Source organism: Xyrauchen texanus, chromosome 8 (assembly GCF_025860055.1).
Source record: "Xyrauchen texanus isolate HMW12.3.18 chromosome 8, RBS_HiC_50CHRs, whole genome shotgun sequence".
Taxonomy (NCBI): domain Eukaryota; kingdom Metazoa; phylum Chordata; class Actinopteri; order Cypriniformes; family Catostomidae; genus Xyrauchen; species Xyrauchen texanus.
In genome coordinates this window covers 24,866,112-24,937,040 of record NC_068283.1, presented here as the reverse complement: position 1 = coordinate 24,937,040, position 70,929 = coordinate 24,866,112, and the positions used below count along the sequence as shown (strand labels likewise).

At 39.4% G+C, this 70,929-nt stretch overlaps 5 protein-coding genes, 1 long non-coding RNA gene and 1 pseudogene across 10 annotated transcripts in view; 3 read left to right on the top strand and 4 right to left on the bottom strand.

Annotated features, from left to right (window-relative positions):
- Positions 1–1,698: 1,698 nt before the first annotated feature.
- Positions 1,699–5,990, bottom strand: LOC127647767 (myosin regulatory light chain 11-like). Its single transcript, XM_052132221.1, has 7 exons — positions 5,837–5,990; positions 5,009–5,104; positions 3,641–3,716; positions 3,439–3,543; positions 2,925–3,003; positions 2,783–2,831; positions 1,699–2,664 (listed from the first exon to the last, which is right to left on the bottom strand). Exons 1-7 carry the CDS (start codon positions 5,837–5,839, stop codon positions 2,563–2,565), a joined length of 510 nt encoding a protein of 169 aa, XP_051988181.1. The 5' UTR covers positions 5,840–5,990; the 3' UTR covers positions 1,699–2,562.
- A 4,621-nt stretch (positions 5,991–10,611) lies between these two features.
- On the bottom strand, positions 10,612–13,908 carry LOC127647990 (sesquipedalian-1-like). 2 transcript variants are annotated; one of them, XM_052132540.1, is made up of 4 exons: positions 13,727–13,908; positions 13,238–13,354; positions 12,202–12,505; positions 10,612–12,059 (listed from the first exon to the last, which is right to left on the bottom strand). In XM_052132540.1, the coding sequence occupies exons 2-4, from the start codon at positions 13,316–13,318 to the stop codon at positions 11,581–11,583; spliced, it is 864 nt and encodes a 287-aa protein (XP_051988500.1). In that variant the 5' UTR covers positions 13,319–13,354; positions 13,727–13,908; the 3' UTR covers positions 10,612–11,580. The 2 variants fall into 2 exon arrangements, with proteins under 2 accessions (XP_051988500.1, XP_051988501.1); XM_052132541.1 differs by having other exon boundaries at positions 12,202–12,439.
- Positions 13,909–19,796: 5,888 nt separating this feature from the next.
- Positions 19,797–25,065, top strand: cd2bp2 (CD2 (cytoplasmic tail) binding protein 2). The gene is made up of 7 exons (XM_052132434.1): positions 19,797–19,857; positions 20,891–20,964; positions 21,343–21,477; positions 21,741–21,898; positions 22,025–22,592; positions 22,902–22,987; positions 24,843–25,065. Exons 2-7 carry the CDS (start codon positions 20,892–20,894, stop codon positions 24,951–24,953), a joined length of 1,131 nt encoding a protein of 376 aa, XP_051988394.1. The 5' UTR covers positions 19,797–19,857; position 20,891; the 3' UTR covers positions 24,954–25,065.
- Positions 25,066–31,576: 6,511 nt separating this feature from the next.
- Positions 31,577–42,439, top strand: prr14 (proline rich 14). 3 transcript variants are annotated; one of them, XM_052132816.1, is made up of 8 exons: positions 31,577–31,706; positions 33,126–33,267; positions 35,502–35,545; positions 35,649–38,396; positions 40,729–40,882; positions 41,530–41,639; positions 41,745–41,813; positions 42,113–42,439. In XM_052132816.1, exons 2-8 carry the CDS (start codon positions 33,265–33,267, stop codon positions 42,435–42,437), a joined length of 3,453 nt encoding a protein of 1,150 aa, XP_051988776.1. In that variant the 5' UTR covers positions 31,577–31,706; positions 33,126–33,264; the 3' UTR covers positions 42,438–42,439. The 3 variants fall into 3 exon arrangements, 2 of the variants coding, with proteins under 2 accessions (XP_051988776.1, XP_051988775.1); XR_007971144.1 differs by lacking the exon at positions 31,577–31,706 and adding an exon at positions 31,841–31,922 and having other exon boundaries at positions 41,534–41,639; positions 42,113–42,191; XM_052132815.1 differs by lacking the exon at positions 31,577–31,706 and adding an exon at positions 31,841–31,922.
- A 1,636-nt stretch (positions 42,440–44,075) lies between these two features.
- On the bottom strand, positions 44,076–45,844 carry LOC127648235 (uncharacterized). Its single transcript, XR_007971145.1, has 3 exons — positions 45,453–45,844; positions 44,376–44,602; positions 44,076–44,205 (listed from the first exon to the last, which is right to left on the bottom strand). It is a non-coding gene; the product is annotated as an uncharacterized LOC127648235 (long non-coding RNA).
- A 1,635-nt stretch (positions 45,845–47,479) lies between these two features.
- LOC127647737 (RUS family member 1-like) lies at positions 47,480–52,906 on the top strand (annotated as a pseudogene).
- A 15,460-nt stretch (positions 52,907–68,366) lies between these two features.
- The window catches only part of LOC127647862 (histone acetyltransferase KAT7-like), a 17,733-nt gene continuing 15,170 nt past the window's right edge, over positions 68,367–70,929 (bottom strand). For both annotated transcript variants that reach the window (XM_052132366.1, XM_052132367.1), the window contains exons 14-15: positions 70,423–70,529; positions 68,367–70,292 (exon numbers count right to left, since the gene is read on the bottom strand). In XM_052132366.1, coding sequence (XP_051988326.1) covers positions 70,194–70,292; positions 70,423–70,529 — 206 coding nt within the window. In that variant the 3' untranslated portion in view covers positions 68,367–70,193. The remainder of the gene's footprint in view (positions 70,293–70,422; positions 70,530–70,929) is intronic.

Sequence of the window (70,929 nt, the reverse complement as noted above, 5' to 3'; positions counted from 1 at the left end):
TTTCAAAAAACATAATTTAGTATGATTTATAAGCTGTTTTCCTCATGGGGACCGACAAAATGTCCCCACAAGGTCAAAAATTTCGGGTTTTACTATCCTTATGGGGACATTTGGTCCCCACAAAGTGATAAATACATGCTCACACACACACACACACACACACACACACACACACACACACACACACACACACACACACACACACACACACAGAGTCTAAGTTCCAGAAGGAGAGACGTGTGGGTGGAATCGATCGCAACAGTTTAAGATTACCTCATGTCTCATTCACAGTTTGAACATTACAATAATAACGAACGTAATTCTCACATTCACTCTGCACAGCATCAAGGAACCTGCGCTGATAATGTGTGATTGTCTGCACGAACAAGTTGCGTGGTGGTATGCAAATATAGATTGACAGAGAGGAAGAACATCCTATCATTACATTCAGACCGAATAATTTTATTTGTCCTGTCCCTTCCACAGAAGATATCTACACTATATACTGTATATATATATATATATATATATATATATATATATATATATATATATATATATATATATGTTTTTCTGCCAGAGGTTCTGGACATCTTGTTCGGATACATGGCATCACAGACTCTATCAAATACCAACAGATAAAAAATCTGCCTCTGCCAGAAAGCTTACAATGGGCCCTGGTTGGATCTTCCAGCAGGACAATGATTTAAAACAAACATCAAAACCAACACAAAATGGTTCACTGAACATAAAATCAAGGTTCTACCATGGCAATCCCAATCCCCTGACCTGAACCCCATAGAGAATTTGTGTGGTGAACTGAAGAGGAGAGTCCACCAGCATGTAGAGATTCTGTATGGAGGAATGGCCTCAGATCCCTTGTTATGTGTTCTCAATCTCATTAAGAGAAGACTCTGGGCAAAGGGAGGTTGCAAAAAGTATTGAATTAAAGGGTGCCAATAATTATGGCCAATGTGTTTTGGAGAAAAATATTTATTTAATGATAAGACATTTCCCCCGTTTCAATTGTTTTACTTCAGTTAGAGGTTAGATCTATGTGATGTTTTTAAATGAAAGATCAAAAGGATTAACTATGCATATTATTTTTTTCACAGCCTTCTTTGCTCATATTTACCAAGGGTGCCAATATTTTTGGCCACCACTGTATTAGCATTGCCATTTATCTCAGTATGCCTCTACAGAAGCACACAGCCTGCATGCCACCATTTTTACTCATGGGCACTCAGTTTCGGAAGCAGACTAATCACTCTGTTGTGTCTTGATTGTGTCTTGATGCTTGACACCACAAAAACATGCACAGTCCCAAGACCTTCAGTTACTTATCCTTAGCTGTGACATGAAATGCAGTAGACAGGGAAAAATATCTACTATAATATAGGCTTAACAATATATTTGCAATTTATTTGTAGCTTCCAGAAATGTTTATTTCATCAGAATATGTTGCTACTTTTGAAAGGCTGTCATTGAGGAAAGATGCTTATATGGTGTAGTTACAGAATTTTTCAGCAGGGGCAAACTGCCCTCACCAACTAAACCTTGAGATCTACAGCATAAAAGACTTGCAGCTTTATTGCAACTTTGTTGCATTTTTGTATCTGTATAATTACAGCAGATAGACTTGCCTTTTATAATTCCACCTATCACACAGCTAGCACAGACAAGGCAGTACAAAATATAGATGTTTTATTCATAGTTTGTGTCTTTTTATTGGTTACAGAAGAGTATCTGGTAGAGCAAAGCAGACCCAGATGCAGAAAGCAAAAGAGTGGGTAGATTAAAAAAGACATAGAGCTAAAGTTAAGGGGAGGGGAGAGGGGGAGTGAGGAGGATATGTTTTCGTTCAGTCCCCATTCTCCTCTCTTCCTCGTATGGTCTAAATGGGAATGACATCACTTTTAGGAGACAAAGCTCTCTCAGTAAAAACCTCATTTGGTAATTTTTTTCACTGTTAGTCAACTGGCAGGGGAAGAATATGAGACTGATGAAAGTTTCCTCTATTATAGATCAAGATCACTTTTTCTGTTTCCCTAGAGTGGGCTCACAACACCCTTCCTGATCTAGATTGAGAGCTGCTTCAGCCAAAAGCAGAAAATAGTGAGAGACATCTTCATTTCAACCCTCAAGGCAACAGAAGTAGATGATACAACATTCATGCATGATTTTGACAGCGATGGAAACGTGAAAAATGAGAGGTGGTGTGAGTAATGAGAAACAGAGAAAGAGAGAGTATGTGAGCGATATGGAAATGTTGTTAAAAGATCATTTTATTGAAAACAATCCCATGTCCCCACTGACAGACTCTGTGGTCATGTGCTTCTCCACCCTCCTGGTTAAGTCTAAATGAGTCTTTGTTTTTGAATATGAACAGAATTGAGGAGAGATAGAGAGAGTAAGTGCTTAAGAGTAACAAAGATGGATGGAAAGAAGAAAGGGAGGAAGAAACACAAAGTAAGAAAAGGAGGACAAAAAGCAGACTGGGAGAGTAAAGCGGCTTTAGATGCACTTTCATCTCTTTTTTATTTTTATTTTCTCCTCTGTCTTTTACTCCTCCTTCTCCTCTCCGTGTGTGATGACGTAGCAAATGTTCTTGTAGTCAACATTGCCAGCCACATCTGGGGGGAAGGCGGCAAACAGATTCTTCATCTAAATGTGTGGTAGAAGAACAAAGAACTTGTTATATTTAACAAACATTAAAAACAGTGACATGTTCAGATTCTTATGAACTAATCTAAAAACACAGAAGAGCAACATCTGATCTCACCTCCTCTGCGGAGAACCTGTCGCACTGAGTGGTCAGAAGCTCCTCAAGGCTAGAAAGACAGGGAGAAGTAGTCAGAGAAGAAAAGTCAAATGATTACTTTAGAAGACTGCAATTTGCTTTTCACTCGGAAATATAGACTCACAATTCCTTCTTGATGGTGCCAGTGGCCTCAGGGTCAAGCACCTTGAAGGCAGAAACGATGACGTCCTCAGGGTCAGCACCTTTCAGAGACAGGGAGAGCAAGTTACATCACACTTGCAAAAAACTGAATATAACAGTGAGCCCATTTACATGCACACCAATTGGCTGATAACTAAAAATCAGTTTATTTAAAAAAATCCGACAAAGCAAGAAAACCGTGTTGACATGAGTTATTTGCTGATTTTGACATATGTTGTGGCAAGCACACAACATATTCACACATTGGATTAGCCAATATGAACACCGGTGAAGGTGTTTAGATGCAACATTAAATCAGAGTAATGGCCAAAAATCGACCCGTGTCGATCGGTTTATTCTTAAGCCATTTATGTCCTTACACCATTAAATGAAATCTGTTTAATGGATTAACATGACCACACAAATTGTAGTGTGTTAAAAATAATCGGTGTTAGAACAAGCATGTGTGATCCAGAGAAAAATGGGCTTTTGCATACCCTTCAGCTTCTCTCCAAACATGGTCAGGAAAACGGTGAAGTTGATTGGGCCGCTGGCCTCCTTGATCATGGCCTCCAGCTCCTCATTCTTCACATTCAACTGGCCTACAGAAAGACAAGGAGAGGATAGGAAGGAGTGATCACAGATTCATTATGATATGTTTAAAGAACATTAACTGGAATGGGACACAATCTGACTCACCCAGTGAGGCCAACACGTCCCTAAGGTCGTCTTTGCTGATGATACCGTCTCTGTTCTGGTCAATGATTGTGAAAGCCTGTGAATGTAACGCAGAACAAAATCAAGAACATTGTTACAGGTGTTGGTGATGATAGAAACTGAGGGCCTTATCCATGGTAATGGTGACAGTTGCAAACCCATCACCGAGATGATTTGATTTGTTCAAATCTGTTGTCATCTTTTCTCTCTTGCCTGTCTCTAGTAAAATGTCCTTTCTCAATCACATGAAACATACCCCCCACCAACTTATATATATAACGACAGCTGCTAACTCCCACCCATCCCCCACAGAGACCCTCGCTGATCCATCTTGCCATCTGTGGGAAGTATTAGGTCGATTCCAACTGTGATATCAGACATTCCTGAAGTAGCACTGTATCACTTACAAACTACCCAAACAATTTCATATCCTTACTTGGCTCAATCGCACATTAGCCAGACTTAAAACAAATTCCACTGTCACCTCACCCTTTCAGTGTGCACACATACATACATGCATATATGCATGCTCTTTTACTTAGTGTTTTATTTTATGATGCTAACCCAGATTAATCATGATGTCAAAGAATGGTACAGAGAGATGACATCTGGTAAAGCAACTTATTTGCTGGCCTTTCCTTTGTGTGTTATTCTTATATAATTTCAAGGCCCACTCAGGAAGCTAATTTGCATCTCTCTCTCTCTCTCTCTCTCTCTCTCTCTCATTCTTTCTCGCTCCTCGTGCATGCAGTGTGGTCCTCAGCTGCTGTCCACTGGGATCAGAGCAGAAGGAGTTTCTGGCAAATGGGAGGTCAGAGGAAAGGAAGGCAGTGACATTTCTTTGTATATTAGCAGATAAGACAAAGGCTGGATTTTGTGCTGTTGACTCAGCACAGCTGCTGGCTTTACTTTAATTATGACAATCAAAAAAAGCCTTAATGTAGACATGACCTTTCTCTTTGTGGAAGGTTAACAGTGAGCCTTTTCATGAAAAGTAAGTAAATCATAAAATTAATGTTACAAAAAGTATTCCCATTAAAAACAGCCTCTGTGAAGTATTTCAAAGTGTTTGTTTGTTGAATGTTAAATTATTATCTTATTGATTTTGATTTGATTATCCATAATGAGTTGAAAAGAAAACATATGTAAAAAATGTAATCACTAATAATTTTCCATAATATATAATATCAGCAAAATATGGCCTCTATTAAGCACCAATGTATCTGACACAGACAAAATAACATGTTACATGGGATAACATGCCAGTTGTCCAATTAAATAAAGTAACAAAAGGCTAAAACATAATTTCAGAGTAACAACAATAGATGTAAGGTATGAAAAAAGAATCACCTCCTTGTACTCCTGAATCTGGCTCTGCTCAAACATGGAGAACACATTGGAGGAACCCTCTCCTCCTCCTGCCCTCCTCTTGGCCTTCTTGGGTGACTAGATATGCACAAATTGAGCATGTTTAGAATTTAGCAGCAAAGCTATCAGAGAACACATTACACAAGCATACTTACATGCACATATAATGCATCTTGTGTCTCTTTCCTCTATGTTGAGATGCATTTTCAAAATCACCTAATGGTTACAGACTTTCACATTGCATTGCCTCACCTGCTATACAATCTTTAGTGACACCAGATTCTCAGAACAAAGATCTTAGTTCTGCTTTAACACATACTAATCAGCACAGTGTGACATAGATTAGTTCAAATAAAATCCTAGCAAAACATGAATGAAACATTACCACATGTTATTTGTGTGAAGTACATCCAAATAACGATCACAATAATGAACAGGTCTCTCTATTCAATAAAAAAATGAAGTTTCAATGGCCTGCCATCATTTACTTTTTTGGCAAATGTTGAATGATACCTAATATCTAGCATTATCTAGCAATTTGTTATCTAAAGAAATTGACTATTTTCTATACTATGCAGCATAAATTCTAACTTTCTGGTTCCAAAAACACCAGTTTGGGACAAACAAACAAAACAAAATGCTCATTTAATCATATCCTGTTTAAGTTATTGTAAGTCCACAGTTGAAATATCCAAGAATTAGATGCTTAAAATTTGAGCACCTATCCATGTGAACCTGCTGAGAGTGTTACAGCCTCAGGTGTGTGGCATTATCTCTGGACAGGTAACCGCAAAGATACAGGCTACTCACCATGTCGAGACGGTATGTGTGAAGCCTAAGAAGCACAAGAAGTGAAGATTGTGTGAAGCCGCGTAGTGACCTGTTCTCCGGGGGCTAATATACTACCCAAGGCCTCTTGCTAATTATAGATCCAACCTTAAGTGTGGCTTGGGAAATAGCAGATCGAGAGTGAGGGAGTGGGAGGAAAGAGAGAGATGAGGTAGGGGGAAAGTGATGAAGGAACAGGGTGTGATCATCTTACAGTGATCAGAAATAGCAAAATGTGTGTCTTGGAATGGGATGAATCTGATACTGCATGTCTCATGTAGACTAATATGGACATGGAGACGTAAGAAACTGTTTGGGCTTCAGACATTGACATGATAACACGGACAATCACATAACTCAAGCAAGTTGAAATGAATGGGATTAAACTTGGAAAATTATATGTAGTAATTTAACAACTCTAAAACCCAAACATTGGGGGGTGGGGACTCTGTTTCTATTATATATAGTAATAAAGACTGATTGATTGTAATCCTGAGATTTATTGATCCAAGGATTGTCTTGTTCATGTGTGCATGCCTCTATCTGATATGTAAGGACTCATCTGGCTTCTTTACTCTTGCCCTCACAACTTTCTAAATGGGTCCTAATCGAAAATAGGTTTTAATACCTTTCCAAGTATAGTGATACCGTAAGATTGTGGTCCCCCTTGCCCCCACTACCTCCACCACCATACAGTCATGCCCATTTTCTGCAGTCTCTCTCCCTTTCACTCTCTGATCTGCAGTCACTCATTGATAGAGATTGTGGGTTATGATTTGTGGTGGCTCAAGGGAAGGGTTCATTATTCTCTTCTCGTCCTCAGTTTGAGATGGTCAGAGAACATGAGCACAGGGCGGTTTAGTGAGGGGTTGGTAGGACACATAGAAAGGAAATTTGAGGTTTAAAAGAAGTTCTTTTGGGAAGGTGGGGGCAACATGTTGAGGAGACAGCTGAGGGGGACCAAAATAGCAAAACAAACTTGTCTGTTCCTTGCACTCTCCTTTTCTTCACTGTTCAATTCATCAGTCATTTCCTTATCCACTTCTGTCCCACAGTTTATGCATTCCTCCTTAAGCTTCATTTGATATCTTGCAAATCTCTCCTTCACTTGTTTTGTTCCCCTATCTAAACCTGAATACTTCCAACATCTTCAGCTAAATGGCATTTTTATATTTGCAAGATTTCAGCTCACTATTCCTGTAGATTAGTTCAACAGTCTGATTCTCGCTACAATTTTGGGAGTGCCACTGTTATGGATGGACTGCTAAATGTTTTAAAATCAGAAGGTGACAAAAGCACTGTATCTCTGTATTATAAAACAACAATCTATGATCCCTCAGTTTCTAGGGCCTGCAGTCAGTTGCAAGAAACCCCTTAAATTATATAAAAAAGTGACAATAGCCTTATAATTACAACAATGGGTTTTCTTAACTTAAGGGGTTTCTTACTGTGAATTCTTGCAACTAGGCCCTGAACACTATCCTTCTTCTCTGAAGAAGATACATGGCAACCTTCTGCATCTTGATCTGCACTAAACTGTAGGAAGCAATATTGTATTTATTAGTAATAAGATTAGACAATAATTTTATACTTCCTTTAAAAGTGTGAATTTCCCATAAATACTCATGTGTTCTAGTTAGTTGTCTAATGTCTATATATTCTTTTAAAGGCTATGCACGTTTCATATTTAAAATGTATCTTACATATATACAGTATGCACCTATCAGCCACAACATTAAAACCACCTTCCTAATATTGTGTAGGTCCCCCTCGTGCCGCCAACAGCACCAACCCGCACCTCAGAATAGCATTCTATTGTGTTCATATCAACCATCAGAATGGGGAAAACGTTTGATCTCTGAGGCATGAATGTTGGTGCCAGATGGGCTGATTTGAGTTGATTTTCACGCACAACAGTTTCTAGAATTTACTCTGAATGTTGCCAAAAACAAAATAACATCCAGTGAGCAGCAGTTCTGTGGAAAGAAATGCCTTGTTGATGAGAGAGGTCAACAGAATGGCCTGACTGGTTTGAACTGACAAAGTCTACGATAACTCAGATAAACCCTCTGTACTATTGTGGTGAGAAGCATATTATCTCAGAATGCTGTTCTGAGATGCGGGTTGGCACTGTTTTGGTGGCACGAGGGGGACCTACACAATATTAGGCAGGTGGTTTTGATGTTGTGGTTGATCGGTGTTTGTGTGTGTGTGTGTATATACATATACAGTATCTCACAAAAGTGAGTACACCCCTCACATTTTTGTAAATATTTGATTATATTTTTTCATGTGACAACACTGAAGAAATGACACTTTGCTACAATGTGAAGTAGTGGGTGTACAGCTTGTATAACAGTGTAAATTTGCTGTCCCCTCAAAATAACTCAACACACAGCCATTAATGTCTAAACTGCTGGCAACAAAAGTGAGTACACCCCTAAGTGAAAATGTCCAAATTGGGCCCAATTAGCCATTTTCCCTCCCCGGTGTCATGTGACTCGTTAGTGTTACAAGGTCTCAGGTATGAAAGGGGAGCAGGTGTGTTAAATTTGGTGTTGTAGCAAAGTGTCATTTCTTCAGTGTTGTCACATGAAAAGATATAATCAAATATTTACAAAAATGTGAGGGGTGTACTCACTTTTGTGAGATACTGTATATATATATATATATATATATATATATATATATATATATATATATATATATATATATATAAAGCGTGTAAAGCTCTACAACTACTACTGAAACATTTTGTACATAGTGTTGTATGTGCTGTATAATAGTGTTGTATGTGTTGTATAATACTGTGTATGTTAGAATAGTTTGTATTCTGTAAATTTTTTGCATTGTTTTATGTTGTCACTAAACTAATGTAATATTGGTGGACCACACACCCAAATTTGATAACCGCTGTCACTTTTGTGTATATAATATGGTGACAAATGAATTAGATTTTTTCATTGCTTACTCATAAAATCATGCTAAAAAAGCTTAGTGAATAATAGACCTGTTCTCAAATTAGATGGTATAGCATATGCTATATTAGAAGGACTTGGTCAGAGGAAATAGTGCCTGATTTGATATATCTAATATATGATTTTAATTCATAATAGAATATTAATTACAATATTTATAAAATATAATTTAAAGCCCCTTTCAAGCATGTTTGAGTAATGGATGACCTGGTTGTCATAGGCTGACCTGTAGAGTGTCAACCACCTTTATTTTGTTTATGGTCTGTCAAAGTGTACATATCTATACATACGGTGCATATTGCGAGTAATGGGATCTGCTCTGACATTTGTTGTCAAAGCTGTTTATCACCCCAGAGATGATTGGAATCCAGATGAGGTGAAGAACACCACACCGTCGCTATGGGGGTCTGACATACCTCATCTCTGCAATGTGAAGAGGTTAAGGTTTAAATGAAGTGCGTCCGACATTCAAGGCATTTAAAGTTGAAGTTCTGTTATCAGAGCTCTGATTTATGACATAATTTCCATAAATCTCCATAACTTTTTGAAATGTTATGAATTATTGTATTAACCAAAACATCTGCCTAATATCTGCTCACCACACAAAGATTAATTTGTCCACATGTTTGGAGTCTGTTCAATGTATTTGAGAAAGTAAAAGAATGGTTAATTAAGTTATTTTTCAAATGAAAGTCTGTGCTAAGGGGTGGGTGAAATACCAGCTGTAGTGTTGCCAGATCTCACAATAGAAACAAGCAACATGGTCTGGAAAATCAAGCCCAATATAAGCCACTTGCCTCACCAAAATAAGCAAAAATATATATTTTTTCCTGTGTGGTGGATTTATCAACACAACATCTGTACTTTTATACAAAATTAATTCTGTTTAGTGCATGAACTGCTGAATGCTAATGTTTGATTATGCTGCAAGCTGGTTCATTATCAGATCAGTGTGTAGGGCGGCAGAGAAGAGTGTGGACTTTTCTTCCTTCAACCCTTATTCAGACAATGTATGCATGAACTTTTGCTTTTGTCACACATCCAGTATTCACCGCATGTATACTGTATGTAGTAATTATACATTGTTGTGAAAAAGGTCTTCATTCAGAGAATACAACATCCACGATGGGTAGTTAGGCAAATAAATGTATGATGCAGCAGTTTCCAAGCACAGGTTTAATTTTTACAGGGCAACATTAAGTGGTGTAGTTCCAAAAAGTTACTGTGATAAACCCTTTGTCCTTTAGTTTCATGAAAAAATTATTGGAACAAAATTAACCAGTTATAACTGGCTTCCAGCATTTAAAAATATAGTATTCACTCCGGAACAACTGAAAATCACACAGTTTTCGGGAGCGTTCTGATAAACATTTTGTTAGATTTCAGTTTTCGCTCCTTGAACTGTTTTTATTCTTACCTTTAAAATAAAATTTCAACAGAGTAAAAGTAAACGATTTCAATAAAAACTATTTTTTATTAAACAGAACAGTCAAACAAATTTGAACATTTCCCTTTGTTGTTCAATATGCAATGTTCAAATTCAGACTGTATTAAGGTTTTATATTTTTTTTAAATTTAAACTTTCATTTTACAAAATGTAATACATTATAAATTACTGTGATACTAATGGCCAAAATAATATGCATTATTTATGTACTGTTACATTGTATGAAGTACATTATCTACAGTACTTTTGCTGAAGTGCATTGCCCTCTGCTGACCTCTCTTCGTTTAATGAGCTGCTCCTTTTGAAATAAATACATACAAACTATCTGTCATGAAAGTTTTATTTTCACATTTACAGATATGACCACCACAGAAATAAACATTCAAGTAACAAACATGCCCAAATGCAAGAACGTGTTGATTTTAAATATTGTTTAATATTTTGAATGGTTAAGCATAAATTAAGAGAACAAAGGCAAATTACATCGGTATCCCTAAAGAATTGATTTGGAGTGAAAGAGGAAGATGAGGCAGGGTGTGTATTTCGGTTTGTTTGTGAAGCCTCCTAAACTGAAAAAAAAATAAAAAAATAAACATCTATAAGGCAGAACTAGGAAACAGTAACTTGCATGTATGTTCCTCCACATATCACATTAGTATGGTGTTTGAACCAGGCCACACTTCTATGACTTCATTTATATCCTTATTGTCAGATAAGAGATGAATATTGCTCAATTAATACAAAATTACCTAACCTATTAAAATGGCATATGATTACATACATTTAGGCTACCTCAGTACATTTTTAGAGGAATATGTTAATAAATAGTTAATTTACAACCAATTCTTAAATAATTAGCCTATTATCATTTTGCATTCACAAATCCACACCAACATGTAATATTAAAATAAGACAAAAATATTTTTGATTCACTAAACAGGATTATTGTAAATACAACCTCACTTCTTAGTATTTGCAGTGCTTGTTGCCTGGCTTTGGATACATTACAGACAATTGCAGATTTATATGTCTGCACTTACTTAAGTTAAGACATAGGGGTAAACTTCTGGTGATTTTGGTTCTGTTTATGACAAATAAAACAATAAGGAACTGGGATGAGATGTACAGAAACCTGTCTGCCGAAAGGAAATGAGAAACCCTTTACCATACAGCACACAAGGATCAGTGCTGCGCCACATACTTTCTGAACCTTCAAAATATACTGCATCCATAGTGATGCCAGACAGGAGCTTAATACATAAAACAAATACAGATATGTGATTACACTTGGTGGACTCCAACTAGCCAAGTTTAATGAGGTCATCCACAATGTATCCCTCCTCATCACGTTTCTTCTTTAGCCAATCCACTCTTAGTTGCTGAATTTCATTTCCAAAGTACTCGTGCAGTTTACTGAATTCTTCTAATGGATCAAAGCACACAACTGGCCACTCCCCATATGATGGTGCAGGAGTATTTAAGGGTGTGACATGGGCATTTCTCTTTGGCCAGAGCTTTGGAGATCGCTTATTGTTAGTTTTGAATGGAACAGGAGGGGCATGAAGACTACAGCTAATGGGTCTGTTTGGCATAGATGAAGGTGGTACTGAACTGGTACTGCAGCTCCTCCCATCTCTGGGTACTATGGAAGCCCCTTGCATGAAATAAGAATGTCCTATGTTCCAGGAAGCCATTATCTTATTGGGTGATTTCTCACCCAAAGTAGCAGTCAATGCAGAGGTCTGTATGGAATCGCAAAGGCCTTTCTCTTTTTTAGCTTCTGTTTTATTCAGAGCATGAAAATAGATACAGTTAGAGAGTTAAAATACCACTTAAAGAATGAAAGCATAGACATACTGCAAGCTATTTAAGTAAATACAGACCAAGAAAATCCCCACATATACAAGCAGATTTCCACTCACCTTCGCAGAGTCTCTCCAGGTCCCTGAATAACACTGAAAGGTAGATGTGACTGGCACAGAGTAGAGCACTGATCCAGCTCTCCTGGCTTACACTGTCATCAGCGGCCAGCCTATAAGTGCGAAGGCCTGGTCCAGTGAACACCAACCAAAAACAGAACTGACCGTCCGTCTCACACGCCTGCACCATACAGCCCTCCAGAACAATCACGCCTAACAGATTACGATCACCTGGACGCTCCTGATAAAACAACAGATTCCCCTTCAACACAAACCAACGGCGTAGGTAAGTGGCGTTCCTCTCTCTCTGTGGAATGAAATTAGACAATAGCTATGCAGGGGACAAACAGTGTAAGAAGGACTCATTTTAAGAGAGATAACCTAGAAAATATACAGGGCAGAGAAACCCTGGAGATGAGACATATCATGTAGCTTTTTGTAATAAACCTGGGATCATGTCACTGTTATTAATAAAGAAATGGGCCAGTTGGATGCTTTTAACCCTATAAAGGGTAAGGATTAGAAATATTCTAGGATTTCAGTTTAGCAAAGTATTGTTAAATGCTAATTAGAATTAATAACAATTTTGAAAGTAATGTATACCAAATTGTGTCCAGATCAAGTTATTGCACGAGTTCAGGCAAGCTGATGGTGGCTAGCATGGCTGGGGCTAAGGGGTGGCTACAAGGGAGGTGTTGACCCCCTAGATTTCTTTGTGCCCCCACACATTTGAATGAAATTTTTGAAAAGGGGATCGCTGAAAAAAATCAGGACATGTGACTTTGTATATAAAGTCTGGAATCAATTCACAATCTTTATCTAAATGTAAAACGACAGCATTTTTGGAGAAGACAGCTGAGTTCGAGGCAAATGCTCCTATCTTTTCAATATCATTTTCAGGATTTCTGCAAGCTATAAAATTGAAAATAAAAGCAACATTTTAGAAAGAAAACAACAACATGGATATGTATTATGTGTGGGTCTTAATGTGTCGGAAAATGGAAAAAAAATATTTTAAGAGGTAACTTTAGATGCTTGCCTTTTTGTAGAGGTAGCCCTCCTTATCTACAGGTGAAGTACAGGACAGGTAATGAGTCAGAATCTTCTCATGGATCTTCATTACAACGCCACCTGGCGTGCAGCCGTGTCCTCAATCCTGAAATGAAAAGTAATTGAATTACAGCCTTTGGGTCAATCTAATTGGCAATCATCATTCTTTTTTTACACTTCGGCTAAACAAAAAATAAAGAAATCGTCGGGATACGCAGAAAAGATTAGGCCAATCAGCAAATGACAGAAAAATCTAATCAACATATGCGTTCATAATCGAATAACTTGTTTATCCGGTTATCGCAGGATCTGTCAGTCGGTCAGAAAGCCGGAAAACACGCATTGCCAAATTAATACAACGTATTGATTTTAACTATCTGTACAACGACACATAAGTGGATGGTTGCAAAGTAAAGTATTGTTACAGAACGATGACAAGCAAATTCGTGTTTCTCAAGTTTAGGTATATTCAACTTACTTTTCAATATCTTACTGTCCGTTGATTTATCGTTACATCCCTGCGACCTTAAAGGCAATACGCCGCCTATTCAGACCACTGCTGCTGGTATCGAAGAAGAGGATGATATTACTGTCTTGCGAGTGTTAAATAAATAACGCGAGCCACTTCCTGGAAATAAGCCGGTCGCTGCTCTCTTTAGTCGAAATGATGAAACAGCAGCAGGAATAGTAGTGGAAATTTTGATTCTTTCCAGAGACTCGTTCATTTTTAGTTCGTTCACCAAAATGATTCGTTCAGATTCGTTCACTGATTCGTTCAGTTTTTTTTTTCCATATTACACAAATACGTCAGCAGCAGGTGCGGCAAAATGTGTTGTTCAACTAATGTATTTACTTGTTACAAAATAAAAACTGATTTGACTTTATTAAAAATGGTGCCCTACTCATTAAATGGATAAAATAAGTCTAAATAAGTGATCAAAGTCTTTACACTCTTTTCAGATGACCAAATCACAAGTGTTTTTTAATTTGTTTGCATACTAGGCAGGCTAGTTAACATTTTTTTTGTTTGGTCAGAACGAGTTAAACGAGGAGTTATGTTCTGTATGTAAGATATGAATTGCGCGTGCACAGTACGGATACCTGCGCTTTGCATTCAATTTCTGCTGATTGATGAACTAGATTGACAGAATGGCCGACCTGGTACACGAACTGGGTATAGCAACCAGTTCGTTCAATTCGTTCACGAACGGGAGATCTCTCTCTCGTTCAGACTCAAAACAGAGCAATATGATATTCATTCAGCAGAGTAGATCCAACCAATTACATGCCCCTTCTAATCCCGAGCTGAAATGCTATTAGCTGACGTGAGTCACGTGACGCAAATAATCAATACTCTAAATTTTTTTATGTTTTACAGTTTTTAAACAAACAAAAGTGCATGACATGACTCAAACATATATATTTATTTTTTAAAGTATAAAACTGTTGAAACATAAAACAACAATAATAAAAATAAATAATACAAAATGCACACAAAACACCAGTGCTTACACTATTTACTATATAAATAGTCAGGTAAAGTGCAATGTATAATACAAAACAGGTAGTGCAAAACTACAAAAGTTCTTTTTAAACAGTATAAAATATAAAAACAGGTAAAAGTAGTGTAAAGTTAAATCAAGCTAAAACACAGTAGTGCAAAAATAATTTGCACTAAACAGCAAGTAAAGTTTACTTAGTAAACATTAGTGCAAATATAAACAGTAGTAAACAGTAGCTTATCCCTGTATAAAGTGCAAAAAAAAAAAAAAAAAACAGAGCAGCATGAAAAAAGACCCTGCCATATAAGCAGGTATAACAACAACAGGATTATTCAAAGTTGGCATTCAAAAACATCAGCTGTCTGGCCTTAGCGGGGCTGATTCTGCTTCTTTTTCAGAGATTATCTGTCCCATCTTACTGAAAACTCTTTCTGATGGAACAGATGTTGCCACAATGCAAAGCCTTCCCAGCATAACTTGGGTCAGTCTGGGGTAAATCAGTGCCCGGTTTTGCCACCAGAGTAGTGGGTTGGAGGACCTTGGTTGAAGGGGCTCCTCTGAATATGACCGAACTTCCAAAACAGCCTCTGCTGAAGAACTTGTATTTGTCACAAGACCTGAAACTTGTTCATCGAAATCACCCCACACTAAGCTTTCTTGTGTTTCTTGCGGTGCTGGTGCTGCTGCTGCCTGTTGCTGCTCTGGTTGATGTGCTGAGGAAGATCTCACTCTCCCAGCGGCATTTTTGAGTCTCTGGATGCCTTCATTTGCTGCATGATCATCTGAAAAGGCCTTTTTTAAATCTTGGGTCCAGTGCAGACGCTTCTGAGAGCAGATGGTGAAATTCCACCTTGTGGAACCTGGTAGCCATATCTTTGGTAATTGCTTCAAGCATGTCCATTATAGGTTTTCTGAACCCTCCCGATCTCAGGTATCTTGTGCTTATTTTTGGACACTCCGTGAAAGCAGGATCACCTTTGAGGCAGTCACATAGCTATAGGGAGCAAAAACAACATTTGAATTTAATAAATACCGTATAATAATCATTAATGAATAATATTAATTTCCCTGCATTACTGTGGCAATAACAATGCCACTTATAATTTATTTATTTTACAGTCTGCAAAAGCTGCTTGCAAAACAGTTTTTTTAATGTTATGCTAATAAGAGTCAAATTAAATTAAATTATTAAATTAAATTTGTTATAATAATGATTGTTCTAAGAGTATTGTTACATACCTCTCACCACTGATTTCAACTGTGACTTCTTCAAATGGTTTTAAAACCTCACAGGCCTCTTCCATTTCTTTCCACTCATCCTGTGTCAGAATTTCCAGTCGAGAATTTACTAGTGCAAGTGTGGTGATGATGGCATCCTTGTTATCAAGAAATCTCTGTAACATATAAAATGTGGAGTTCCATCGTGTTGGGCAGTCCTGTTTCAGTTTTAACTCTGGCAAGCCCATCTGCTGCTGAGTTGCCTTGAGTTTTTCAGCTGCCACTGTGCTTCGGTGCATGTACTCCACAATTGCTTTAACCTTATTCAGTGTATTTTTGATTACATGGAGTCCACCCCTCACAATCAAATTAATTGTGTGGGCAAAACATGGCAGATGCTTCCATGAGGTTTTGTGAATGGCTAGGGTTATGTTGTGAGCATTGTCAGAGACACAAGCTACTATTTTGTCCGTTATGTTCCACTCTCTGGCAATTCTTAAAAGATTGTCGGCCAGATTATCTGCAATGTGTCTTTCAGTAAATTCAAAACAATCTAACAGACATGTCTCCATTTTAAAATTGTCAATGAAGTGGCATGTAACTGACATGAAACCACATGTGGCCCTAGATGTCCAGCAGTCAGTCGGTTGTGAGGCAGACAGCCGATGCCTTGCCAACTTTGTCCATAATTTGTTCACGAACCTTTGAAAACATTTCTGGAATGATTGTTTTTGACAGGGTCTGCCTGCTGGGCAATATATAGGAGGGGTTTAAGGCCTTTGTAAATGCTTTGAAACCTCTGTCCTCCACAATGGAAAAAGGTTGTAGATCCAATGCAATCATCCTTGCCAGGTCCTCATCCACTTTCTTTTGTCTTAGTGGGTCAATTGGCCGAGCCACAAAATGTGTTAGGGTGGTCTGTCCTGCCTGTCGTCTGTGTGGGACAGTTGTATGAGGTGTGCTGGTAGTGGCAGATGAGGTAGGAGGAGGTTGAGCAGTACTGGTACTGATGGATGTTCCAGGATCCTCAGCTTGTTCAGTTTCCCTTTGTGTCAGCTGCACAGTTGGATGCTTTACCTTTAGATGCCTGTTAAGGTTAGCTGTAGATCCTCCTTTAAAGGACAACTGTGTTTTACAAATTGTACACAAAGCCTGTGTTGGAGACACCTCATTAAAATAATTCCATAATACACTTCTCTTTCTGGTGCTACTCATTTTGAAGTTAGCAGATTACCTGATGTAGTTTGTAGATTTTAGTAAAAACGAAAATTTTAAGCTGTCTTTTATTAAATTAAACCATCAGCTTGCACTGTTAACTTCGTCGTCATTATTATCTTGACGTTCGAACAACTGGTTCTTTCATTCACGAACGAGATGTATGTAACAGTTCATTTGACTCGTTCAAACTCAAAGCAACTCAATAAAGGGCGTATTCGTTCACTAGATTCAACAAATCACATGCTCCATCCTCGTATCATACTCGAAGGCTATTGGCTCGAGGTTTAGTCACTCTTTGTCTTTGACAGATGAAACGGTCCACAGAGCTACACGGTTCATTGAGCTGCGCATGCGCGCAATAGCGGCGCGCAGTGGTGGAGGGAGGAATTTCAGTGAACGAGAAATATGAGTCAATGGATAACGTGAACGAGAATGATTCGTTCACCTAAAAGATTCGTTCAAAAAGAACGATTCGTTCACGAACGTAACATCACTAAGCAGGAAGCATGTGCGCGATTTCACAGCAAATAATGTCCCCAGAATGTTCTGGGAGCGTTATTTTATGGTTTTACACACACACACACACACACACACACACACACACACACACACACACACACACACACACACACACACACACATATATATAAACATTCTTAACTAATATTAACAAATAGTCTACAACTTGTGATTTTAAAAATGTATTAGTAGCCTATACCCAGATGAATGTAACATTAACTAAGACTAATAAATACTGTAACAGTAACGTTCATTGTTAGTGCACGTTTACTGTTCTTTACTAATGTTAACAAGTGAAGCCTTGTTGTAAAGTGTTGCCAAAAAATCTAACTAAACCTTTTGAAGTTGGCTCCCCAAAATATGGGAACTAAACTCTCTAACATCAGGGGAACGTTTTGTTATTGCTTGGATTTTGTTGATCTATGTTTTTCATTAAGGTTCTCCTTAAAGGTGCTGTATGGAAGATTCAGAAACCCTTGTTATTAATGACACCTGTGGCTGTTAAGTGAACTGCATCCAGCTACCTGTTGCTCGTGCTCGCGCTTGTGCACACACTCCATAGGGACGCCAGCATCGGCCAAAACAATGACGTAATGTACAAAGAAATTACAGTTATGATTTTTTTTTACTACAAACTTTGAGACTGTATATTATATTTGTCTCTCCTGTACTGGAACAGGGCTAAAACAAAGTGTGGATAAAGGTGTGAATATGCAAGACTGTAGTTTGACGTAATCACTTTTCTTTGCATGATACATTGACTGCATTTATATGCAAACCTTTGTCGGCTTTAGCAAGCTAGCCAGCTTTATCAATAGCTGTTAGCTAAATTTGGTGGATGATGACAGTAGCTGTTTATAAAATAGATTGTACATTATAAATAGACTGTACATTATGTTGTCACAATTCAGTATTAATGTGATTCCATCACAACTGTCAGTTTTATATATCGATGCGCTATTGTTTTATAATAATAGATTTTATATATTTTCTGTATAACTGAGTTACGTTACACTAATGAATGGGTCTTTTTGCATTATCTTGAACATTGTCTAGCATTCATTTAATGTGTTATTGTAGTTTATCTGGCTGAATAATTACACATTAACATTATCCTGACTTTTAGCATAGAGATCGTTTAAATTATTTGAAAGTTACAAAGCAAGGTAGCTTGCAATTCGTCAGCGTTATCAGGCAAGACCAAGTTAGCTAAAATTACACAGATCAGTCCTTATGGCACTATATTTCACATGATTTGCAGTTATGTAAGTTTACCTGTCCAATAAGAAAAATGCCAATTCAGGGTCGGTTTTGATCCACAAAAGCAAACGAAGGTACCTCCAGTAATAAAATGCCCTGCCGATGTTCACTCTAGTTTTCACTGGACCAGAATCAAGTTCTCGCTTAGCCAGATGGGATTCAGTTGATACATTTTATTTATTTTTTTAAATGTTTGGCTTACTCTGAGTTTGTGTAGGAGTTGGTGTTGTGCTGGGAGCCGGACGTTTGCTGGATTCCATCTCTAAGATAACGTTCGGGAGTGCGCATAAACGTCCCATCCTTTGGATTTTCCTGGCAAAAGCGACCCGCAGCCTTCCCATGAAAATCAGTCTACAGACTTAAATAGGCAACATAGGAAGTCCAGGAAGACTCATTTTTTAAGTTGCATTACAAGCCGTTAACACATTGGCAAAAAAAAGGCGAATATTACATGAAAAATTTTACATATTGCACCTTTAAACATTTAGCCCAACTAGAATATTTCAGAATTGTGCATTTACATAGAGGAGATTTTTGCGCCCTAAACACATCTCATATCTAAGTAGGCTACTACAATTAAGTGGTTTCCCACATCCAAATTGTGAAGTATTTGCTCAAATGTCAAATTGCCAGATGTTAACTGTAATATCAGATACTTATTAAAACAACAACAACAACAACATTGGGTCAATCGAAAACGTAAATAAGGAGCTTGTGGTGGTGTTACATCCAAGCAAGAAAAAACAATTGATGGAATGTCTTCTTATACTGCGTGATTGTACCCGGTGGCCTCTAGGGGGCGCTACAATCTCTATGCAACAATCTCACACATGACGTTGTTCCGGTTTTAGGTTTACTTGAATGGCGCAGCGGGCAGAGCTACAACAACCAGGTAAATAATTTAAACAGTTGTCGAAATTGTACACGCCGAGTTCAATAAATGTTTTTTCAAATCGAGATAAAGTCTATTTTATGCTTCGTTTTGTCATTAAATAAATGATCTTGGTGCATGACGCATTAGCTCGCGCTGTACTATGCTACATGCGTGCTTCCATGAGGATTGTTTATCAAGCGTCGTAATTTGGTTTGGAATAGTGTGCCAAACCAGTAATTGCAATGCATTTTATGCAGGGCTATCTAGATTATCTGAACGTCTACAGTTGTTCTTCTAAGAAGATTAAGTGATCTTAAGTTTATAGAAAGATAGCGATAGGTTTGTCCTACTGCTTTGACATTTGAGAGAGGCGTTGCAATAGTTTATATGCTCCCGAACACTAAAAGGGTCTTTCACGGTGAAGCTCTTTACTTTCATATAAAGTGTTTGTTTTGGGCCTTTAAACTTTGAAGGTGCACTTATTTAAAACGTTTTACTCCTAAACAAATACATTGTTATTATTATAATAATAAAAAAAATTATGTGGTCTCGCAGTCATATCAGTTACCTTATAAAAGCTGTTTTATTCTGCCCTCAAGGGTGCAGCCATTTTAAACTCTTTTTACATTTTAGATTTTAGAGTATGTTTTGATGAATACTACTCACTTAATCTCGGTAATCACCCTGTTATTGGACACTTTCACTCATTGATTAAATTAATTAATGGCTGACTGTGAACAGTGAATTTCTACAATGGCATTGTAACTCAGAAATATTGTGTTTGTATGATGTGGCATTTACGTGTCAGTGTAAATCCAAAACAACATAAACAAAAATATTACTGAGTGCACCGCTCCCTGTGATGTTGAACAGGTTCCATCTTTTCGATTGGTTTTGGAGACCCTGCATGTCTAGAAAGAGACATTTACTTGCCTACTGGATGGATTTAATTCATTTTTTATTATAGAAAGTAATGTGAAATTAATAGCCACATAACAAATTTTTATCAACAGTTTTACTCATGCAGTTAAATTTTTCATGTCTTTGATAGCATGTCAAAAAGAAAAGTGACATTTGAGGATGACGGTGGGGAGATTACTTTGGAAGAAGAGGCTCCAAAGAAAAGGTAATTGCCATATATATATATATATATATATATATATATATATATATATATATATATATATATTAGTACTGTCAAAGTGTGCTGTTATTTACATTACAGTGACAATCTGCCTAAAGAGGAAGCTTCACAACTCACTAACAAGTTGAATTCACTGTAATTCTAGTTTGATGGAGTTTAATTATCAATTTATCTCCAGGCATACCAAATATCCACATATCTATGTGAAAACATTTACATCATACCTTCCTATACAATTTACAGGTTATTGATTGACATTAATATGAGATATAATGTACAGTTTGATTGTTGTTCAAAAACATTAAACTGATTTAAATGTTTTGTAATGCTCTGTTACACTGTATCCTCTGTCTTTTCAAAGATGGTTGATGGTGTGATTGGGCCAGGATCAAGATTTAAGGAGAAACACTCTTTGGACAGTGATGAGGAGGATGAGGGAGAGGATGTAGAGAAGAGCAGCAAGTACAATATCCTTGCCAGCGATGATGTGGAAGGTCTGGTAATATTTGGTCTCATGGACATTATGAAATAAACTCAGAACATTGCAAAATGCTACTCTTTCACTTGATGTTTTATGCTTCAATAAACCTTTGTATTTATTTCCTGTTAAAATTTCAAGAAGGCCCTGGGATTTGAAAACTTTTACATAAATAATAATTATTATGTAAAAACAAAAATAATGAAACAAAAGATAATAAAGAGAAATTAAGCATTTTGGAGCATTAGGTTACTTGTCTGACAGTGTCTGTGTTTATAGGTCAGGAAATGGCAACAATTGACTATGATGAGGGGGTACCCATCACCCCCTTTAACCTTGATGAAGAAATGCAAGAGGGACACTTTGATTCAGAAGGAAACTACTTTGTCAACAATGATAAGGATATCAGGGACAACTGGCTGGACAATATTGACTGGGTACATTCTGTTGCATGAATAAAGATGAATAATTTAGAATATAATTTGAAATTTTAATATTTAAGTAACATTCAGAGATGCTTTATGTAATGATTTTATTTGATTACCCTGTATCTCTTCAAACAGGTGAGGATAAAAGAACAGCCAGTGAAAAAGAAAAAAGGCCTTGCAGCTAAACGAAGGAGAAGAGCTGGTGATGAAGATGAAGCAGAGGAGGAAATACAGAGAGAGGCGCAGAGGAAAGAAAGTGATGAAGAGGAGGAGGAGGAGGAGAAAGAACCAACAGAAGACCCTCTGGCTACATACAGCCATTATCAACTCATAGAAGCCATCATTGAACTGATGTCGCCTGGAGAAACAGTGGCTGCTGCTCTTCGAAGACACGGGGGTCTTGGAGGACGAAAGAAAAAAGGGAAGCCAAGAGAAGAAGAAAAAGAGGAGACTCCAAACAGAGATGCTGATAAACTAGACAAACTAACAGCATTGGCAGACAGACTGGTGGGCATTGGAGAGTTTGAAATTTATCAGAAGACCTATGAAAAACTGGCCTACAAACTGAAGGGAATGAAACAAGGAAAGACCGCCAAAATTAAAGGGGACAGTGAGGAAGAAGACGATGAACTTGACATGTTTGGTGACAAATTTGACGAGCGGCATAGTGTAGAAAAAGATGAGGATAAGGACAACGACAGAGGTGAGAATAAGTGGATGGGTATGTTTTTTTTTTTTATGGTGCCGTGGAGAGGTACATTTATCTTTTAACATTTCATTGCTGTTGTTCTTGTGATTTTGGGCCAATGTGATGAAGTCACCCAAACAGGTGGTGATAAAATGAGAAAGTCCATTTGCAAACAAATGACTCTACGAGACTTCTAAGATAATTGCTAATTGTAAAATGTTGTGAATTATTATTTTGACTTCTGTAAATGTGAGACTTTTTTTGTCACATAAATTAATGCATACTAATCCCTCTGTAATTGCATCCATGTTTTCTTCTCATCAGTGACTGATGAGGTGATGTGGGAGTACAAATGGGACAATGAGGAAAACTCTGAGCTCTATGGGCCCTTCAGCAGCCAACAGATGCAGGTATGACATTATTGGTGCTACGTTACCAAGGGTTCATTTGTAGATATACAACCCCAATTCCAAAATGTTGGGACAGTTTGGAAAATGCTATTAAAAACAAAAAGGAGTGATTTATAAATTCTAATCACCCAGTGCTATATTTAAAGCACTACACCAATACATTATTTGATGTTTTACCAAGTGAATTTAATAGCTTTTTTTGTTGAGAAAATATAAACTCATTTCTAATCAGATGATTGCAACATGCTACAAAAAAGCTGACATGGGCAATTTAGGACTTGTAATTATCCGACGAGTTGAAATAAACAGGTGAGGCAGTCGTGTTATAGTATATAAGGAGCCTCCAAAAAAAACCTAGTCCTTCAAGAGCAAGGATGGGTTGAGGCATGCCAATTTGATAACCGATGCATCAGCAAATAATCCAGTGCTTTGAGAACAATGTTCCCCAATGACAAATTTGGGGGATTCTGTGCATTTCACCCTCTACAGTGCACAATATATTTAAAAGATTCAAGGAATCTGGTCAAATCTCAGTGCAATCTTGGTGCATAAAAAGCAAGGTAAAAAAACACTTCTTAATGTGCGTGATCTCTGTCAAGTTAAGACAAAATGAAGTACAATTTTGATTTGTGCCCCTATATGCTCAGAATATCCCTGCATTTTCCAGCAAGACAACATCAAACCACATACTGCCGATTGTTTGGCTTCATAAACAGAGTGCTAGATTTGCCTGCCTGCTCTCCTTTCCTGTCTCCAATTGAGAATGCTTAAAATATGGCAAGGAAGGCCTAGTACAATTGTGCAGCTGAAGACCTGCCTAGTAGATGAATTATGGAAATGTCTTGTCTTCAGCAATCAAACGCTTAAGTGTCATTAGAAGTATTGGTGGTTACACGGTAATAAACATTTGACTGTCCCAACTTTTTTTGGAGTGTGTTGCTGTTATCTGATTTGAAATTAGTGTATATTTTCCCCCCCCAAAACTTCACAAGGTAAAATATCAAATAATGTGTTGTAGTTTTTTTTATAAGCAAAGGCTGAATGAAATGTAAAAATCTCTCCTTTTTGTTTTATTAGCATTTACCATACTGTCCCAACTTCTTTGGAATTGGGATTGTAATAAAAATATTTTTTCTTATTTTTATCACCCAAAAATGAAAATCCTCATGATATACTTACCTTTAAGCCATCCCAGATGTGTATGATTTTCCTTCTTCAGCAGGACCGAAGTGAAGATTTTTTTATAAGCAGATTTTAGCTAATTAAAATGTTTTTTAATTATCAAATGGTTGCTTCCGCTCAGCACTGTATTGCTGTTTGAAACTTTCACGTGACGTTTGTTTCTCTGATGTATACAAAGTGCGACTTCCAACTTCTCGTGTGAACGCCCACAGTGTTTACGTCACTGATGCATCGACTGCTGGCAGGAAGCAATTTCTTTTTTTTAAAGTTAATACATTTTTAATTAGCGATTACTTTCTTACACCAAAGTATCGATTTGTTCAGTAGACATTAATCGATCAACTGTAGTCATGTGGATTACTTTTATGCTGCCTAAATTTGCCTTTTGTACTGTCTGATTGCCAGCAGCCTGATGGCACGCATTTACTTGAATTGTATGGACAAACTGAGCTAAAATCTGCTTATAAAAATCTTCACTTCAGTTCTGCTGAAGAAGGAAAGTCATACACATCTGGGATGTGAAAGGTAAGTAAATCATGTGAGGATTTTCATTTTTGGGTGAACTAATCCTTTAATTTTTTCACTCTTGTTATTTTTTTAATAATTTGTCTTGAAGGTTTAAGTATTATCAGCAAAAGTAGTGTCTAATATATTTCTGTATCTTTCATTTTAGGAGTGGGTGGACGAGGGCTACTTTAAGGATGGTGTATACTGTAGAAAGGTTGACCAAGAAGGTGCCCCTTTCTACAACTCAAAGCGAATAGACTTTGAGCTTTACACATGAATTCCAATTCCATTCATTTTCTTTAGCCTTTCTGTGAGGGCTTTTCTGATTGTTTACTTGTAATTTGTTTGATACCTGATGTGTTTTAGAATAAAGACTTTTTTCTGGCTGGGCCCAACTTCATATTCTGATCACTATATAATCAACACATATATAATAATTAGTTTATTTGATTTACGAGCTAACACACACCTATGCTTTTTTAACACGAGTTGAGGCAAATTATATACCCTTTAATGCAGCATTTGTGTGCTATCGGAATGATCCTACTTTCCACTTCTGAAGTGGTAATTACGAGTACTTCACATTCAAGTGCTTTGTTGTCAGAAAAAATATCTTATATTTCACAAGGAACCTTTATTTAGACACAATTAAAAATATGCCTCTGCTTGCTGATGAAAAATGTATTTTGGTCTAATACAAGCTATTTTTATGGTGTAAAAATGTGTATCAAATAGTTGCTGATATACATAAATTAATATGACCAAAATAGTAAGCGTATTTAGAAAAACCTGTAATTCACTAAAGAAACTACTCTCTGCCATGTTGAAAGTGTAGGACACCTCCCATCTCTTAAACTCGGGTATCAAAATGATCTCCCGAGTTTAATTTGTGCAACAGTGGCAAAGTCGGTGATGACGCGTTTCCGCCTCAAATCTTGCCATTTTTTTACATTATACATTTTTTTTTAAAATATTGAGTGTAAGTTTATAACATAATGCTCGGTGTGATTTTACATTTATGCATTTGGCAGACGCTTTTATCCAAAGCGACTTACAGTGTACTTATTACAGGGACCAGCGACCTTCTGATTAACGGTTATGTGCTTTAACCCACTACACCACCACCACTCTATTACCCTAGAATTACTTTAAAAAATGAATTTCCACAGCTGTGAGGGGGTTTCTTTTACAGCTGGCGAAAGAGTGACAGTCAGTTTTGCATATTCTCCCACCTGACTGTCTTAATCCACTGCTCTCTATTTTTTCCTCATCTAGAAAGTAATTCAAACATAATAATGGATTTTTCTATTTCTTTTGGTCTTGGAGAAAATGGGTAAGTGAAAATAGTATTTGCTGTGGACTGCCATTCACCGCTGCCGAAGTTTACCCAAACGTTTACTTCCGTGTTCCAAAGCCAATCGTAAAAAGGTATATTCAAGTGATGGGTCGTTCATTAAAGGGTAACTAAACCCTAAACCAACTTTTTTTAGTTAATGATCTGTAAGCATGGGGCTTTATTAGTACTGGTCATTGATTCAAGTAATTTTTTTGACATTTGTGTATAAAGTGTTTTAATTCTACAATATATGGTGTGAAAACGTCTGAGTGCTGCCCTCTTCAGGTTGAACGGTGGCTACTGCAGTTGAAATTTCCTATTGGCTGTTGTGGTACTTCGTGACGTAAGCGGTGACAGCTGACGTAAGCAGGTTCCAGCTCACCACGCCAGATTCATGTACATGTCGTCTTGCGACCGTGTGAGGAATAATAATAACATAGAGTCTGACAGCAGCTGTCAATTAATCCGTCACTACGAGTCTCAGGTCTGGCCAACAGTAGTCGCACAAGGATCCAGTGGTAAAAAAGTTGGTACAGATATATGTGTATATAGTTTCTAAGAAGCATTAGAGCACCAGAAGGGATTGCATCAAACACTAAGGCATATTCCTTCAGTGGTATACCATACTTGTCTAGAAGTTTGGAGTATGACATTAATTTACCACTAGAACTGAGGAGCTGTTTAACCAGATAAACTCCATGGACAAGCCAGTTTTCCAAGAACAATGATTTGTGTTTTTATAATATGTTTCTGTTGTTCCAGATGTAGTACTTGTGAGGGGAAAAGTTTGATATTTTAAGGGGATTCTTTCCACATTGTAGCTGCCAAGTAAGAGGAACTTAAGACTTCCAAGCTTTGAAAACAGGTAGTTGGAAATAAAATTCCAGATTGAGTTTGGATTTTTTTTTAAACGGTTTTATCCAATTTATCTTAAAGGTATTGTTGAGGGTAGAGAAATCAAGAAAGTTTAGACCACCATTTACATAGGAGTTCATTAATACTGATTTTCTAACATAATGGGTTCTATTTCTCCATACAAAGTTGTATAGTAAGTTGTCAATGACCGTAGAGATCCGTTTGTTGACATTTAGAGATAAGGCTGCATAAGTAAGACGAGATATGCCCTCAGCTTTGGTTAGCAAAATACTTCCTTTAAGAGAAAAGTCTCTTTGAAGCCATAAATTAAAAAAAAAAGTCTTTACCTTTCCTACGACTGGGTTGAAATTCAAAGAGCATCTGGTGTCGTTGTTTTTGTTAATAACAATTCCAAGGTGTGGAATGGTAGAGATAGACGGAACGTTACAGTTTTTAAGGGCGAGCAGCTCACACTTATTGATATTTAAGAATAGACCAGAGGCTTTAGAGAATGTCTTAATTGTATCAGTAGCAACTGAAACCTGTGAGGCATCCTTTAAAAATAAGGTAGTATCGTCAGCTAGCTGACTAATGATTATTTCTTTTTCAGCTATTGTGATACCTTTCAAGGGGCTGATCTTAATGAAATCAGAGAGTAGTTGAGCACAGATCAGAAACAAGTATGTGAGACAGGACACCCCTGCCTGACGCCGCGCTTTAGGTCAAATCTAGATGAGGTGTCTCCATACAGTCTAATTGAACAATTTGCATTCTTATATATGGTTTTAATTACTGTACAAAAGTAAGTGCCAAAGCCAAATGTATCTAAGGCCCTTAAGAGAAAGTTGTGGTCTGCCTTGCAGAAATCTAGAAACAGTATATAGCCATCATCATCACTAAGATCAGCATAATCAATGAGGTCCAGTGGCAGTGGTGGCTCAGTGGTTGAGGCTCAGGGTTATTGACCAGAAGGTCAGGGGTTCAAGCCCCAGCACCACCAAGATGCCACTGTTGGGCCCTTGAGCAAGGCACTTAACTCCAGGTTGCTCTGGGGGGATTGTCCCTGTAATAAGTGCACTGTAAGTCGCTTTGGATAAAAGCGTCTGCCAAATGCATAAATGTAAATGTCCAGCACAAGCCTGATGTTATTGGATATATGTCTATGCCTCATAAACACAGTTTGGTTTTCATCAGTAATTTGGTCCAAAACAGCTTTTAATCTTTTGGCAAAAACTAGAGCTAGGATTTTGTAATCATTATAAAGAAGGGAAATTGGCCGACAGTTGTCAATGCATAGCGGATCTTTCCTGTGTTTTGAAATAAGGGTTATAAGTCCTTGAGTGGGAGGGAGAGTTTGATTTTCAATGCTTTCTGTGTACACGCTGTGAAGGGAGTTGTTCTTCAACTTGCCCCAGTTGTTCTGCAAAAGCAATATAAAATTCAGAGGTTAAGCCATCAACACCTGGAGATTTGTTGAGTTTTAGATGATGAATGGCAGACAAGACTTCATCTGCAATTATTGGGCTATCACAAAGATATTTTTGGTCATTCAAAATTGACTTTGTTTTAGTGAGGTATCCTAAAAAAGTGTTAGCTGCTACCTCATTATACTGAGATTTATACAAATTTTTATAAAAGGTGGAGCAGTAATTAGCTATCTTTTGGAAATCATCAGTGTTATAGAAATTGTAATACTCATTGATCAGTAATAGTCATCGCAAGGGAATGCCCCTGTGTCTGAGGAAAGCAGAGGGGGAGGATCTGCTTCTGTTAGAGACCTTGGGGAAAAGAGGTATAAAAAACAAGTCAGCCCTCCCCTTCAGCGTCTCACTCATGGCACAGATTAATTCCTGTGTAATGACTGGGTCCTTCTTGCAAGAATAAATTATTTTAAAAGACTGTTTGATTCAGAGTGTCTGAATCTTACACAGTCTTACACAGTGATAATGGTTGGTTAATAATCTTTTGCCACAACAATCAGTAATAACACCATTAATGCTGAGTTTTTGAATAGAGTTGGATTTATTGTGGGATCGTTCTAATTGGAAGAAATAGGCAGTGTTTTGCTCTCCTTCCGCTAACCATCTACACCTTGACCTCACAAAGGCTCCCTCTGCTTTTTGCTCTGTATATTTCATTCAAGTGATTTTGCAGTAAAATTAAATCCTGTTTTTCATTTTCTGATAGATTTTCAGGCATAATCTGAAAGAGAGCAGTTATTCTGGTAATTGTCTTTGTTTCTTCCACTTTTCTGGATTTGGATAAAAAGGAGCCGTACTCTCTTAACAATTTTGACACCTCAAATTTAAAGAGCTCCCAGTTTCTGGAAAAGTATTTTTCTATTAAAGCCTTGTTCCAGAAACAATTAATCAATGTTTGGACCTTCTTAATTACTAAGTCATGTTTTAAAGTAGAGTTATTAAGTTTCCAATAGGAGCCTCTTTATGATTGACTAGCTTTGGATCTAAAAGTGATTTGGAGTGACACAGCTGCACAGTGTGTCTGTGAATGGAGTTGTTAGCAGGGCCGGCCCAAGCCTTTATGGGGCCCTAAGCAGAATTTGATTTGGGGGCCCCTCAGTGCCGCCAATATGACTGAATATTGTCAATGCATGATTATTCGCACACTATAAATCTAACACACCCCTTATCAATTTTATTAGTTGTAGCTGTGTTGCTTACAACATTCCAATGTCTGCCTGGCATGATTTCACCCTTCTACGGTTTTAAATGTAACAGTAGCACACCTATATTTACCCAATGTTGTTATCCCTCTGTTACCAGTTTTGTGTACTTCCTAGAGAACAATTTGCAGCAGAAGCTGTAGACTGCATCATTTCTTTTTAAATAATTGAGTCAGCTCCACTTACATTTTTTCCCCATGAATTAACTTTCTGTAGGTGTAGTGGAAGCTTCTGCCATCAGGTTTTTCAGGGAATGTGAAGTTTTCCTTTATAGGCAGTGGCCCTCTGCTTACCAGATCAGTCCTTTCTGAGTCTGACAGGATAGATGACCACATCAGTGGATGCACGTGATGGGAAGTGCTCCTCGCATGCAGAGGATGGATCTGATGAAAGATGAAAATAATAATAAAAGCTAGCCATGGTAGATGTCATATTAGAAGGTAATGCAACTGTCTGTCAAAAACAAAGGCATGGTTTATCCATATAAATATAATGATCTGGGATTGTTGAAAAATCATCATCAGCTGTAGCACTGGAACTTGGGTCAGGTGGCGTTGGTTGTGCCCCACGTCCAAAATATTTCAACAATGCTCCTAGGGAAGTTTCATAAGAGTACATATTTGACAGAATATTTGACAAAATGTTATTTTCTCAACACAAATTATTATACACAGCAGCAAGCCATCTGTACTCCTAAAACAACAACTCTTAATCTATAACTAGCTAATTGAGGCATAATGATATTGGAATATAATAGCAAAGACCCCAAAATGGTAGACTAATGTAAATAATGTTACGTTGTTATCAGTACAAAGTTTATGGAACAGAAGCTTATTTTTATTACAAAATATATACACAGGAAAGTTATTTTTACACAGAAGACAAAAACTTGAATCTAAAACTTGCTAAGTAATATGTTGTACTAATAATATATTAAGATGTCAAGGCTATTTACGGATGATTAATCAAACTTTCCTAAAAAAGAAGATATGCTACATAGGCTATGTTAACTAACTAGCCAGCTAATGTTAGCTCATAACTTAGCCTAGCTACTTAACACCTTTATCGTGCTGTTTTTTTCTCTTCCTCTGTTTTCTTCTTTTTCCTTTTCTTTGCACCAGAGGATATGTCCTTTTTTGTGACATTGCTGTTTTGCTGTCTGAATGTGCTTGCATCCTGCAGCCCCTTAACATAATATTGCATTTAATATTGCGTTTTTGTATAATTACCATTGACAGTATAATAACAAAAAACAAAAAAAAACAAATGTATGTGCTCTTGGGGGCCCCCTGGTGGCCGCCGGGGCCCTAAGCAGCCGCTTAGTTCGCTTGTGCCTTGGGCCGGCTCTGGTTGTTAGTATATCAACCATAATGCTATTACTATTTAGGCGGTCAGAAATGAACCGATAGTCAATACGTGACATTGAAGTGCAAGCCTTATTACTCCATGTATAGAGTTTAACATTAGGATTTTTTTCCAGTCATCTGGCGCTATTTTTACAGTCCATGTGTACGAGTCGTACGTTGCTTTGTCACGTGACGCCTGTCGAGAGGTGAACTAAATAATTTCTGTTTCTAATAATTTGTCCTTGGCTGCATTATCATTTTTTTCCTTATTGGGAGTATAATCAAAGTTTGCGAAAGTAGACGTATTGTGGGCGATTTGGCTATTGAAATTTAACATTTCAGTTTAATTCTGCTCAAATGAACGAAATGGCTTGAATAAAGATTCGTTCATTTTGCTGAACGAGACTCTAAGATCCAAGTCAGTAAAATTATCCGATCTTCCCATCACTAGTCTTTTCCGATAGCAGACAGGATAAGTTCACATGGGGACAAAGACTGTTTATGGCATTGCTATTGGTTGGATTTCTCCCTCCTGAAACCCAATTGGTAAAGTCTTTGAGGCTTGAACATTTCTAATTGGCTGAATTTTAGAACGTACGTTAGAGGCGGACTGTAGTCAGGTTCTGATTGGCTCTTGGACGGACCTGGAACTCACTCGCACCGAATCATTTGTCTGAACCGTCGGAGTGCACTAATGGTAAAACTCGGGCGCCGTCCGGCATGGAAATGTCACACCAACAGCGAATTACGGGTTTTTAGAAACAACGCCTGAAAGAGACGTTTTACAGCTACTTAAAAACGTTTTTTTAGGTATGTTTGCAGTTTATTTATATCAGTATCACCCGAGCCTGTTTGAATTACAAGGTAGTAAAAGCACTCAATTTAACGTATTTTACGGGTATTATGCGTAGATGGCAGCATAGCTCAGCTAGCCGCATTTACGTCGACGACATATACAAAACCATACCAGTGTCTGGGAACTTAAATCTCTAGTAAAGCGGCTGCAGAGCAAGATAATTCATATTTGTAAGCAATGAATAAATGGTGTAGCATCTTCGTTTGTGTTTTGATATATTAGGCGGCAGTCTATTTGACTGTGGTTATGGCTTGTTTTGCTTCAGCGAATGTCTGAGAAATAAGAATTGAGTAGAGCTGGATGTCGATGCGGTTAGCCGCACAGCTAACTTCAACTACACACGTTTAACGACGAAAAAAAGTCCAATGAATAGGCGACTTTGAATACAAAAATATTGCAAAATAACTGGGTTTTTGTCAAACAAAATACTTGGTATACAGTTTGCTCCCGTTTTCAATACAGCAAAGAGCTTAATGTTCGCGATGTGTAGTTGGCTGGTTAATCAAGCGGAAATATTTCATTTATTTTAATTTACTAAAAATGGACGCGAACAGCTGCGCCTTAACAATAGAATTGCATTTGTTTTCAATTGAAGATGGCATTCTATTGTCGCCATAAAGAGCAATGTTTTAATTAGCTGAGAATTTCTGCTAATTGCATCTTTCATTGTTTTTACTTTTTTCTGTTGAATCCGAATGTAGCTCTTCTATTATACCGTATTGTTTGTATTCACTAATGGGGTTTGTTTGTTGTTGATATGTCTTAATATTGCTTATGGAGAGATTGATGAAGACAGCAGGTGACGGGTGTGATCACTGCATTTCACCCGTTAAACACTTACATAATACTCTTATTCAATATTTAATGTTCAGTGTTCGTGAAAGATCAAGGAGAATAAAATCAATATTCCTGGATAAGACATGCTCTAGAATACTGTCTAATAATAATAAATGAAATAAAATAAAACAAAGGTCACACCGACCAGCGGATGAAGATAAAGCAAATCAAATGTAAAGAACACTTTCGAAGAGCTCTTTTTAGCTTTATTGGGCATCCATCTACATTTGAATATATGGAGCCCCTGATTTTTGTTGTTGTGCATATTGTTCCTTTAGGATTATTAATACAAGGTGAATAAGCAGTGAAGCACCTGTGTGGGAGTAATGATAAACCCATTAATGCATGCTGTAATTCTTCTTAAAATGAGTTTTGAATTTTCCTGCAATAATTTATTTTTAATATTTTGTAAAAGCTGTTGACCAAATATTGCCTAGCTGTAAGGTATGTTGAATTGTGGATCAGAGCTTGGCAAATTTATCATGATGTAAACTTGGAGAGTGGAATGGTTAACCTGTACCCTGCTTATTCCACAGATGCAATGTTTTTGGAAAGTAGATGGCCATCACAGGACCAGAAAAGAGAATCAGAAGGTGAACAGGCTCAACGATGAGACCCAGTCACCACAATCTCAACACTTAAGATCATCCCAATAAAAAAAGAGAGGAAAACGGCATGGTAATGTCTCACTGACTCTGTGCCATCCTTCAGCACCTATTTTGCCACACATCTCTGAATTCGGTTTAATTTTACTCTATACAACAGTGCAATCTTCAAGTTAATACAAGTTATAGAGATGTAGTCAAGTAAAGAAGCTCACATCGTATGCTTACCAATTTATGGGGTGAGTCTCATGAAAACTGTCTAGAGTCTAGACAATGTCTAATATTTAACCCTAAATCAATAATAAATAAATAAAACTTGTAAATATATTATGCACAAATAAAATGAAGCCTACATTTAGAATTTAGATATTTTTTTTGTTGTGACATTATTTTCAGGTCACAAACAAATTTGGCTCAATAATTCTCATCACCATTAGAATCACACCATGCAATTGTAGAATGAAGCAAAGTTAGCTTAAGATGTGCTTATGTTCTACCAGTGGAGTGTTGTTACCGTCGCCCTCTTATTGGTCACACCACTGACCTTAGGGGTGCTTTCACACTAGTACTTTTGGTGCGCACCAGAGTTCGAATGACGTCAAATTTCAGTTAGTTTTGGTTCAGCTCAACAAGTAAAGACGCTAATTACCACACCTGGAGTCACAAGTTCAAATCGAGGGCATGCTGAGTGATGCCATCCAGGTCTCCTAAGCAACCAAATTGGCCTGGTTGCTAGGCACAGTAGAGTCACATGTGTTAACCACCTCGTTATCGCTATAATGTGGTTCTCGCTCTCGGTGGGGCATGTGGTGAGATATGCGTGGATGCCACCGAGGATAGCGTGAAGCCTCCACATGTGCTGTGTCTCCATGGTAATGCACTCAACAAGCCACGTGATGAGATGTGCGGATTGATGTCTCAGATGCTGAGGCAACCGAGTTTTGTCCTCTGCCACCTGGATTGAGGCAAGTCACTACGCCACCACGAGGACTTAGCATTGGGAATTGTGCATTCCAAATTTGGGAGAAAAGTTTTTAAATTTTAAAGTTAAATACTTCCATCTGGTGTACTTTGAGAGCAAAATTAAGAGGCTAGTGTTGTGCTCTTGTAACAATTTTGTGCTCTTAAAGCTGCAGTTGGCAACTTTGAAATAAATTGAACCGTGAGAAACAGCGCCCCCAGTTCTTCCGCATTTACATGATGCTCTTCACCTCAAGCCAGGGTTTAATTGACAGCCGTTCACAAACCGAGCCAAGGCCTGCCTTGTCAAAAGCGATTGGCTAAAATATTTTTGTATGCTCATTATGAAAAGCATGGTACAAACTAGGGATGTCAGTTTCAGCTTTTTATCTTTTAATGTTTTCTCAGACTGCTAACGATAGCTAGCCATTGAAGCCGTAAGCAATGTAACGTTATGCCAATTAACCTAGTAGCGTTAAGGTTCTTGCTCTTGTACACTGATGATAAATTGTGTGTGGAGTAGTGTTTATGCAGTGGATACATTTAATATTAGTTAACGTTACTTGCCTCAAAGATTTGTCGACTTCGACGTTTGTGTGAGCGCTTGAGTTTATAGCAGCGGGTGAGGAGCTGACTGGTGCGTCAGAGCGCAAAACCCAAACTTTTATTTTATGTTATTATGAGACTGAGAAGTGCAAAATTATTTTAGATCAGAAATGTAAAATTGTGTTTGGTTCATTATGACACTGTGGTGGGGAAAAATTAGACTTGCGGCGGGCTGCCAGAGTCTAGTCAATTAATGGGAAACACTGTAATGCATTTCTCATACCTGCGGCTGCTTGACTCTAAATAAATTACCTGCACATTCAATTAATTTGTGGCAGACAAACATTTTGTGCATGTAAAGTTATGGTTTGTAAATCCAAAGAGATGAATACTTAAATAACAGCAAAGCTGATGTCTTGAGTTGTTGCCTAGTTACAGTGGTAAATATTTGCCGCTTGTACTCACATTGATAACATAATCGGACTGTGGTTTGGATCCCAAAAATATTATGTTAATGGAGACCAGTGGGGGCAGGGGATGGGGGAGAAAACAAACTCTGGTTTGGTCCAAGCAATCGAACCAAGTGTGAAAGCACCCCAAGTCTGAATGATGGGAGTGGTGCTGCGATGGTTATTTGACATTGATCTCATCACACGACTGAAATGAATTTATTTTACAGTTAATTATTATAAAATATTTAAACACTTACAGATGTTACTGCATATTGTGTTCATACTGCAATGTGTTAAATGCTTTTATTACGGTTCGGTTTTTTGTCTTAACCCATTTTATTTTTCCCAGACAAGTTTTGGAGTTGAAGCTGTGATGGAGGAACAATATTCAGAGTAAGTTATGCAAATATATCCTAAGGAAAATATGTCCTGTATTATTTTTTTCAGTTGTAATTTCTTCATAATGTCTCATAATTTTTATTATTGTTGTTGTTAGAGGCAGCAAAATGGTATCTTCCTGTGCAACCCTACAACTGGGAGATGGCAGCCCCTCAAATGAGCTTAACAATGACCAGAAACCAATGGAGCAGGGATCCCTAGAGAGCCCTTCAACAATTAAAAGATGGGAGATAGGTCCACTTCTGCAGTCATTTAAATCTAAGATGGCTAGCTTTACTGAGATTGTCATGAGCCCTGTTCGCCTTTTTAAGCCCAGTGACTCGCTGTCCTCAACCAGATTTTCTGATCAACAGGAACATTCAACAACAGAGTCAAATGAAGAAAGTTCATCCAGGACTGAGGAGAGTGAGACTACTGGTGATAAATGTAAAAATAGGTTGTTTTCAAAAAGGCCTTCATCAGAGAGAGTACAGTGTAACGTTGCTCCAAAACGCCATAGAGTTGCACAGAGACTGAATTTTGGTACATTTTCAGGTAGCAACAATAAACCAGATCTGTATCATATTAAATTGCACAACGATATAAAGGTTGCATCAAATGAAGAAAATCAGATACACCGTCCCTCAATCCATTCACAAGCTGTCCATCAGGATGGAATAAATGATTCCAGTCCTTGTAAAGCACAAAGTCCATTTCTCAGGACAAGACCTATTCCGTCCTCTGACCAACCTTTGAATGAAGCAAGTGCCAAATGTATGTCTTGTCAAGCCAATGTACAAACTGATGAAACTGTTGCTCAGCAGCGACTAACAGGTGAGAGACAGACCCAAAGCAGTGAAGTTGATGATAGTATCACAGCCTGTGGACATAGTAGTGATTCCTACTATTCACAGGAGGTATCAAATAATTTGAAACCAGAAACAAACTCTGTATTTGCAAACAGCACAAAAACAACTTCTTTAAACAATGGTTCTGAAGCCTCTTCTAGTATTTATTCTGTTTTTCACTTGATTGGTGAAGACACAAGGAAACATAGTGTGTTTTACAGTGAGCAATCCAATTCACAGATGGCCATTAGGAGAAGCCCTAGAAAGTCGGTGAAACGTCTGTCAAAGATTGCTGAGCCCACCTACACTGAATTGGCCACTTTTTTGACAGGACCAAAGACTCTGGACAATGATATGAAGGAATTACAGTCTGAAAATGTTATTGAATGGACACGCCACTCAGTTAAAATATCAGACCAGTGCCGTTTAAAGAGCACTTCTGTTGTGGAAGTGAGGGCAAAGAGATGCCGAGAAGTACCTAGAAGAGAGGCAAAGAAAGTCTTGCTGGCAAGGGGGAAATGTAATTTGCAAAACACTGAAGAGGAAGACCTAAGGCCTGCAAAGAATAAAAAGGGCAAAGACAACATCACTTTGAAAAAGCATCAGGAGGATGCAATAATTGTTCAGATCAGAAAAAAGAGGGAAGGGATTTCCACAGTGCAACAGCTCAGTAATACTGTAGATGTTCATATGATAAATTCTGTAGTCTCTGAGACCTCAGAGTCTTGTGACTCCACGGAGATGAAACAAATAAGACCAGAAAAGACAGTACTGAGGAAAAGAAAAAATGTCAAATGTGGGTTGTTACTGACCTCTGGCAATGAAGCTGATACCACTGATACTACATCCTTCCAAAATCCTACAACAAATGTCTCAATTGACAAGAGCTTATGCTGCAACAATTTGAATACCATGTATGATTGCAATTATGGAGATTCCAGATCATCAGTGCCTTCAGTATTGCAGCACCCCATGCAGGCACAAGAGACTTTTGAGAAGAGTGTCGAATCTCGAAAGACAAGACAACATTTTCTTAAAAGTGCAAGAGGTTCAACTTTCCAAAAAAGGAATCTTCGTCCACCCAAGCAGAAATTTGAGGACTACAGTACGACTTCAGTAGTTGATCCAGCAGGACCCAGTAAACCTGCAAAAAGAACACTAATTCAGAACAACCTGTTTTTCGATGAAACTCAAAGGACTATTTCAACTGAAGAGCAGAAGTCATTTCTGTCTCCAGGGGTACTTATGTCACCGCCAGTGCAGCCTGATTCAACAGCTCTATTGCTGCCAGAAAGAAGGCTAAGAAGACCTACAAAGATTCTGAACAGACAAAGTAAAAAACATGTTTTTGCTGGAAAAAGGAAAGGTTTTATTGCAAGTGAAGATCAGGCAGAGACCCAAGAAAAGACTGTGGAAGCTATTCCGGTAGTATCGTCATCAGGTAGCGGCTCCAACCGTCTACTGCGCAGTTACTCCTGCCCTGAAATCCCTTCCTTATTATTCAGAGACTCTTGTTTAACCCTGTCCCACACGCATGACAACAGTACTACCTCACCCAAGAGCTCACCCATTCCACTTTCCACCCATTTTCACTCTCCGTCCAAGCGTACTCGCCGACACACTGTCTGTAGTGTGGAGATAGAGCGAGAAATTGCCCCTCTTTGTCTCCGTAAAGAGGTGTACCCAGCTACAAGGGGTGGCCACCACAGTGGTCCCTTTTCCCCTTACTCTCCCTCAATCTCTCTCACAACCCTTGCCTCTTGTTTTTTGTCAAGTCCTCTAGCCTTCTTGTCTAAAAGCTCAAGCCAATGGCGTAGTCATGCTAGCGACACCAGCACTGGCAGCGCTCATGCCGTTGCCTCCCCTTTTACATCCAATTTTGTCAAGTCCTCATCGCCATCCTCCTCCAGCTCCCCCTGTACATCCACTCTCACAGCCTGTCATGCTTTAACCGGCCCCTCCACTGTTGTCACTCCCAGACCTGAGACTCCTTCTGCTTCTGTGTCATCACTCTGCAGGTAATTTATCAGATTCCTACGTATTGGTTCTCATTCACTAACAGCATGTATGTATTTGTAAAACGTTTGTGCAAACATTTTCACACAGAAATCAAGATTCATCAAGAAGTCTACACTTAAATTTATTCATTTTTTTTAATAAAATTTAGAACTACCTGTGAAATCGCATGTGTGCAAAAATTACAGACACTTGGTGGCTTTAGAAACATGGAATTTTAAGCAGAAATGTTTTTCCAGGAGCAGAGTTGGCTATAGGATTGCTACCTTCCTGCAGAGTCCAGCTCCAGTCCTGCTCTAACACACATGCCTGTAATTTTCAAGTACTCCCGAAGACCTTAAATAGCTGGTTCAGGGTTTTTTGATTAGGGTGGGATCTAAACCGCACCATCACTATTTAAAAAAGTAATTTTTAATCAAATCTAGACAGGCTCCATTTCCAGCAGCCATCACTCCCACACCTTATCCTTGAGTGATCATGCTAAATTGCTAATTTTGTACTAGAAAATCACTTGCCATTATATCAAACATAGTTGAAAGCTATTTGGTTTGTTAAATGAAGCTTAACATTTTTTTTGTTTTTGTTTTGAGTTGCCAGAATATGCAATAGACTGGCATGTCTTAAGGTCAATATTAGGTCAAAAATGGCAAAAAAGAAAGTTTTCTCTAGTAACTCATCAGTCAATCATTGTTTTGAGGAATGGAGGCTGTTAAATGCTTAATGTAAAAAAAAAAATGAAGATTTCATACAATGATGTACACTGCATTCTTCAAAGACAAAGGGCAACTGGCTCTAACAAGAACATGTTGAAGGCAAGATGTACAACTAAACAAGAGGATAAGTACATCAGAGTCTCTAGTTTGAGAAGTAGATGCCTCACATATCCTCACCTGACAGCTTCTATTGAATTCAACAGTCATGTAATAAAGCATTGCAATCGCAACTGCATTATGTTCTGCAACTTTTAACGACCAACTGAACTTGATTGTCATCTAAAATTTATTTTAGCATCATAATGCAATTTACATTTTCAATTTACAAGTTCAGCAAACACAATCTGAAGTAAAGAGGGTTAGATTTAATATATTTAAAAGTATTAAAATGTTAATAAAATTTTCTGAAAGTGAACTCCGCATTGGACAAATAGTTCCTATAGTGGTTGCTTATGGTCTTGAAAAAAGTTCCATGATTGTGGAAAAGGAACTTAATTACATCACAAACAGTGGCCTTGTCGATGTGCATTATACGAGATATGTGTCCGCACTCCTAGAAGTGTCATGACGCAGATGTGTTGGCAGCATCGGATCTCTGCAGGTATGCCGTTAAGATCAGTTCATAATCGCGTACAATAAAATTGTCTTTCAAGGATGTGTACTGTCATCATGATTGACACAGGCTAATGATTGGGGTAAATTCAGTCATTATATTTTTGTGTTAATTCCAATTTTCTCTACAAAGTGTTTCCAAACCAGTTTTGCGTGACATTTGAAGTACCGACATAGTTTATGAGCTAGAGTTAAACGGAAAAATATTATGTCGACACGTGAAACTTTAGTGATTAATTTGCGTTTCCATTGGCTTTATTTAAAAAATCCTGGGATGTGTGACTCCAGCCAGGTCTCCTAAGCATCCAAATTGGTCCGGTTGCTAGGGAGGGTAGAGTCAGATGGGGTATAACCGCCTCGTGGTCGCTGTAATGTGGTTCGCTCTCGGTGCGGCATGTGGTGAGTTGTGCATGGATGGCGTGAAGCCTCCACGCGCTCTGTCTCCACGGTAATGCGCTCAAGCCACGTGATGAGATGCGCGGGTTGACGTCTCGGACACGGAGGCAGCTGAGATTCGTCGTCTGCCACCTGGATTGAGGCAAGTCACTATGCCACCACAAGGACTTGAGAGACGTTATTAATGTCCTGACTATACATTGTGATCAGTTGAATGCCACTTTGGTGAATAAAAGTACTAGTTTCTTTTCATTAGAGCAAAAGCTGTACATTAATCCAGACTTTTGGCCACAGTGTAAAAACTGGCGAATGACTTCACAGCAGACATGCGGAAAGGCCTTATGAAGACCGTTTGAGCAAGTTTTATGCAAATTACAAATTTAGCTTAAACTTTTCTGCAGAAATGTATGCAACTTGTATGCAGTTGTTAGTGAATGACACCAATATCTTATTCATAGCGTAATTATGCACTGTTATCCTAGCAAATAACGTGCAATGTAGCATTTTGATTTTGTCAGAATGGTTATTTCCTGCTTCACCTATTCATAAATAAAACCCTTCAGAATATGTTACAGAAGGTCATTAGTTTAAAGTCTTTTCTTTTTTCTTCTAGTGCATTTACACAAAGTTCTTTGGATGGAGACAATGGGATGCTTCAGATGGAGTGTGAGGAAGCAATGGATGAACAAGAGAGATCAAACTTTGGCCTTCAACTCTCATCTACAGCCATCTCAGAGGAAAAAGCATTATCAGACTCCGAAATCAAGGTGCAAGACTTTTTTCAGCTTTAAATAAATGTTTCTTTTACTATGGTTTTGAAGTAAACAATGTAGCTTTTTTTTGTACAGTACTAACATAAGATAGTTTTGCCTAAATGTTTTACAAAAACATTTGTCTTAAGGTGGTTATTTTTATCTTCAGCTTTAGTGTGCCAATATGAAATATACATTTTATACTCTCAAACATTCCTTTTGCAAATATAATAGATTAGAATAGAAGAACAGGGAGTCCTGCAACAGATGGCATGGCCCTCACAGATCCCCCCACTGAACATCGGGTCAGTCTGGGATTACACGAAGAAACATAAGTAATTGAGACAACCTAAATAAATAAAAGAACTGTGGCAAATTCTCCAAGAAGCTTGGAACATCCTATCTGCCAACAACCAAGAAAAACTGTGTCCTGGTGTATGTAGGAGAATTGGTGCTTGTTTAAAGGCAAAAGTGTTCACACCAAATATTGATTTAGCTCTTTTTCTGTTTACTGGACTTTGTATGACGCTTAAATGGTTAATGAAAACTATTTATGTCATTATTCTTATAAAGAAATCCTCATTTTGAAAGTTTTGCACAAGTGCCTAAAAATTTGCACAGTAATGTACTTTTTGTTACACCTTCACTCTTCATCCAAACAGACAGAAATCAAGGAAGGTCATCTGGGAAAAGTGTCCTCTATTCGTATCCGTAAAAAAATTCCAAAGCCTCAAAATAATCTCACCCCTATGGGCCTTCCTAAAGTCATCAGGTGTGTATGTAGAGAAAACCTCCTTTCTGTCCTTTTTTTCCTTTCTGATCTAATTTACATTTTATTTCATCACACCCCTAAGATACACAGTTTGTGTTTTTACAGAATAAAGAAGAAGGATTTTAGCTTGGAGGAAATCTACACAAACAAAAACTTCAGTAAACCTCCTGATGGGTGAGGATTTTTCCATATGTGTGTAAAATTTTGCATTGTGCCAATTTACAAATTTTTCATATATTAAATTGGTTCTCAAACTTTTCAGGCCAGGTACCACATCAGATCTGATGTTTCCTAATAATTATTATTTTATTTATTTTTTTTTAACATTGAGGAAATTGACCATAGACTTGAATAATTTGCATTAAAGACTGTATTTGTTAGTTGTTGTGGAGAAAATGAAGCAACATGAATCTTAAGATCTTAATTGCATTGTTTTAACATCTGGTCAATTGAGCTGTTTTCAATTTTTTCAGACGTTTGGAAACAATTTTTGAGGAGCCTCTTAACCGGCGAGATGGCTCTCAGGCTATTGTAGGCCAAAGAAAGGTAAAGCGCTTTGTTGAATTCCCTGAACTCGGTGTTGCCAGGAAGCCCAAGAAGCCTCTGGTTGGTGGAACAGCAGGGGGTGGAGCCCAGAGGAAAGCAGGAGGGAACCATGGGTTCTGTAGAACCAGGCGAGGTGTCGGGGCCTCTTCTAAAGTGGAGGATGGGCTTACCTTGCAGGAGTTGGATTCACTCCTTTGCTCCAAGCTTGAGGAACTAGACACCTGGACAGCACTTCAGCAAGTTGCATGCTGAGGCAGAGATCTTGTTTGTTCTGTGCCAAACAGGCTTCGTTTGCATTTTGTTCCATGACAATTTATGTAATCTACTGTAAATTCATCAAAACCACATTAAACAGAACTGCAGAGATGTAAAATATCTTTTGGATTTATAATGTACTGTAAAGGTAAAGAGAAATAAATGTTAATGCTTTATATATAATTTACAAGGCCATTTTCTTTTGTTGAGTCGATATAAAAGTATACCTATGCAAATAGGTAACTTTACAACCAGCACTGTTTCTCCTCTGTTATGTTGTTTATAACCCTTCAAAGGAAGAGCACTTGTTTACATTAATCTGTGGTACATATGAGCAATATCGCCAATTCCTGCTCTCTACATCTCAAAAGTGAGACTAGATGTAGAGTCCCCAAAGCACACAATAAAATGCACCATTAGCCTCTCAGTATATTTCAGACAACATTTTAACTTGTCTTTGCGTGAAACTGAATGCCTTAATACACTCGTAGGTGTGTTTGAATATTTTCATTATGCTCAAGAAGACAGCACAAAGGCCTTTGCAAAGTTACAGTGCTGCATTGAGTGAGAATTGTTTCATTGTTCATGTTTTAAATGTGCTGTTCATTTAGAACCATAAAGAGTTGAGCTTGAAGTTTTCTGTGGTTTTACTCAGGTACTTGAACGTAGATCATTCACTTCATTTTGGCTTTTGATCACTTTTGTTGTAAAGATTTAGTATTTGTATTGTTTAAACACGTTAATAAAAAGTGGATGGTTTGTGTGTAATATGTTTCATATTTTGTAAAGACTTAAGTCTTTATTTCTGATCGAACATGTTTGAACTGTGTTTTATATTATAGTGTGAAGTCATTTGTAAAAATGTCACAATGGAACAGGTGTATTTTGACTTACACTTTTTATTGTGAAGTCTGAAAGACCTGCAGTGTACAAAACAAAGTACAACTTATTGAAAGGAGTACAAATTATTTACAAGGAGAGAATGTTTATAATGTAACCAAATCTGTATCTCAATATTGAATAGCTACTTGTGCAAGAGTGTCATGCTCTCTATAAGTGTCTCAATGTTTATTTCAACATTGCATTAAGAAACTAAATAAAAAAAAAAAAAACAGCTTGCTACAGTATCAATATAATATTGTATACATTTTTGTCTGGACTGAGATGATGACTGCTTGCTTGATTCTATCTGTTGCATGTAACAAATTTGAGAAAGCTACTGTACCTTTTTTGAGCCACCTGTATATGCTTACTAACTGCAGTGCTTTTGTTGTTGTAAACTTATTATGGTCATAGAGAAGAGAGATTTTAAGTGCTTAGTTTAATATACTTTTTTGCACTTTCCAAATAAGACAACTTCAAGCACCATTTAAAACCCACAGTAAATTGAAATAAACACACAAATTGCCCTTAATGGACAATCTGTTGTTATCAGGTTAAGTTTGTAGATGGTTTTAAGTGTATTGTCCAATGTGAGTGATAAAATCCATGGCAGTTTGTTTCTGGTCTCTCACAGTTAATTTACATTGGTTGCTTAGGATTTTTAAAGACATCTGTAGTAATAATGCTGCTGTCTTTAGTCTATGAGGGTTAAGAGATAGGACAGTAATCCTAGCAGTAATGGAAAGATTACAATTAGAACCACCCAGGCCACAATTGACCCTATTCCCCATTTCAAAGCTTTTCTTGAGTACTCCTTAACCTTTGAATTTCCTTGTGCTCCCAATCCATTGTCATTTGGAAGTGTTTTTCTTGTCTGTCGAGCCTGGAAAATGATGAAAGTAAGCATCAGATTTCAAGGTAGAACATTTTTTCAAGTTTGGAGATTCTTAGATGAAAGTTTGCTGAGACTTTCCTGCCCCCATATTTTATTTATTTTTTATTTAATATTACAGTTTTAATGTTTTAATAATACTGAACGAATAGGATAGTTACCTTGACAGAGTAGATAAGGGACATAATACCAATGCAGGAGAGCCCACATACAATGCTGCATATGGCTAATTTCCGGTGGTCAGTGTCCTTGCAGAAGGGACTTGCGTGTAGACCTTGACAGCAGGTGACAGTGTGCAAGTCAGCCATCTGATCAGAGCGCTCTTCAAGTAAAGCATCTTCAGCCTCTACTTGTCTTAGTTTGTTCTCACTGCCTGGATCACACATCTCTGTTCAGAGTAACAAAGTATGAAGTTAACTTGGAATTAAAGGCACTTACTGAATTTTTAAAAGGATTGTTTTTGATAGATCTAATAATTAAATTTTGTTAGAGTCAAGTTTGACACATTTACAGGTGAATTATCAAGTTAAGCAGTGATTTAAAAACAAGCTGGACAGGTTTTTCACTCATAGATTTTTTTTACTTTCAGTTCTAATATTTGGAGGCAATCTTTAATTAATGATTGAACTTGATCTAAGACAGACACCCAGAATAAGAATAGATAGGTATGTACACTATATTGTAACACTTTGACAGGGACTGTCCCTCAAACCTTTTAGGGTGAGCTGACCTTTTTTTTTTTTTTTATCTGTGTATTGGGGCCCTGAAAAACTGGTATGGCAACCGAAGATATGTATGAGAGAGAAACTGGCATCAATAGTGCAAGACACCAATGTACTGTAAGATCAGTGCCGGTTTTGGTTATTAACTGCTGGCCAATAACAAGATTCATTATTTGGACAGGGAGTAGGTCATTGGTCTTATTTCTTTTTGATCTACAAAACAAAAACAGTCCAAAATTATGAACTGGGACATTTGATAAAAATTAATCTACAGAACTCTTAATTGTTTTAATAAAAGCAGCACTTAATAAGAGTAGCCATCTCTTTTTTACTCCCAAACATCACAATGAGAAATGTTATGTGAAATGGTGAAAAAGTATTTTTCTTTCATACGACGATGGTGAAAAGAATCTCATTAATGTAAAGTCTGGTGTCAGACAGACAATCATCTTAAAAATAATCAAAAACACGTCAGTTGAAACACTTATTGAAACCAAATACTGTGTCAGTACTTACAGACTTGCCCAGACTTGATCTAAGGGAAGAATGGTCTGAAATTCCTCAGTTCAACCAGTGATCCAAAGTTACTAAATAACCAAGTTTGGATGTTTTTGCCCAGCGTAACTGGCTGGTGGTTGATGCCTTGCTTTTCTGCTTCTTCTTTCAGTTTATGTAGAGCCAAGAGTTGTAGTATCCTGTGACAAAAATGTCACAAATGGTTGTCACAACTTCCCATTAAAGCTTCCTCTTAAACTCAAATACATAAGATACATTTCATATAGCTTTTTTATATCCAGTATAGTTTCCTGAGCCGTGTAGGAGAAGAAATCAGTGTCTGTGTGTGTGTATAAATGAGATAGAGAAACTCTCTGAAACTGGCACAACTGAATGATACGACGAAACACCACACCTCCTATAGTTTTTCTCTGTCTTACTCCCACCTCTAACACAGCTCTAAATACTTCCTCCCCTCACATTCTTGAGGAACTACGTTTATCTCTCTGTTTACCACACCTTGTTTCCCTTGTGAAGCATAAAACTGTAAGAGAGAAACCATGACTGACACTGATTGGCATACTTTCTACTATGTTACTCACTTCCTCACTGTCTTTCTCTGACAAGTTAATGTAGCTGGTAAATTCTGTATTTGTAGACATGAATTTATTCTATCTCTTAATTGTACATAGCAAAGATTAAATGTTGGAAAGTTGTATGATTCCAGTCTGTAATGTTTTATAAATATACTGTATCTGATCTTCCTCGAGTTGGAAAACAATTATTGGGCAGGTTGAGTGTTTTTTTTGGTGGTGGGGGGGGGGGGGCAGTTATTCCACTTGATACAGTGACTCATCCTATCAGAGCCCTTACCATTTTATTCTGTTTAATTTATGTAACTGTAATATTAGTAGCAGTAATACATAGTTGAATTAATGTTTATTCTGTGGAAATCCATATGTGCAAAACAATGAGAATAAGACAGTGTTATTTTGAAGTATAATGTACACCTAAACTATCAGAATGGGGCGAAATGTGATCTCAGTGATTTGGACCGTGGCATGATTGTTGGTGTCAGATGGGCTGGTTTGAGTATTTCTGTAACTGCTGATGTTCTGGGATTTTCATGCATAACAGTCTCTAGAATTTACTCCGAATGGTGCCAAAAACTAAAAACATCCATTGAGTGGCAGTTCTGCGGACAGAAACGCCTTGTTGATGAGAGAAATCATTGGAGAATGTCCAGACTGATTCGGCCAAAATCACTGAGATCACATTTTCCCCCATTCTGGTGGCTGATGTGAACATTAACTATAGCTCCTAACCCATACATGCATGATCTTTTGCACTGCAATGCTGCCATACGATTGGCTGATTAGATAATTGCATGAAAAAATTGGTGTACAGGTGTTCCTAACAAAGTGGTCACTGAGTGCATATGTTTTGAACGATGTATAAATACATTCACTGTCACAGGCAAAAAAGTAAATAATAAATTAAATAAATGAATGAATAAAAATACATATACATACAAATAAAAAGATCATAGAAATAAATAAATAGTTGAAGAAATAACAAACAATTACAATTCATAAGATAGGAAAGATCTCTTTATAGCATGTACGAAAAGATATACACTTTTATTAATAATAGTTTTTAAGCATTTATTAAGTAGACAGAGTCTAGCAAGAATTCTGCAAATCTCAGCAACTTTTTAAGGAATTTCTGTTTGTGAATATAACATGTTCTTGCAAGAATTAAAAAAAATAAAACTGTAATGTCCAGAGAATTAGATATATAACAAACAATGTATTTAAGATTAAAATGATAATTTAGCTTTAAATTAGAGAAACGATAATGAGTCAATTCACACCAGAAAAAAATATATCACTTCACTAACTAAATAAATAAATAAAATCAGGTGATCTCCTTTTCTGTATGGCCGTCAGATTTCATGAGCCAATCAAAAAACGCGATGTTAATGACGCGTCGATACATTGTAAACACGGAAGAGAAATACTTTGGTATTGCTAAACTGAGAGGCAAGATTGATTCTTTTACATTATTGCAATTTATCCCTTTGCATATTAAACTTTGCTACATGGCAACGTGTAATGAGACTACAGTTGCAACTGAGTGTAAAAATTAAAAGTAAAAGACTCTTGCAGTCACTAAGTGGCACATGCTTTGATCCTCAGATGGAGGATCGAGAAGGGGTGATTGCCACAGAGCGTTATGGCTCGCAGGAGTCATGGAAATACTTGTTGAAGGATGGGAGGATGAAGAGACAGAAAGATGCAGAGGACAGCAGACTGGCGGGAAATTCAATCTCTGGCGTGTTCAAAGTGTGTGACACATAGTAAAACGCTGGAGTCTATCAGAACCTAAAAAAATTTAACCATAGGCTAGTCATTATTAATTGATCTCACCTCTCTTCCCAGAGTGTTTTCCTGCCACAGGGATATCCCGAAAGTGTCAGTGGGGATTACCTACAATATCAGATGTGGGACACTCTGCAGGTAATTGTTCCTAAGGGCAGGTAATAGGATGTGAACTTGTTTGTGATATGGTGAAAATGGCAAGAAATCTCATTAATGTAAAGTCTGGTGTCAGAAAAACTATCATCTTAAAAATAATCAAAAACATGTCAGTTGAAACACTTATTGAAACCAAATACTGTGTCAGTACTTACAGACTTGCCTAGACTTGATCTAAGGGAAGAATGGTCTGAAAATCATCGTTCTGCCAAAGAAACATAAAAAAAATAAACATCTTTCCAAAAAATGTTCAGTAGACAAAAACTCATAAAAACACAAGTTGATGTGATCTATGAGCTTTAAACATCTTGTTATGGTTCATGCAATTGAAGAGAATGTAAGTTTATTCCTCACAGCCTTGTTTTCATTCCCGTCATATATTACATATGGCACTACTCTGAATAAGGTCTGTTGCTTCCCATTATCTGAGAACAGAGATAAAGATATACATTGCACATGCACAGACTTGCAAACATCATAGCAACACTGTCTTGTTTTCCAAGGCATTTGCAAGCTCTCTCTCTGGCACACTCGCTACTCAGGCTTCACTGAGGGGTGCTGGAGTTGGAAATCAAGAAGCAACAGTTGCAGCGGCTACAATAACATGGATACTTAGAGGTATGTGCACTTAATGGCATTTATTTATAAACAATACTTACAATAATGTTATTACTATTAAAGCACTATCTTTGTTCAGATGGAACAGGGATGTTGGGAAGAATACTTTTTGCCTGGCTCAAAGGGTAATATTTAATTCCTCAGACATTCAGATTATGAACACGTTTTGTTTGATAGTTTTTCACTGTGACCCTGTATTTCAGGAGCAAGTTAGATTCTGAAGCAAAAAAGTGGAGGTACAGCAAAGGAATTTAAGATTGAATATACTAGTTTTCATAAATATTATACTTATTATAATTGTCTTGAATAGTCAATATTCTTAGTTGTGCTCATCATTATCTTCAGGCTCTTTGCTGACATTCTAAATGACATTGCTATGTTCATGGAGATCGCAGCCCCCCGTTTCCCACCTTTCTTCACTTTAATCGTCTGTTTTGCTGGAATTTTTAAGGTAAAATATTTACAGGATCTTAAGAAGTTATTAACTACTTCTGGAGTCACTTTGTAGCTCATTTTTACCTAAATTATCAGTGTGAAAATCTTTGAGCTTATTCCATTAATTCTGTCATTATAGTCCATTGTAAGAGTTGCTGGTGGGGCAACAAGAGCTGCATTGACTGTCCACCAAGCTTGCAGAAACAACATCTGCCAAAGATGGGAGCCAGGTTGGTATGAATCACCTTCTCTCAAACTTTCCCTCCTCCGCTTGTTTTCCCACAAAATCCCCTTCATGTCATTTCTTTTGTCCTAAAAAGGAAACCCTGGTGAACCTGGCTGCGCTGCTTCTCAGCCTGGCTCTCATCCCACTTGTAACAGATAACCCTTTGTGAGTTCACACCCTGATATCTAAGCCATGCTCTGAATTCGGTGTGTTTCAGTTACTTTGCTGATTTGTGTACTGGCCCTGTGCTCTCGCCCTCAGGTTGACATTCTTCCTCTTCTTCCTTTTCACGGTTCTTCACCTGTTTGCCAATTACAAGGCTGTCCGGTCTGTTGTTATGGAAACCATCAATGAGGCTTGTTTGTCCATAGTCCTCCATCAGTACTTGCTTCATGGACAACTGCTCACTCCAGTGGAGGCAAATAAGGAGGAGCCTGTGTTCTTGTGTATGCCCTTAAAACCTCTTAAAATGCCTTGTCTTGATTGTTTAAGAATTACCATGAGTTTTATACATTCTACCTCTAATCAACAAATTGTTGTTCCACTTCCAGCATTTCAAAGGACAGTTCCCATCAAGTTGGGTGTGAGGCTCGGAGACATTGTGAAAGAGTTAGCTTATCTGTTTTTGAACCCAATTTACACTTAATAAATCAACAAAACAAATTCTATTATTATTATAAACATCACACAAAGCATGTTAAAATGATATTCCTTTATGAATTAAAGGCCAGGTGAACTGGTGCTGGCATTGAAGAACAACAGCAAACCATACCTCATTGGAATACAAAATGGTATGAAAATCTCTCTTAAACCCAATTTAAGCTATTAAAGTCGAGGTTAAACATGATGACACAAATTGTCTACTGTGATACTCTACTGGGAATTTGTGCTGCATTTACATCCAGTCAGAATTACTACAATAACGAGATACAACTCGGGTCACAATATCGTAATTTTGGCCAAAATTCAGTACGTCTTGGACCTGTATATTCCTAAAAGATATTTAAGAACAAAGAAAGTGCACCAGGTAACACTGCATGTAATTAAATGGCATATTAAACGTAAATATGTGTAAACTATATTTAACTGATAAAGCCGCTGCCATTTTGGTTCTTACATGACATCACGACTGTTAAGTCAGAACTTTCATGTAATTCTGAGACATCAACGCTTTTTACAGTTCAGAATCTTGTAATTAAGATAATTCTGACAAGATGTGATCACAACAATACTCTCAGTGTTTCTCATTGAAAACAACTACATGATGTAAGACTGATGAAGGATGTCTTTTTTCTTGCTAGGTACTGTCGGTGTATGTCTGGGAAGTGACGCATCTGTGCATGATGAAATAATGGCAGCATGTCAAGCCTTGTGCCTCAGTACTGTTTTACACAACAGTTTCTCTCTGGATGGTGCCCTCAAACAGCTCTCAAACACCAGTGGTGAGCACTTGTTTCATGGTAGGCGAGACCAGATCAGATTTGAACATTTTGGGGTAAATCTAAGGAACCAAACAAGCTACACACATTTTGTGTTACAAAAGAGGTGTATTTGTCTGTTAAGTACTTTCTAAATAAAAATGAGTGAAATGTTATAATAATGACCAACTGCAGGGTCAGTTGTAACATCTAGTAAAATTACATTACCTTCATTAGGCATTAAAGGACTCTTATTTATATTAACAGAAGAACCACTTTTCTCTTTTAAATAGCATTTTAAGTGCTGTTTGAATGGCAGAGTTACACAAAGATATCAATGGCTGATTGTAAAGTAATGTCTGATAAACAGTAGAAACAAAGGAGCCGCACACCTAAAACAAATCTCAAGTCTGATGAAAAGTGGGATGCTCAAAACGTCACTTCTTATATTTAAATCCTGTTAATGAGAGTTTTGTTTTAGGTGTGCATCTCCTTTGTTTCTACTTTTGAACTGAGCTTTTTGGAGTCTGCACTTAACACCTGGCAAATTGGATGTGCATACCTTAGCATGTACGTTTAATGTTTTTAAAACAGACATCTTGACACAGACATACCTTGAAAATCATTTTAATGAATAACATATCACTTTATAGTATTGTTTTTAGATTTTACATGCTGGGGTTGGAAAACAAAGATAAACAGCTGATAACAGGAGTGAAATGTTGGCCAACATATGAAAACAACTTAAAATGAAGAGATTTCAGTTAATATTCATTCAGATTTTTGTGACATTCATACATTGCACTGCTATTAGTGTATCCTTTGTGTGACCATTGCTTGGAACACCAACACTGCTCACCAGGGTGAGAGTAGCTCTCATGGCACACAATACAGAAATACAGCAAATAGTGGAAATAAAAAAATATGAATAGTATAGCCTAGTCAGCTTAATTCAAATCCTAACCAGTATTTATTTACATACACTAGAAATACATTTTCAGAAATGTTGTTCTATCGGGAAGACACGCAGGCTTGAGTGAAGTTTGAGATGCCATTTATTTGATAGATGTAAAACGGGAGGTAATGTCTCTCTCTTTGGCGTAGGCCCCGTCCGGCAGTCCGAGGGAGTTGTACCCGGAACCGTCATGTCCTGCCTGAGATAGGAGGCAGGGGCGAGGAGCCTACCCCCCTGTGGGACAGGGCTCAACTGGTGGTGGTGGAGGTTGCAGTGTTAGCACACCGAAACAGCAATGTGATAGATTGTGAGCGGATTTATAAAGCAATGGCTTACGTGCGATTGGCTAGGAATTACCCAGCTAATGATGTGATGATGTACACCTGCTGGTCTTCCCGCTACAACTGCGCTCCGCTTCCATTTAAGGCACACTTACCCAACCCTGTCTGCCATGATGAAATTTGATATGCTAACTGATGGACACTGATAGCCAACTAGACAGTGATTAAAACAAGGCTATTTTCATTTGCATGAAAACTGAAGGCACAATCAGATATGTTCTGCCGAGTTTTAAATGTATTATTGTACTCCAAAAACAGTTTTGGGTATAGAATGTACGTTGTTGTTAAAAGAGGCTGCTGATCTTCATCATGAAGAAAAAAGGGGGTCCTATTGTGGATGTGCATGTGCAGTGGCATCACTGGAGCTTGTTCCTGATTGGAGTAAATGGCAGTGTTACAACTGCCCCCAGCCTCCCTAATTAAAGAAACAGTGTTGCGTTTCCTCTTCCCATTTATTCTTAATTTTTCTATAAGTGGTTTAACTTTTTTTTTTTTCCAGACCCATGGGAATTAGTGTCACAAAGTCATAAGATGATTGATGAAATTTTCCAGACATTTATAAAAGGTACATTTTAATGCTTAAAGTTTAATTTATTATACAAGGGTTCATTGCTTGATGCACATTTAATATGCAGCTAATCACAATCCTAAATAATGGTATTCATTTTGGCATTTATAATCCTGAATCTGAATTCTCTATGACAGAACTGAATCAAGCTAAGTGGCAGACAGACCGGACACTTTTGGATTGGAATGAGTGGCGTGTGGAATGGAGTAAAAAGAGAAGCTAAAGCAGGATGTTATTAAAAGGAATGGAAAATTGCCTCTTTTTTTTATATATATATATTTCAATTTGACATATATCTGTTTTAAATGTTTAAATGACTTGACAGAGCTTACCAGAAGAGCTACAAAATACCGGTTCATATCATATGTTTTAAATAAAAAACATTCAAAATTATATTACACAAAGTGTATTTTTGCTTCACAATGTCTGCATGCTAAACAATAAAAATGCTAAGCCCTTATCATATTTCATCCAGAACAGATACTGTTGACTTTAATCATCTAATCCATATTTGGTTAAAAGCTTTTAGGCAGGCCCACACAGAATCTAAATGTGCAGAACTTGACAGAAAGTTCAGCTGATTTCAAGAGAATTGGAATGCCTGTCATTCACAAAGTTCTACACATCCCTCACCTCTTACATGTTTTTTTATTTAAATCTTTAGGCAAATTTGAAAATTTTCTACGCTAACTTAACAGTGCATTACTGAATTTAGGCCTGCTTATAGCACTGCTCCATAATGCACTTTCCTTAAGTGTCTTCTGAGATTCTCTGGTTGGTTGAATCTCCGTACACAGAGAGAGAACATTCGTATGGCATTTCTCCTGTATGAATACAAATACAAAAGCTCATGCTTTTTCAGGTCGGCTAAATGACTGAATTTAAAGTTATAGCACTTGAAAACAAAATGTCTCCCATTTGAATGGCACACAAAGTGGAATAGCCGGAATAAGCAAAAAGAGTGTGTAAATTCATCCATAAAACTGTCCTGAAGGTGTGTTACTCTAAAAAAATAAACTCCAGCTGATAGGTGGAACCAGCACAATAAAAGAGTGCGGATTCCTCAAACAGTCAAGCGAATGTTCAGTGAGCCGGTTCACTTGGCTACAATGTGAGTACAACAAAAGATGCCTTACTAATTCCAATGATTTTATGAAGGACATTGCTTGCTATGGGCATGTGAATGTTTTACGGCCATCCTTAGCATCTATTCTCAATTTGGCTGGGAATATCAGTGCAAAAGTGACCTTCCACTTATGTAAAAGTTTCTTGTATTCCTTGAATCAATCATGTTTCTCTCTTGTTGAATTTGCAAAGTCTGGGAACAAGAAAATTATTTTGTTCTTCCAAGAAAGTGTTCCTTTACTCCTCGCCTTACATTACACAAGATCTTTATCGGATGATCTCAGAAATTTGGCCAGAATTGATCAGGGCCCTCTGCGGACTGCCAAGCAGGAACCCTGTGAGCTTGCTCAATTTCCAATTTATGGTCTGCTATGTTGAGCAGATTCGGAAAGGGCCCATCCAGGAATTTCACCATATCCTGTCCCTCAACTCCCTCTGGGACTCCAACAATACAGACGTTATTCCGCCGGCTACAGTTTTCCATGTCCTCCGACTTCTCCGAGACACGCTCCAAATACACCTTGGTTGCTAGCGGATTAGCAGATAATTCCCTCTCTCCGATGACTCCAGGTTATCGAACAATTTCTCGACATCCCCCAGGCTTGCAACCACATCAGTGAACTTCGCCTCTATGGCAGTGATCGATCGACGTATCACACCAAGATCCTCCAAGTCAGCAATGACCTTCGTCAGCATTGCCGAAATGTTCAACATCTCTCACCGCATTTCCCGCACCTCCCCGACAAAGCCGACTCCCAGGCTTACGGCCTGCTTGGAGGCGTAAGCTTTAGCACGTAAGTGTCTTTTAATGTCTCCAGAGCCTGAGGATTTTGAACTCTTTGACCTCCTAAAACAGTTATGGAACAAAGTATATCGAATCTCACCGGTTATATAATAAAAAATTAAAACTTGCAGAGTGCGCAGAGATTGCCATTCACACGTCCGATCCTCGCATGGCATCATGTAACTCCAAACCTTAATTTTTTTTTTATAGGAAAGGGGCTCTGAGCAATATACTATCAGGGGGCCCAAAATACCTTGCTACTGCCCTGCTCCCTCCTCACACTGATGCTGGTAGCATTGTGAATGTCCACTGTATTCTCTATCCTTAGAATGTGTTTTGAACAGACAGCAGTAGAATTTTGTACTTTACAAATCTCGTTATAATGGATCATGTTGTTGCAATAGGTTAAGACAGGCTGCTGGTTGTGGCCGTTTACTTGATGAGCATCCAGCAAACACGAGCTTGTGTTGTCACATTGCCCTTCTCCACTGTAAAAGAACATCCCAGAGGCTCTGGTTTTGATTCCACTTTGAACTTACCTCCTTAGGGAACCAGTAAGGCCAAGAGGACTTCAGACCACTTAGCTCCGTGGTTGCTGGCTCGTGGTCACTGTGCGATGCCCCCTAGGTGATTTTTGCAGACGCGCAGCACATCTCCGCGCCGACTGACGGGTCTCCCAAAGACGACCAAAGGTGTCCCCGAGTGGCTTCGCTACAAGCGGTTAAACCCTGACCATTTTCCTTTCAGTTTTGCAACTGAACGCTGGGTGGTGCTACCACGTCCCACTGCAGGCTTATTGCAATGGGCTTCCTCTCCATTCAAATAAACCACAGGCGCTGCCCGGCATCGGGGGGGCACACTGGGGGCAAAGGCATGCCAAAGTGGTATTTAATGGGTAAGGGGACAAATAGTGGTTCTGTGGAAGGAAGGAAGACTATGAGAAAAAATTGTGGTTAAGGGGTACACAGGAAGGGAGTTTGTGGACAACAGGAAGCCCATTTGGAAGAATATTGGGTAAGGGGTACACAGATAGTGAGTTAGTGGACAAGAGGAAGACTATGAGAAAAAATAGTGGGTAAGGGGTACACAGGAAGTAAGTTCGTGGACAAGAGGAAGACTATGACGAAGACTAGTGGGTAAGGGAGACACAGGAAGGAATAGTGATAAGGTGGTCAAAAAGGGCTCTGTGAATGCTGTTTACATTACCAAATGCCCCATGGGCAGTAGGTGGCTCATGGGCACTCCCCGAAGTGACCATTACAACTCGAGTGCGCCCCTAGAGGTGTCCATATGGCGAGGAAAGGAGTAAAATGAAACCCCAAAGTAAAGTGACAGATGGCCTCCAAGTTAGTGGCCAAGTGGGAGTCCACAGAAGATGTACGATCCATTGCCCTACTGTGGTTCCAATGGCAAGTAAAATGAATAGGGCTCGATTCCTTGAACCACCTAGTTTAGTTTCACTTACCTGCGTTTATGCTCAGTACTGTCACTGGGTTGTTGGTCGCTGGTGCTTCTCTAATTCCAGATGAACCAGGAGAGTGGATTTTTGGAGAGTTCGCTGTCCTTTTCTACATATAGCGGTGCCGTTTTGTGGTCCGTTCTGCATAACGTGACGTCTCATTTTTAGCTTATCGCGGCCCATTCAGCACATTTTGCGGCCAACCCACCAGCCCGCTCAGTTCTCCAGATGGCCATTCCGCCCCTAATCAGCCCCAAAGTGCATCGGCCCACCGGGAAAATGCCCGGTATGCCAGATTACCAGTCCAGCCCTGGACGTAACCCTACTTATTAACTAAATATTTACTGAAGCCTCCGACCAGGAGTAGCGGATGGAATAAAAAAGCAGACTGATATATTATGACATCAATAAGCTCATGTTTTGCGTGACAGGCTTCAATAATTTTGACATACAGTCACTGACGTGCGGTCTGGGTAGGCAAACTAGGCACTGCCTACCCTGCCAAAATTCAAAAATAAAACGTTTATTAAATAATAAACTTGTATTTGGATTTTTACTTTTTATTCTTGTGATTTATACATGCAGTATGTGTGTTATTCCAATTGTTTAGACGTTATGATGACAAATGTAGCAGTTACGCATAATCAACTAAAAACAAATGGTAGAATAAGCAGTGCTTTTACGGTCCATTCATTGCAGACAAGCGGAAAACCCAAATCTGCTGTGCCTGTTGTTATGCCCGTAATCATCTCCGTTACGTATCAGACATGGACCAATTAAAATCGAGATATTCCTGGACATTTGCGTAGCTATAATTCCCTCTCTCCGATGACTCCAGGTTATCGAACCATTTCTCGACATCCCCCAGGCTTGCAACCACATCAGTGAACTTCGCCTCTATGGCAGTGATCGATCGACGTATCACACCAAGATCCTCCAAGTCAGCAATGACCTTCGTCAGCATTGCCGAAATGTTCAACATCTCTCACTGCATTTCCCGCACCTCCCCGACAAAGCCGACTCCCAGGCTTACGGCCTGCTTGGAGGCGTCAGCTTTAGCACGTAAGTGTCTTTTAATGTCTCCAGAGCCTGAGGATTTTGAACTCTTTGACCTCCTAAAACAGTTATGGAACAAAGTATATCGAATCTCACCGGTTATATAATAAAAAATTAAAACTTGCAGAGTGCGCAGAGATTGCCATTCACACGTCCGATCCTCGCATGGCATCACGTAACTCCAAATCTTAATTTTTTTTTTATAGGAAAGGGGCTCTGAGCAATATACTATCAGGGGGCCCAAATAATAAACTTGTATTTGGATTTTTACTTTTTATTCTTGTGATTTATACATGCAATATTCCTGGACATTTGCGTAGCTAACATCATTACACCACAGCTAGTGTACATGCCTAATCCCCGCAAAATTCAAAATGACAGCACCAGCCGTAATCATGGAATTAAGAAATTTTTCCAAGCTCGATTTTAATTCCAAATAGGAGTTAATTGCAAGAGGGAGGTCTACGCCAGCCTTAGATGGGGCCCAAAAATTATCCGATCATTTCAAACTGATTGGTATGTAAGAAAAGATTGGCTATGTGGCTGCGCTAACAATCAGCGGCTGTACTGCTATCCCTGCCTGCTTCTTTCAACCAGTCAGACTGTTTGGACTTCAGCGGGATATTGTGATTTGAACAACCTGCCCGCAGCTTTAACCAAGCATAAAAAGTCGTCAGCTCACATCCAGTGTCAAATTACACTGAAAACCTTTGGAAAATCTCGGATCGACCTTGCACTTGACGAGCAAAGGAAGCTGAATATAACCTACCACAATGAAAAGGTAAAGGAAAACCGAGAGGTTTTGAAGGATCTGATAAATGCATAACGTTCACTGTTTATGCACTTGTGTGTGTGTGCGTGAGAGAGAGAGAGAGAGAGAGTGTGAGTACACGTTCTCTTACGAGAGGTTCTCTCGTATTGCATAAGCTAGCTTACGCTACGGGAAAGATTAATCTTTTCTGAGATATTGAAGCCAAAAAATTATCCTTAATTTTGTATCCATTGTCAACGCAGTGCGGCAGCTGCAGACCTTGAGCGGGCTAGCTAGCGAGCTCATTGGTTGCTCTGCGGCAACTGCTGCAGCCTATAGACGAGCTTGGGCTGAACTCGCGATCCAATGAGAGGCGCCCGCGCTCACTGCATCAAAGCCCGCCAAAAGGGCGTGGACTAGAGTGCATAAAGCGTAGTTCGTAGGCTGGAACCCTGATTTTCATCTCTTCAGCGAAGCTCTTCGCATCTCTGAACTGGAAGCCGCTGCGCCGCTCGAGGGGCATCTAGCAAGCGTGGACAGCGCCGAAGAAGCCGGCCGTCTTCGCCACCTTCAGCCATCCTGCGAAGCTACGCCATCCGGCGACGTATCCTTTTTAGAGCAAGCTAAGTTCCTCAGCGTAACTTCACAAAAGAGTACCGAAGCGCCTTTTTAAAGATGCCTCGCGACTTCCTGCGGCTCATGCCGCTCCTCTCAGCGCGGAGACGACACATCATCTGGCGCTCTCTGCCTGGGACTGGGGCATGCAGAGCTCGCCCGCTGACGGCGGATGCGACCTCTGCGAGGAGCTTCGGCGTCGACCCCGCGGCTCGACTCGAAGTATGCAAAACCGAGCTGCCGCCGCCTTCTGTTTCGCCGCGCCAGAAGAAGCGCCGCTCCCAAAGGCTGCCGGAACCGGTTTTAGAAGCTGACTGTCTCGCCGGAGCCCTCCTTCGAAGCATCGCGTTCACCCTCCCCGCCCCTTCACCCTCCCCGCCTCGAGGCGTGCAGTTGCCGCCGAGCGTCGCGACTGCTGCCACCTCGGAGAGCGAGGCGGAGGACAAAGGCTGCTGTTCCATCATGGCTTCGACAGCGAGGAGTGGTCACAAGCCTCCTCAACGCCCAGGAATCCAGCAGGACCTGCGCCGAGTCGACGGGGAACTGATACGCCCTCACACAGGCCGCCGACCGCCTCGGGCTCGAGTGGTCACCGCCCCTGAGCAGGCTGTTTTCTTCAAAGCCGCCACCGCTGGCGCCAGCGTCCGGCCGCCCCTTCCTGCCGGAACTCCACGCTGAGCTCTCTAAATCGTGGAACGCGCTCTCTCGGCCAGGACTCGATCCCACATCTCCACCGCCTCGCTTCAGTGGACGGCGCCGCAGAAGGGCTACTCTTCTATCCCCGGTCGAGGACTCGGTAGCAGCACACCTTTGCCCGCGCTCCGCGAGATGGCGGTCTAAACCAGTGCTCCCGCCTAAGGCCTGCAGAACTACTTCCGCCTGTGTTGGCCGCGCCTATTCCGCCGCCGGCCAAGCCGCATCTGCTCTGCATTCCATGGCCGCCTTGCAGATCCTCCAAGCGGACCTTCTTCGGGAGTGGGATGAGAGAGGCAGGCACCCAGAGGCTGTTATAGATCTAAGGAGCGCGACGGACCTCGCCTTCAGCGCCACCAAAGCTGCAGCCCAAGCTATAGGGAAGTGCATGGCCTCGCTGACTGTAACCGAGAGACACCTGTGGCTAACGCTAGCCGACATGGGAGAAACTGAGCGCTCCACGTTCCTCAACGCCCGCTCTCTCCGTCCGGTCTCTTCGGTTCCGCGGTAAGTGGCATTGTTGACCGCTTTGAAGTCCAGAAAGCCACCCAAGCCATGAATCTCTTCCTGCCTCGCCGCTTAGCTCCTCTGCAGGCCGCCCACGTAACCAGCCTCCTGCACAAGCATCTTCACAGCGCTCAGCTCAACAAAGCCAGACTTCCCAGCGCCGACAGGGCGGCCGCCCCAGATCGCGCTCAGACAGTCGCCGAGACCACCGCCTCCACGGGCCTCGGCCTAAGATTGCACTGAAACCTGAACAACCGAAGTCCTCCTAGCTTTGTTGAACAAACGACGGCTCAGTCCCGCCGCGGCCGACCACCGTCAAAGCTTCACCCCTGTCAGTCCCCTTCTCTCAGGCTACTGCAGTGGTGAATTTAGCAGCCAACAAGCCGGTGACACTGCCCGCTTGCTCAGACTCAAACGCCGCTTTCACGGCGACCCAAATAAATCTTGTAAAGAGCAAACATGTCTTATGTGTAGAAAATGTGCCCACAACCCTGTGTTCGCCCCTACACACAAGCATAACACATCCCGTGCCCCTATCAGAGCACGCTCTCATAAAGCTGTTACTGAACCGCTCGAAGCGCCAGTCAATGAAGGCGCCCACAAATGCGCAGGCGCGCCCATTCTCTGGCCGCTCTGTCACACCGACCAGCCCTATGTGTAGAAAACGTGCCCACAATCCAGTGTTCACTTCTGCACACAAGCACTGCATGTCTCGTGTCCCCACCAGAGCACGCTCACATAAAGCGGTTACTGAACCGCCGAGCGCTAGAGTCAATAAATGCGCTCACCGAATCACGCGGCGCTCCATTCTCTGCCCGCTCTGTTACACGGCCAGCAAACATTCCTCTGTGTGTAAGTCCCGTGCCCATGACTATGCTTGCGATCACGTAACAGATGTGACTCTTTCCCCATTCATTCCAATCGGAAGTCACTCACAAAACAGCCTGTTCATGCTGTCTGCGAGCAATCATGCATAAACACACTAAACGCGCCACACATTTTGTTCAGCTCTGTGTGCGGCAATCAGAGCGAATTGGCCATTCACCCTCTAGCGCTACGCTTCAAAGCGTGGGAAGCTATTCCAGGGATATCCAAGTGGGTGTTAAGCACAATACAACAGGGCTATTTGCTACAGTTCGATCGCCGCCTCCTCGCTTCAGAGCTGCTCGAAACCACTGTGAACACGGAAGCAGCGTGCATGCTTCGCTCAGAAATAGCAAGCCTTCTGTGCAAAAGGGCCATAGAGAAAGTGCCACCCTCTCTGAGCGAAGTCGGGCTTTACAGCCGCTATTTTCTTGTTCCCAAGAAAGACGGCGGCCTCAGACCCATATTAGATCTCAGGATTTTGAACAAGGTGCTTGCAAAAAGACCGCTCAAAATGCTAACAATCAGGAAACTCCTCGCAGATGTGCGCCAGGGGACTGGTTTATTTCTCTCGATCTGAAAGATGCATACTTTCAGATTCAGATAAATCCCCATCACAGGCCATTCTTGAGATTCGCCTCGACAGCCAGGTTTATCAGTACACCGTCCTCCGCTCGCCTGTCCTTAGCACCTCGTACTTTCACGAAGCGCATGGATGCGGCGCCGCACTCCTCGCGGAGTCAGGGTTTGCGAATTCTGAACTATTTGGACGACTGGCTGATTATGGCTCAGTCACATATGGAGCTTCTGTCTCACAGAGCAGTTCTCCTCAGCCATCTGAACAGTTTGGGTCTTGCAGTCAATTGGACCAAGAGCCCACTACAGCCCAGTCAGACAATTTCCTTCCTTGGGATAGAACTAGACTCCGTGGCAATGACAGCTCGCTTATCTACACAGCGACGCCGTGTTCAGCGACTAGCCGCGATCTTTTCAGATGAACAGCCTCACGCCTCTGAAGAAATTCCAGAGAGTGCTAGGTTACATGGCCTCAGCCGCAGCAGTACTTCAGCTGGGTTTACTGCACATGCTCGCTTCAGCATTGGCTAAGCACCCGCGTCTCGCCGGGCTTGGGCCACAGGCCGCCAGCCCATCAAGGTGACTCAGACCTGTATTTCAGCTCTGCAGCCTTGGACAGTGGCCGAGTGGTATCAGCGAGGAGTGACAATGGGAGCTGTATCTCGCCGAAAGTCATCTCGACAGACGCGCCCAACACGGGTTGGGGCGCGGTCCGCGAGGGCTCTCCGGTTTTCGGCCTATGGTCAGTTCAGGAAAAGCTCCTTCACATAAATTGTCTGGAAATGATAGCGGTCGAGTACGCCGCGGCGCTTTCTCACGGTCATTCAGGGTCACCACGCCCTGGTCCGCTCGGACAACAGATCTGTGGTATCCTACCTAAACCGTCAGGGCGGTGTCAGATCCAGGAACCTTTTCCATCTGACATAATGCATACTGAGTTGGTCCCAGTGCCACCTGCGCCGCTGAGGGCGACGCGACGTGCCAGGCCACCTGAACGACGGCCCGACAGACTGTCCAGAGACAATATTCCCCAGGGAATGGTCCCTGCACGCTCAAACAGTCCAGACGTTATGGCACCTATTCGGCAGAGCAGAGATAGACCTCTTTGCGCCAGAAGAGAACTCTCACTGCCCGATATTTTTCTCGAAAGCGAGGACGCGCTGGACCAGGACTGGCCCAGGTGCCCGCTTACGCCTTCGCCCCATCTCGCTATTGCCACAGGTAATGCAGAGGATCAGGGAAACGCGCCACCGGTGCTCCTCATAGCCCCGCTGGGAGAATCAGACATGGTTCCCGGAGCTTACGCAGCTGTCACTGACAGAGCCGTGGCCCATCCCAGTGAGAGCAGATCTCCTCTCTCAAGCTCGCGGCACAATCTGGCATCCCCACCCAGAGCGCTGGGCTGCATGCGTGGGTGATCAACGACTACCCGTCGCTCTGCCAGAAGGAGTAATAAATACCATTATACACGCTAGAGCCCCTTCCACAAGAAGACTCTATGCGTCAAAATGGTCTGTGTTCTCAAAATGGTGCACCGACAGAGACCTGGACCCGCGGGCATGTGGGGTGTCGTCGCTGCTCGTATTTCTACAAGAGCTGCTGGATAAGGGCAGATCCCCATCCACGCTCAAAGTGTATGTGGCAGCCGTTGCGGAGTTCGCTGAACCCCTGCACGGCCAGTCATGGGGAAAATACGAGCTGGTCATCCGCTTCCTTAGGGGAGCTAGAAGGTTGAACCCCCGTGCCCCCCATCGGTTCCTATCTGGGATCTTTCTATAGTTCTCGAAACTATGAAAGCCCCCCCTTTCGAACCACTTCAATCCGTGGATTTGAAATACCTTTCACTCAAAACCGTTTTTCTGACTGCCCTGTCATCAGTCAAATGTGTGGGAGACCTTCACGCTGTCTGTCAGCCATGCGTGTCTTGAGTTTGGACCAAGTGACTCCAAGGTCATTTTAAAACCTAGACACGGCTATGTTCCCAAGGTGATCAGTACTCCTTTCAGAGCACAGGTCATTTCCCTATCGGCGCTACCAGCATCCGATAGTGAACGCGACGCCAATCTCCTTTGCCCAGTCAGAGCACTGAGATTGTATACGCGCCTCGCCGCTCAGACGCTCTGAGCAGCTTTTCGTTTCGCTCAGAGGGCGCACCAAAGGTCTCGCCGTCGAAACAGACACTATCTAGATGGATAGTGGACGCTATTGCTGCTGCATACGCGTCAAAGACCTGCCATGCCCGTTGGGCATTAGGGCTCACTCCACTAGAGGCATGGCATCCTCGTGGGCATGGTCCAGCGGGATTCCCATTCACGACATATGTGTCGCAGCGGGATGGACTTCCCTCCACATTTGTCAGATTTTACAATATGGAAGTGCCCGCTCTGCAGGCAAAACTACTAGCGGTTTAATACGCTACAGCTCCCCTGGTGAGCTGCACTGATGGGACACATTCCACACAGACCGGCACCGCCGCTCTGTCGCTCCCTTCCCACTATGTGCTTATATATTACACAAACACTGACCCGCATTCTTGCCGGCCAAATCTTATTTCCCCACTCATAAGGGCTCCCCGGTTCCCCTTAATTCCCTGGGGCTCATACAGTGGATGCTTGGCGCGACGCCGCTGACAATGGGTTCCCGTGAGCAGTTAGCTTACGCATATGAGAACCTCGTAGAGAACGACGTTACCTAACGTAACCTCGGTCTTCTAGATGAGAACAGTACTGCGAGTTACCGTAGCGTCACCACCTGCGACTTTTCGCTTCAGTCAATGAAAACCAGGGTTCCAGCTTACGAACTACGCTTATATGCACTCTAGTCACACCCTTTTGGCGGGCTTTGATGCAGTGAGCGCCGGACGCCTCTCATTGGATGCGAGTTCGCCCAAGCTCGTCTATAGGCTGCAGCAGTTGCCGCAGAGCAACCAATGAGCTCGCTAGCTAGCCCGCTCAAGGTCTGCAGCTGCCGCACTGCGTTGACAATGGATACAAAATTAAGGATAATTTTTTGGCTTCAATATCTCAGAAAAGATTAATCTTTCCCGTAGCGTAAGCTAGCTTACGCAATACTCGTTCCCTCATCTAGAGAGAACCGAGGTTACGTTAGGTAACCGATACGATATATATCCTGATTTGTACATTTCTTGATATGCCGTGCTTGTGTGTAACGTTCACTGTTATTACGTATTATTAGCTTAAACAATAAATCAGGTAATCTGGCTTTCATAACTCAGTGCCTAGCGTCTTTAAGACATCACCGCACGTCACTGCATACATGATGTTGAGATTTACACACGTTTACATTTACAAGAGAGAGAGAAAAAAAGTACTTTTAAGAAGCTTTTTAGCATGAAACCAATCTAACAGTGTATTGGTATTTATTTATCACCCCTTATTTACTTTAAATACAGTTCCTATATATTGTTATTTACACAGGGCAAATAAGCTAACGGCTACTATTGATCAAATCTACTTTTATTATGTATCGTATTTTAATGGGGATATAATTTATTACAGCTGACAGTTACTTTAGGAAACAAGTTTTTAACATCAACAGCAGCAAGATCAAACTGAAATGCACAGCTTTTAGTGTGAACATTATATCTCAATTTATGCAAGAACTTGCGCACAGCTGGTGCAACCCTACCCAGAACACAAAAGAGGTCATTAGAATTATCATAATGGCGCCGCCCATTGGTTGCTCAGGGACACTGTGACTACAAATGAATGGAGAGCAGTAAACTGTCAGCTTCAAGTCGTAAAATCGCCCGTGACTTCTCTTATAAAACGGCAATCCGTCGGTGTTATTTCAACTCCATGCCACATAATACCCCAATATGGAATAATATAGATCACAATAAGAAACAAATCACTGTATAATAAGGACTGGATGGAGAAAAGGTATCTGGTCGGTGCTTAATTTAGTCAATAGCAGGGGATGTTTTATTTCATATGAGAATTGTTGTCTTAAATATGATATTACCTGTAATCGGAACACATTTAATTCTATAATCAAAGCTATCCCCAACTCTATTTTATGTCTAATCAAAGGATTCCTTTCAAATTCTAATCACACCACCCTGTGTCTCTAATCACTTTTAATAGGAGGATACGATTTCAAAGAAACTACACTTTTCAAACAATCAGAAATATGTTTGATAACATTTTATTCCATTTTGTAGTTTATAGAAACTTGATATAACAGTTTTTCTAAAAAGAAACAATTTACAGGATACTAAAACAATATTTAAAATTCTCATTAACCCCCAAAGCTAAGGACATTCATTTCAAAATTTTAAACGAAGGTTATCCTTCCAGTGAACTTGTACGACGAAGATTTGAAATTGAAATTAGTAATTGTGTATTTTGTGATGAAATTGAAACTTCTGATAATTTATTTTTCCATTGTATTTATATAGATGCTTTATGGCTTGATATTCATGAGTAGCTTTACCTAAAGGTTTCTTTTCTTGAAGTCTTCTCTCATTGTCTTTGGACTTGTTATGAACAGTCACAAAGACGATTTTCTGGTTAATAACATCCTTTTTTTTTTTTTTTTTACTTTTATATACACAAATCTAAATATTTGACAGTGAAACCCAGGTTTTCTGTATTTCATAATGAGTTTCCTTCTTATTCAAATGCCCTTAAAATTATGAAAAGTAAAAATGAACAAAAACGTTTTGAAATAATTGAAGAATATGATTTGGAAAACAAACCCTAGCTTTTTGGTTTTATTTTATTTATTTATTTTAGTTTATATTTTCCTGCAATGCACTTTTGCACCTGATTTCATTGTTATATTGCAATGTTATACAATTGTTGCCATGCTGTTTGTATATGATATTGTAAATAAATACATAAATAAATAAAAATATTCAACTTCATTGTTTCAAAGTCGTCTTTAATAACGGAATTCCTGGTGAACAACTACAATACCCGTGGTACAGCAGTGAAAGATCCACAAATCACAGAACTAAAGTCTGTAATGTTGCGATTTACCTCTTACCGTGCGTTCACACAAGAGGCGGCGAGAGCGTCAAATCGACCCGAAGTCATTAATTTTCAATGACAGCCAGCGTCTCTCGGCGGCGAGAAGCGGTGCGGCGAGGCGAGTTTTGGTGGGTTTTCTGAAAAGTCTATTAGTGATGTGTCGTTCATGAACGATTCGTTCATTTTGAACGAATCTTTAATATGACTCGGGACTACCGAGTTGTCTCAGAGAGTGATTCGTTCATTTTGTGTTGACCGCGCATGCGCGCAACATCGCATAAGGTAGGCTACATGAAGTCATAAATGATTAGTTCATCTTTCGCGAGTCTTCGGGTTCGGCCGGGTCCGAGTCTTTCGTTCTTCCTGTCAGTCCAATAGAGACTATGCTGTCAGTACCGGAAAGAGAAATGATTAGTTCGTCTCTTCGGTTTCGAGTCGTTCGTTCTTCAAGTCAGACTCACAAACCCATAGCACTATGCAGAGACAGAAATGATTAGTTCATCTTTCGAGTCTGAGTCCTTCGTTCTTTTGTCACGTGACAGCTGGTATCTCGCATCAAATAAAACATTAGATTCGTATTATTGACTGCGTCTGAATGTACATTGTTTTATATGTTGGGAATTAACATACAATTATCAAAATATATGTACAATAAACATCATCTGAAAAATAAAAAAGGTCCATCTTAATATTGTCCCTGTCCATCTCTTTTTTTATTGTTAATATGTTTTTAGTTTTCATTATTATTATTGTTATTAGGATATATATATATATATATATCCTCTGCCAACCTTGTCGCCTGATGAATGGGAAATCTGCAGAGAAATCGTGGATATTATTCATCCATTTGAGGAGGTCACTACAGAAGTGAGTGCAGAAAAGTAAGTATTTTTTAAATTTAAATTTTTGATTATCATTCATATAAAAAAACACATTTTAAACTCTATATTTCTTAATCATGCATGTATTTCTATGTGTAATATTGATTTTGGCTTTGTTATATGTACAGTATGTAAACAATTGTAAATTTTTTTGTAGGTTTGTGACTGCCTCCAAAATAATTTTGATGACCAGAGGTCTTCGGAGGATTGTTGCCCGAATCAAAGGAATCCATCCAGATTTGAAGCTGTTAAAAAACTAGTGGACACCCTAATGTCAGAAATGACTAAAAGGTTTGGCAGAGCTCATTGAGAAGCTTGCTGATGCAACTTGCTTGGATCCAAGGTTCAAAAAGCAAGCCTTTGTCAACCACCAGGCAGCAGAAGAGACTGTGAAGAGGGTTACAACAGCTGCAGCAGCTATTAACCCAACTCAGAGTGAAGAGGAGAATCCTCCAGATTCTGGTGTGACTTCCAGTGCAGGGGCCATGTTTTGGGAAGACTTTGATGAGAGGGTAGCAAGCTTGAGGCCTTCTGCTACCTCTTCAACTACATCAGATGCTATGGTTGAGATGCGGGCCTACCTTGCGGAACCACTCTTACCCCGTACATCAGACCCTCTGGCATGGTGGAGGAGATGTTCACCTGTTTATAAAAGCCTTTCTGAGGTCATGAAGGCTAGACTTTGCATTGTGGCCACATCTGTACCATCTGAAAGAGTATTTTCTAAGACTGGGCAGATTATCTCAGACAGAAGAAACAGGCTCAGCCCAGCCAAGGTCCGGGAGCTTGTTTTTTTGAATGCAAACATGCCTTAAAGCAGGCCCTAAATATATAGCCAGTGTGTTTTAAAATTATTTCTTTTTTATTTATTTGAAAAGCCTGGCTTGTTGTGCAATATTGTGTTAGGCTTTATATTGTGATTTAAGTTATATGGTTATGCTCTGTGGCTTTATAGTGTCCTTTTCATTCTTATTTATTTTTTATTTATTTTTATTTAATTCCTTTTGGATAGTTATCCAATTTTTTTAAAGCATTGTTGGCAAAAAATAAACAAACAATAAACATCCAGTCAATATAGTGTGTGTTGTAATAAGCTATGTTACAAAGGTGTAGGTTTCATAGGTTTATTAAATAACTGCATATTTAAGTTATATACTGTGACTTTTCACAAAACAACTCGTAGACTTTTTAGGTGATTTTTATGGACTAAAAAACATAGTGAATGGAAAAATGCATGAATACTACATTCTACATTACTACATTCAATGTTATAGAAAAGAATCTTCATGACAGAAATTCACAAATACATATGAAAAAAGATACAATTTGAGACCAGAAACGTAACATGTAACTGTAAAAGTAAAAATCAAATAAAAAACTAACTACAACATGTTTGTAAGAATGATGTGAATTATGAACTAGGTTAAGTATTTAATAGGGCTGTCACGTGACAAAAGAACGAAGGACTCAGACTCGAAAGATGAACTAATCATTTCTGTCTCTGCATAGTGCTATGGGTTTGTGAGTCTGACTTGAAGAACGAACGACTCGAACCGAAGAGACGAACTAATCATTTCTCTTTCCGGTACTGACAGCATAGTCTCTATGGGACTGACAGGAAGAACGAAAGACTCGGACCCGGCCGAACCCAAACCCGAAGACTCGAGAGTCGAGACTTGAACTAATCATTTATCTTTCCGGATCCGGACCGGTATGCTGCATGTGCATGCAGTCAGTGAGTGCATTGGCTGCTGTGTCACACCACACGGCCCACACACAGACACTGACGAGTCGACATCGACAACTAAGTATTTTTAACGTTTTGAAGTTCGAACCCGATGACACAAGAGGCGGAGAAAAAGGAGGTGAGGTGAACTAACTGCAATAGCTTAAACTTAAGACCCAATTAATAAATTAACATTTCGGTTTCTTATAAATTGGCTTTGGCTGCATTACCCTATAGTTTATTTTTATTTATTTATTTCAAATTGAATCAACATTTTCGTAAGTAGACTACTTGATGTTTTGGGCTATTTAGCATGACATTTAATTATATTCTGCTGAAATGAACGAAATGAACGAAATGACTCGAAAAAAGATTCGTTCATTTTGCTGAACGAGACTCAAAGATCCGAGTCAGTAAAATGATCCGAACTTCCCACTACTAAAGTCTATGGAAGAAATTAATGGGGGAAATACTTCCGGAACCCAGACGTTGAATAAGTGGGCGGGGCACTGGTGAGCTCTCTTGCAAGAACTTTTTCTCGCAATAGAAAATTGGCTTTGTGCGCAACTGTTTATGTTCTTAACTCACATAACTTCAGAGGTTTAACCAGTGACCAAATTTATTTTAAAGACATACAAACGCTAGTGCAACTGGCATTTCAAAGTATATTATGCGGTGTTTAAAAGTGCATCATGATAATTTCTAGCTCTGAATTACTCTATTCTAACACAAATAACACAGAAGGCTAGCTGAACTGCAACATAGCCAAGTCATGCTATATAAACTAATGAAACTGCCACTTAATTTGTATTTGTTCATAATAGACTTTCAAAAACAACACTTGGATGAAGGGTTTCATAGTAAATCACATTTACTGCAATGTTTCTGTCCCAATATACAAATTTTAGTTTTACTTAAGCTAATGAATAAAATATTCTTTGTATTTAGTATATATTATATAGTACAATGATTTTGGTTAAGGTCAACTTGGGCTGGAATGACATATCTTGTTTAGGGGTATTAAAAAACGACCCAATTAGAAGAGACAAAAATCAGCTGAATCCCTTCAATGCTGAACTCATGCTCTTTGGTTGCTAATGACAAGTAACATTATCATACTCATAGACAAATTTGTCCTAAAAAAACAAGGTTTTCCTTATGCTGTCAGTCGAGGAATTGACTGAAACACTATAGTGGTCTGTTCACACAAACATCCAACAGTCAAATAGTCAGTTCTCTAAAAGGAAGTGATACGGTATTTAAAATTTTGCTTGGTAAACTAACTAAAAAACGCATTAAAACTAATTGTATTTGATTATCAAATCACTGTTACCGGTGATTTGTGAAACTGGTGGATAAATTAGTTGATTAGATCATTAGACATGGCCATGCGCCAACATTTTCTATGATGTGTTAAGCATGTTTTAAAAAACGAAAGAATGATTAACGTGAAACAACTTGAAACTGTACACACAGTATAACTGTACTATGTGAAAAGTGTTTTACGCAATACAGTTATGATTGCAGTCTTACTGTAAAAAAGAAAACACTTTCCTGTGCATTTCGCTATTCTAATAGTGACCAAGACCTGCTAAACTACAGCAAAGGCTGAAGAGCATGCTGATGAGTTTTCTCAAGTTCCTTTGGGTGGGCTCCACTTCAAGGCCACAGGGTCAATAGTCTTGTTGTTTCCACGTTTTGCCTCTTTGGTTTTCCAATCATCAATCAAATCCTAAAGATTTAAGTGCAAACTTTAGCATCATATATATGCATCAAAAACAACTAAATTACATCAAAATAATAAACCAATAGTTTATGTGAGCAACCTGTGCTGCTTAAATCACTACCTACATTACGATTACCTGTCTTTTTAAGATCAAGTGCTTCCCTTTCCAGTACTTCAGCATTTGGAGTGACTGTAAAGTGCTGACAATGTCTACAGGATTGACAGCTGTTTCTTCACTGATTTCTTCTCCCATGAGTTAATATACGAGGATATACAAATGTGGAAAATAACAATATAATATTGTTTATGACCAGCAATGACATAAATGAAGCCTGCAGCATACAGTTGATGTCAGAAGTTTACATACACCTTAGCCAAATATATTTAAACATTCCCTGTCTTGGGTCAGTTAGGATCACTACATTATTTTAAGAATGTGAAATGTCAGAATAATAGTAGAGAGAATGATTTATTTCAGCTTTTACTTCTTTCATCATATTCCCAGTGGGAACATACACTTTGTTAGTATTTGGTAGCATTGCCTTTAAATTGTTTAACTTGGGTCAAATGTTTTGGGTAGCCTTCCACAAGCTTCTCACAATAAGTTGCTGGAATTTTGGCCAATTCCTCCAGACAGAACTGG

What these genes read in the sequence shown, in the direction of transcription:
- LOC127647767 (XM_052132221.1), bottom strand. An exon ending in AGATTCAGGAGTACAAGGAG is followed by an intron (nt 3,717 to 5,008) that starts GTGATTCTTTTT and finishes TTACATTCACAG; the next exon opens with GCTTTCACAATCATTGACCA. An exon ending in GGCACCATCAAGAAGGAATT is followed by an intron (nt 2,832 to 2,924) that starts GTGAGTCTATAT and finishes CTGTCTTTCTAG; the next exon opens with CCTTGAGGAGCTTCTGACCA.
- LOC127647990 (XM_052132540.1), bottom strand. Translation starts at nt 13,318, where the DNA reads ATGAAGATCCATGAGAAGATTCTGACTCATTACCTGTCCTGTACTTCA. An exon ending in AGGGCTACCTCTACAAAAAG is followed by an intron (nt 12,506 to 13,237) that starts GCAAGCATCTAA and finishes TTCATTCCACAG; the next exon opens with AGAGAGAGGAACGCCACTTA. An exon ending in CCTGGAGAGACTCTGCGAAG is followed by an intron (nt 12,060 to 12,201) that starts GTGAGTGGAAAT and finishes TGAATAAAACAG; the next exon opens with AAGCTAAAAAAGAGAAAGGC.
- cd2bp2 (XM_052132434.1), top strand. Translation starts at nt 20,892, where the DNA reads ATGTCAAAAAGAAAAGTGACATTTGAGGATGACGGTGGGGAGATTACT. An exon ending in GGCTGGACAATATTGACTGG is followed by an intron (nt 21,899 to 22,024) that starts GTACATTCTGTT and finishes CTCTTCAAACAG; the next exon opens with GTGAGGATAAAAGAACAGCC. An exon ending in TCAGCAGCCAACAGATGCAG is followed by an intron (nt 22,988 to 24,842) that starts GTATGACATTAT and finishes CTTTCATTTTAG; the next exon opens with GAGTGGGTGGACGAGGGCTA.
- prr14 (XM_052132816.1), top strand. An exon ending in TATCAGACTCCGAAATCAAG is followed by an intron (nt 40,883 to 41,529) that starts GTGCAAGACTTT and finishes TCATCCAAACAG; the next exon opens with ACAGAAATCAAGGAAGGTCA. An exon ending in TTCAGTAAACCTCCTGATGG is followed by an intron (nt 41,814 to 42,112) that starts GTGAGGATTTTT and finishes CAATTTTTTCAG; the next exon opens with ACGTTTGGAAACAATTTTTG.